Below are 71,591 nucleotides of genomic sequence, written 5' to 3'. Positions count from 1 at the left end.
CTTTGAGATAAAAGCTGGACCATTGTCAGATAGGACAGACGTGGGGAGGCCAACGCATGGGATAATGTGGTTAAGAAGGGCCTCGGTTACCCCCTGAGCCGTTTCTCTAGCTGCGGGGAAGGGCTTGACCCAACCTGTTATTGTATCAACCCTTGTGAGCAGATATTTAACTTTTTTGTGAGTAGGAGGTGAGTAAAATCAACCTGCCTATCCTGTCCGGGTAAGTGTCCACGCAGCTGGTGAGCTGCAGAAGAAGGAGGTTGGCGAATTCCCCCTTGAGGTGATCCACGAGCACCTGTTTGACGATGGGAACACAGCTGCCAGACTTTTGCATTCAAGGAGGGGTGGAAGAGCAGACTCAGGATTTGGCGTTCATTAGGTTCTAAGTCGGAGAGATGGAGGGGACAGATAGAGAGAGAATAGGACCAGGATCTGCAGCAGAGTGAGTTGTGGGAGCCCTTGTTGCTGCATCAGCCCTGTTATTCCCTGTGGTCACGTAAGAATTGTCCGTGTGGTGTCCTTCACAGTGGATAATGGCGACTTCAGTTGGAAGCTGCAAGGCCGCTAGAAGCTTAAGGGCAAGTTTAACGCTCATGATGGGGGACCCCTGGGTGGAGAGGAACCCCCTTTCCTGCCAAATCGCAGCAAGACTGTGAGCCATAAGGAAGGCATATGTTGAATCCGTATAGATCGTGACTTTCTTATGGTTGCTGAGGGTCAGGGCCCCGGTAAGTGCTCTGAATTCTGCCTTTCAGGAGGTGGTTCCCCCGGGCAGCTTTCCTGCCTCGATGACCTGATCGAGGGTAACCATGGCCTAGGCAGCCCTCCGCTGACCTCGCGCACCTTCGCAAGAGCTGCAGTCTACAGACAGAGCCCAGTAGGCAGCTGACAAAGGGGAGTCGGCCAAACCCAGTCTGGAGGTTTGCATTTCGCCCAGGATTTCAGGGCATGAATGAGCGGCAGAAGGGGGGCCAGAGACAGAAGAGGGGCTGGGTTGAGAGAAGTTGACTGAGTGAGACTCGCCAGAGGGTTTTCGATAAAGAGCACGTGGAAGTCCTGTGAGTGGGCAGGAGGGAGAGTGGAGAGCGGGCGGGGAGACAGGAGGGCCTGAAGGCTGTGCGAGGAATGTGCTTGGACAGGTCCTCCCAGAGTAAGTTTGAGGGGTTCCCGGATGAGTAGAGCTGCCGCCGCCAGGGCTCTAAGGCAAGGTTGCCAGCCCCTGACGGTGGGATCCATCTGCTTGGAGAGATAAGCGACAGGACACAGGGCTGGGCCCAGAGGCTGGGAAAGGCCACCTGCCGCCATACCCCTATGTGCGTTCGTGCACAGGAGGAAAGGCTTTTCTGGGTCAGGAAGGCCAAGGACAGGTGCCCTAAGGAGGATATGTGTGAGTAAAAGGAAGGCCCTTCAGACCTCCCCGGGAGATTGGAGACGTCCTTCGAGGGAGGCTTTTGCTGTGTCGTACAGTGGCTTGGCTAGGAAAGCAAAATTAGGGATCCAGTGACGGAAGAATCCGACCAAACCTAGGAAGGAAAGGATTTGTTCTGCCGATTCAGGGGAGGGAAGGTCCCGGATGGCCTGTTTGTGGTCCACCGTCAGCTGTTTGGAGGAAGGAGTTAGTGGAAGACCCAGATAGACGGCTGTGGGAACTGAAAGTTGGGATTTGGACGGGGAGACACGGTATCCTTTTGAGCCCAGGAAGGTGAGGAGTTGTGCAGTGAGTTGCTGAGATTGTGGCAGAGAAGGTCTGCAGAGGAGGAGGCCAGCAACATATTAAAGGAGAGCCCAGAAAGGAGTTGGACTTACCTGCTACCTTGACTGTTACCCTGGGCTCCTTGAAGTTTATCGGGGTCGATGAGTCCGGGCCTCTTCAGTCCTCAGCTGCCAAACCGAAGACCGCCGGTGGCAAGAGTTGCAGGGGCTGGAAGGACTGGTCCACCGCAGCCAGGCATGGAGGGACAGTCACTTTTCCAGTGACCCTGGACGTTGCAGATGGGGCATGGTCCTGGCAGGTGTTGAGGCATTGTCTGGTCCAGTGGCCTTCTCGACCACATTTGAAGCAGGCTCCCAGCGGTGGTCGGTTGGGGGCCATGGGGCCCGTTGTCATCCTCTGTCGGCCGGCAGGCACTGCGGTGGTTGAAGGAACATGGCCTGGCAGTCTCAAGGCCCTACCAGGGCCTGAGCTTGAAGCCCAGCCTTCTGGAGACTACGGGGTTCCCTCTCTGCCCTGTCCTGTTCCTTCCGGTTTTTAAAAACTGTCAAGGCCATATTCAGCAGATCCTGGATAGGGGTTTGAGGACAGTCCTCAGCCTTCTTTAAAAAAAAAAAAAAAGGTTTATTTATTCATTTACACTAGAACAGGGGTCCAGGCCAGATATGTGGGAGGGTGAGAGGATTCACCAGAGACAGAGTGGGGAACAGATCAGGCCGACTGACGAAATACACTGCTGAAGGGAGTAGCGGGCGAGGCAGGAGAGGTCTGCTGTGCCATGTGGGACCCTTGCTGGCCGGCCGGCATGGAACCGGCACTGCAGAGGCCTCGGAGAGACTCACAGCGCGGCGCTTTGCCATCTGCGCCATCAGGGGAGTCCTCTCAAACTTTTTAAGCTTCTATTAATGTCAGGAGCTGACTGAGATATAAAATGGGTAGCCAGAACTGTTGCGCCTCCATTTGAGTCAGGGTCAAGCCTGGTATGGCGCTGGAACGTCTGCAGGGCCTTCCTTTTACTCACACATATCCTCCTTAGGGCACCTGTCCTTGGCCTTCCTGACCCAGAAAAGCCTTTCCTCCTGTGCACAGACGCACATAGGGGTATGGCGGCAGGTGGCCTTTCCCAGCCTCTGGGCCCAGCCCTGTGTCCTGTCGCTTATCTCTCCAAGCAGATGGATCCCACCGTCAGGGGCTGGCAACCTTGCCTTAGAGCCCTGGCGCCTCCGTCAGGCGACTAAGGAAGGCAGCAGGGTTTTCTGAGGCAGACTGGGTGATCTCCCTGAGCTTAGCAAAATTTACACTTTTGTGCACAGCCTCTTGGAGACCAGCTAGGAGACAGGTAATAAAATGGTCTTGGTGAGTCCTGCCCTGGGGGCCCTGCCTGTGTCAGTCTGGAAGCCCCACCCCAGCTCTGGGCTGGGAACTGCTGCAGAGCCTGGGGCCATGGTTGTGTCAGTCACAGGGACCTGATCTGCTTGGTCTTGGGCAGACCTAAAAACCTGCTCCCTTTTGTCAGAGGTCAGGGTGGAAGAGAGGATCACATGTAATCATGACAAGTAAGGTCACAGGCTTGGGTAAGACAAGGAAACTCTTTGGTGTAGGTGGTGGGATTGTTAGTGAAAGAGCCAAGAAGCTTTTCAGTCTGGGAGAGACCAGACAGAGAGGAAGGACCATGGACCCTAATTCCTCCTTCATTCCCCGCCACTTCCCTGAGAGGACCCAGAAGAGGACCACCCAGAACGGGTGTGGTGGATAGGAGGTGAAAAAAAGAGGGGAGGCCGGATTGGGGAGCTGGAGGAGGTGAAGACTGAGAATTTAGAGGATCAGAACGTTGAAGAGGGTCCAGAGAGGGGGAGAGTGAGAGGAGTCTCAAGACTTGGAGACTGTGGCAGGTTTTCAGGAGGGAGGGGCTGGAGGGGGGCTCGGGAGCACAAGAGAAAGCCAGCCTGGCCCTAAGGGATCTCTGACCATTTTCCATTGCGGTGACAGAACTCTTTAGGTCTGTAAGGATGGAGAAGTCAAAAGCGCCATGCTCGGCCCGTGGGAGCCATTGTCCAATTGGTATTGAGGCCACGCAGCGCTGCGGTAAAAGATGAGACGCTTAGGGCACATATCTGGCCTAAGCTCCAAGGGACCGAGGTTTGAGAGAAGGCATCTGCCGCGAGGGTGATAGATAAGCTTCAGTCAGAAGTTGGCTCTCAGAGAGAATTTGATTCCTATATTGGTCACACACACACTTAAGTTCATACAGGCAAGCCAACCCCAGGTTCCCAAAGTACCTCCGACTGAAGACAGCCACTGAGACTTGTCTTACCCGGGCCTTCCACCTAGGTGGATGTTCTCTGGCTGTGGAAGTCTCTAGGCTCGAGGACCTGCAGTGCAGATGGTCACGCAGGGTGTTGAGCTGATAGGCCGCTTGTGCCGCTGTCAGGGAGCAGGCCATCAGGGAGCCTTCGAAATTCATGCTGGGGGTGCAGCCCCCATCCCCCAATGTGAGTGTGCTGCTGGGGCAGGGCAGCCGCCTTGGGAGCTTTGGAACCAGATCCACCACAGGGCAGAGGAGGTCTAACCCCTCCTCCTTATTGTGGCAACTGAGTCGCCTTCAGGAAGGCTCAGGTTGTCTGATGGCTTTGGAAAGCCTGAGGGTCCAAGCCACACCCTCGGCCCGCAGCCACCTTGCAACCAGGCAGGCCACAGAGCGCCTTGCCCTCCGTGCCTGCTGTTGCTGTTCCCGCCAGCACAGGGCCACGGCAGTCCCTGTGCCCCAGGTGAAGCACCGAAGCCTGCCTGCAGGCCCGTGGACCTGGGCCTGTTGTTCATAGTGTCACTTCTCCTTTTTCAGCCAGGGGACCTCAGTGTCGGCTGACCTGAGCAAGTCGGCTTCTCTGAGTTCTACCCCAGCTGGTCAGTAAAACTTGCCCCACAGACCTGCCTGCCCCCGCACCCCTACACTGATGCTGGCTCTTCTGCTTTTCCACACCAGGAAGGGCCCAGCCTCACCTACACGACCTGTGGTCCCCCAGCCAGCTGAGGCTCCCCTCTTAGACTTATAAGCCTGTGGCCACTAGCATCCGGCCTCCTGCCCTCCCTGCCTCCCCAGGGTCCATATGGGGAACTACTGTGCTTTCTGCCTACCCCAGGGGGCCCCCGGTGCTCCCTCCAGCCATCCTCTCAGCTCTGCCCTCCCGGGGCAAACAGTGGTATTCCCCTGTCTTTCTCCATCAGAAATGGTGGAGTCACGTGGGGCCCAAGGCCGCCTACTCCTGACACTAAGGGTGACCCTGGGCTGGCGGGTTGAAAGACAGGGGAACAGAGAGGAGGGAGCCGGAGGGGGCCGGTCACATGTCTGGCCCACGGGTGCACTGTCTCGTGTGTGTGAGAGGCCGGCGAGTGAGCAGGGAGAGGCTCCAGCTCCTGCTCCTGCATCCCCCTTCCCTGTCCCCCCTCTCCTCTCATCGAGAACCCCTGCCCACACCCTCCCCTGCTTCGTCTTCCCTCCCCACCTCCCCCCCAGCGCTGCAGCCCAGGCTGCACCTGCCTTCCCAGCTCTCCCCCTTCTCTGCCCTCCCCCGTTTTCTCTCTGCTTCTCTCCAGCTGCCAGCTGATCGGGTCAGGCAAGTCCATCCAACCTGAGAGACCCAGGGCCCCCTTCGGCCTCTAACCAGACCCCTCCTCTTCCTGGGACACCTCTCTTCCCAGGCCTGCCTGGGTGACTGTTCTGTGATTGGCCCCCAGCCCCCAAGCCTACCCCTTCATCTGTGACTTTAGTCTGTTGTGGTGGTGAGCTGACACCCCAGGCGTGACCTCGGTGACTCTTGTGCCTCCTCGGTGGTATTGCTCCTGCCCTGCTCTATGCATGTCTATAAATACACGGGCACACACACACGTGCAAGCGCGCATCTCTGGTGCTGGGAACCGCTGGCTGTGCTGTCCTTCTGAGTCTTGTGGCCCAACTACAAGCAAACACTGTCACCCCAGCCACCCCCGCCAACACGTGCCGCCTCCGACGAGCCTCCCTGCCATTCCCTGCCTGTGCACAGTCAGCCCCCCCAGCCACCTTCCTGTCCCTTCCCCAAGCATGGGGGTGCTGCTCCGGCAGCTTTGTGCTTCTGGCCGCGACCAGTCCTGCTGTCTCTTGGCTGAGAATGAAACCCATTTCTGAACAATGGGGAGCAACGTGTTGTGTGCTGGTTGTGTTCTGTGGCATTCAGGGGGAAGGGAAGGTTTAAGCATGGGGGCGCAGGGGTGCCTGGGAGGCACCAGTTTTTCCCAGTCTGCTCGGGAAAGCACCTGCACTTAGCTGGTCTTCATCTGAACCCTGCTGTGGCCACCAGGGGTAGAGTGCCAGCCTGGAGGACTCATGGGGCCTGGGTGGGAGCCCCAGAAGAACAGGGTGAGAGGAGAAATGCCTAGGCTGGAAGCCAGTACTCTGGCCCTCCCGGGGCAGCAAGCAGCCCACAGGCCCTACAGGTCAGAGAGCTGAGGGGGATTAGATGCCCTGACAGGCAGCGCCAATGCGCACCTTGCACCCCGAAGCCTGCCCTCTGCTGGCAGGACCCACACCCAGCGCAGGGCCTGAGCCCAGAACCCAGGGCCCGACCACGTGGTGAGTTCGGTTTATTCAGAAACAAAAGTGAAACACCAGGAACCACTCCCTGGCCTTGCCTCCTTCCTCTGTCCTGGGCGATCTATAAATAAGTTTCCTCGATGTCAACTGATTCATAGAAACCTCCTCTCCCAGGGGCCACCCCAGCCTCCGCTGTGATACAGGGGCCATCTCAGTCCCATGTACACACGTCCCAGCACAGTATGTACACCGCGGGGCGCCCGCGCGCCTTCCGCCTGGCCTCCACCAGCCACCCCGGCCCGGCTTCTGGTCAAGCCCAGTTTTCCACAGGGTTGGGGGAGTGTGTACCCCCAAATTGCCTCAGTAAGCCATGCATCCCCTCTATGGGTACTTTCTGTAAAAGAAGCACTGAAGGCCACCTCTCTGCAAATCCGGGGTGGTCCCAAGATAATCAGGCACAGAGGCCCACGGGACTTTTGCAAAGACAGCAAGTGGAGGCCACCCCCTTGTGGACTGCGGTGGCCTCATACCTGTGGGGCATTCGAGAGGAGCGACGGGGGAGGCCACCCCTTTGCGGATTGGGGTGGCCTCATGCCTGCAGGACTTATGTGAGGAGGGGGATGGGGGAGTTCTCCCCTTTGTGGATTGGGGTGGCCTCATACTTTTGTGAGGGGGCAAGGGGGAGACCACCCCTTTGTGCACTGGGGTGGCTTCAGGCCTGTGGATCTTTTGTGAGGGGCGGGATGGGAGAGGCCACTCCTCTGCAGATTGGGTGGCCTCATGCCCATGGGACTTTTGTGAGGCGGGAAGGAGTAGGCCACCCCTTTGCACATTGGGGTGGCCTCATGCCCGTGGGACTTTTGTGAGGAGGACAGCAGAAGCCACCCCTTTGTGGATTGGGGTAGCCTCATGCCCGCAGGACTTGAGGGGTGATGGGGGAGGCCACCCCTTTGCAGATTGGGGTGGCCTCATGCCCGCGGGCCTTTTGTGATTGGGACAGGGTAACCTCAAGCTGCAAGACATGTGTAGTGAGCAGAGCCCCCCCTTAACAGGTGGGTTCCCACAAAATAATCGGGCACACAGTCCCATGGGGACTTTTGCTAGGTAGTAGGAGAGGCCTCCCCTTTGCAGATAGGGATCACCTCCAGAATAATTGGGTGCAACAAAAAGTAAAAATAAAAAAAATAAAGAAAAATCAAAACAATTATTGGGTCCAACAAAAAATTAAAAACAAAACAAAACAAAGAAAAACAAAAACAAAATTGGGTGCAAAGGCCCATGGGGAAATTTCAAAAGGGAGCAGGGGAGGCCACCCCTTTGTGGATCTGGGTGGTCTCAAATAAACCACTGCTATCTCTGTGGCTACACTCTAGACAGGTGTTGGTGCCCACCTGCCCCAGCTGGTATCTCTGTCTGCACTTAGCCCCCGTGCTGGGCTTTCAAAGTGCTGCCCCGCTCGACATGGTTGGGGTGAGGTGGGGGGCACGTGGCCCAAAATTGCCTAATATAACCTAGGCCCTCTGCAAGAAGGCCTGGTAAGGATTCAATTGGTCATTCAAGGAGCCCCTATATTGTAGAACGGAGCCCCCTAAATAACTAGCTGGATATTTCTAGCTCCTTGCCTCTGCAAGTATGATTAGTCCAGAGTTAAATGAAGACACAGCCCTAACCTCAGAGGCTAGGGTCTGCACCTATTTCACCCTATTAGATAGGGGAGTTGTTGTACCCCTTTTTTAAGCCGAGGGATGAAAGGACGACTGGGAAGGAGAGCCAAAGGATGGGGGGGGGGAAGCCTGGGGAACAGGGATGGGTTGGTGAGGGCCAGGTGGGGGCAGAGCCTCCGGCCCCATGCCGGTGGCCTAGACCACCATTATCTTCACCTCGTTGTCGTCAGCCTGGTAGAAGAAGGGAAGGCATGGGCTGTTTCCAATGGTGACGCCTTCCTGGGAGTTCTGCATTTCTTGAAGCAGCTGAACAACCTGCTGCGCAGAGGCGTTCTCGAGGGGAGTCAGGCCCAGCTGGGCCTCACCCGGGGTCGGCTGCACATCGTGGACAAGGCTCACCTTACTTGGTTCTTTAGAGAGAGTAAGGGCAGGAGCAGGGCACAGCGCAGGTTTTCTGATCCCATGCAGACCGGGTAAAGGAGGAGTCAGAGTCCTCAGTGGTTTTGCAGGTTTGTTATTGGGGTTCACCAGGCATATGGCAGGCAGGAGTGCTGGCTGGGGGGTTGGGAGGCTGGCAGGCCTCCGGCCCCCAGCAAATCTTCACTTTATCTGGGCTCTCTGGTGATCTTGGCTTCTCTACCGGCTTCAGCTTCGGCTTCTACTGCTGCTGCTGGCGTCCCCGTCACACCGCCCTTAAAAGCACAGTCTTAGCTCAGCTGAATCCCATCTACCTATGCCCACACCCTACTCCAGGTGCCCGCCATCAGGCATGCATTCAGGACAAGGATCCATCATCTATCCTGATGGCGGAAGGGCAGAAAAGCCTGATATTTTCTTTACCCTACAGAGAGACAGAGACAGGATGCTGTGTGCCTGGCGGAGTGTGCTCTTCCTGACCAGCTGCCCGTTAGGGGCTTTCCTCACCTTGGACGTTGGCGGTGCCAAGCTTCTTGGGGACTAGGCATGCGCTAGTGGGCTCAGCAGCAGGGTTCTGGGTGGGTGCTCAGGGCTTTGCCCGCCATTCGTTGCGTGCCTCCACCAGCCGCAAAACCAACTCTTGCAGCTCTAACAGCTTCACCTGGAAGCAGAGATGCTCAGAAGCCCGCCCCGCCCCTAGCCGCACCACCATGGAGCCAGAGCTCTGACTACCTTCATCTCCTCTTTGTCCTGGGCCAGCTGCCTTATGGACTCCTCCTTCTCTTGGTGCTCCTCCCTCATCACTGCTCTCTGGTTCTGGTAGAGAGCGATGTATTCTCCTAGGGGGAGGGCGCGCAGACAGCTCAGCTGCTGGGGTCTCCCCAGCCTCTGCATAGCACCCCAGCTGCAGGGCACAAGCCTCCCTGCTCACCGATGGTGTCAGTCTCTCCAGACATCTGGATACATCGATGCTCCAGCTCCTCCATCCAGTCCTGTAAGCCCACTTTTTCCTGCATGAGCTCGGTAAATCGGCCCTCGGCCAGACAGCGGGCTCAGGGGCTCAGCAGTGCTGGCCTGCCCAGCACCCAGCCCGCCTAGCCCTCTGGAAAACCACACTGTAGGGAAAGATAAAACTATCAGGCTTTTCTGCCCTCCCGCCTTTAGGATAGATGAGGGAACCCTGTGGTCTGAATGCAAGCCTGATGCAGGCACCTGGAGTAGGGTGTGGGCATATGTAGATGGCATTCACCTGGGCTAAGACCGGGCTTTTAAGGGTGGCATTCACAGCAACAGCAGAGAAACATAAGCAGAACCGAGAGAGCAGAGCAGCAGAGACCACCAGAGAACGCCAGAGAGCCCATAAAGAGTGAAGACTTGCTGGGGGCTGGGAGGCCTGCCAGCCTCCTGACCCCCTAGCACCCCTACCTGCCATGTATCCAGTAAATCCCAATAAAAGCCTACAAAAGCCACTGAGGCTTCCAGGACACTCTTCTCCAAGACCGAGTCTGCTGGATCAGAAAATCTGCCCCGTGTCCATTCCTTCCTCTCTTACAATTGGTATAAGTCAGCAAGATGATCCATGTAGACCGGTATGGAGCCCTCCGAAGACCGGGAGGGACTGAGGAGCAGCAGACAGTGTTTGCCTGTGACAGCGCTGGACGTGTCATGGCGGGACAGGGGAAGGGAAAGGTGCGGGACCTGCGGGATGAGACCTCGCCTGGAGGAGGAGATGCCCGAGAGGACCAGCCAACAATCCCCGCCTAGGCAGCAAGAATCGTCGGGGGAGAAAGGACCACGACTCAGAGCTCCCCAGTGTGGACAAAGGGAAAAGACGATGAACTTGGACTAATGGACTAACAATCCCGCCAGAAGGGGGAGGACCTTGGCAAGTTTGATATGTTTTGGGGACCCTGAGGAAGGATGGGATTGTACACCCCCAGAGATGGGAGTCTGGGGGTGTCAGTGGGCCTTGGTGGCCAAAGGCAGCCGGTGTACTGCCCAGCGGCTAAGCAGAGGAGAAAAGCCAACTGAGAAGGCAAAAGCTTGTGCTAAGTTCGGGAAGCCCTGAGCGGCTGTTAAGCACTACGTAAGCTAAAGGCCAGTGAGTCTTTTAAAATCACCTGTGGGTGATGCCCTGCTCATAGTTGAGTGAGGGTGAGGAGCTGAGGAGCCCATCTTTGGGGGATGGTTAGGGAACGTGGCTTGTGGTGGAGCCCACAGCCAAAGAGGGGACCCAAGAGAGGCCGCATGTGGACTTGTATCCACGGATCCCCGACCCATGTGCTTGTGCAGTGGGTTGGCCTGAGTGCAGGGGCCTGCATGTTGGAGCGTTGGAGCGACCACAGATAGAAAACCCTGAGGGATGGGCGATTACCCCCAAAGAGTACAGAATCGCCAACCCAAGAGTGAGTGCATCCTGGGGGTGGATGCGGTGTGTGGCTTGTGGCCGAGACTGCAGCCGGAGGGGGCCGGGAGGCCTGATGGCTCCCGGCGTGTGACAGCTGATGCCTGAGTGGTTCCCTCCCTCGCATGAGCAGTGCCTTCGGCAGCGGAAGTGGTGGATCATCTACTGGTGCCAATAATTGTCTTTTGCACTAGGTTGATGCCCTGCCTGGACTTATTTGTGTTCTGTTATATTTCATTGTGATATATTTCATTTGCTTTTGTGGGCCATGGCTGCAGTGTTCATATTCGTCAAGAGAAACGTGTGTATCACTTGTATAGACTGTCTGGCAGAAAACCCTGAGGGGGTGGATTGTAGGGTAAGGTAAAAGTATCAGGCTTTTCTGCTCTCCCGCCCATAGGATGGATGATGGAACCCTGTGGTCCCGAATGCATGCCTGATGCGGGCACCTGGAGTAGGGTGTGGGCATAGGTAGATGGGATTCACCTGGGCTAAGATGGGCTTTTAAGGGTGGCGTCACGGGGACGCCAGCAGAAGCAGAGAAGCAGAAGCAGAACCGAGAGAGCAGAGAAGCAGAGACCACCAGAGAACGCCAGAGAGCCCAGAAAGAGTGAAGACTTGCTGTGTGCTGGGAGGCCTGTCAGCCTCCTGGCCCCCTAGCACCCCTACCTGCCATGTATCTGGTAAATCCCAATAAAGTCTGCAAAATTCACTGAGGCTTCCAGGACTCACTTCTCCTGTACCTGCTCTGCTGGATCAGAAAACCTGCCCTGTGGCCATTCCTTCCTGCCTTACACACACTCACCTGCAGTTTCTCCATGGCTCCCTGAAGGGCCTGGTGGGTCTCCCCAGGCACACTTTCCCCCCGGGGGCTGGGGCCTCCATCTTCTCAGTCTCCTGGTCCCATGGGGCTACCTGCTGAGCCAGGAGCCACCTGAGCAGCTTTTGCTCCTTTAGCTGCCTGTGCAGCCGCGCCTGTTCTTCCTCAGCACTGGCCAAGGCCAAGTTACAAAATGCCACCTGTGGGCCAGAGGTGCAGGGTGCCCCTGTGGGCCGGGCAGGAGGTTGGGAGGCACACCTCTCAGGGCCTCCGTGGGCACACCTTAGATTCGAGGATGGTGTTGGTGTCTACCCACTGGCTCCCAGCAGAGGTGGGTGAAAGCTTAATCAAAGGGAGGGGAACCAAGAAGAAGGGTGTGCTGGTGGGAGGGGGAAGGTGGGGCAGGGAGGGGGCCCCAGGGCCGAGCTCACCATGGCCTCGCAGCTGTCTAGATCGTCCGGGATGCTTAGTTTTGTCAGGGGACCCTTGTCCTCCTCTTCCTCCTCCTCTTCACCGTTCAGTCCATTTACTGTTGGGGGGGCAGCCAGAGGGGCTCAGAGAACCCCTGGGTTCTGAAGCAGCCCTGAAAGCCAGCAAGATCTGCCCCCTCCTCTCTGTGCAACCCCGCGCCAGCAAGTCCCCAAAGGAGAAGGATCCAAGTTGTCCTAAGGGTGGCTTCCATCTCTTTGGAGTGCTCCTTCAGGGGTGTCGGAAACTCTTCAGCAGACTGAGACTAGCACTGGGGACAACACTCCACCAGAGTGTTGATGCTGTGTTGCTGGGCACTGTCCCTTACAGTTCCCTCCCTCTGTATTTACTTAGTTCCAACAGGGAATCAGTTAGTTGGTGATTTTGTTCTGGTCATGAGGTGGCAGAGAGACCTGTCCTTGCTGACCTTTGCTTTTTCCCAGTGGTTCTCGGCTGGCCTTAGGCTATTTGTAGGTCACCGTGGAATCCTTGTCTTCCTCTGATGGCGCCCGGAGCCGCTCGATCACCTCTGTGGTGATTTCTTCACCGTTCTCCACAGTTCCCATTTGTGGGGTGCGGTGCCTGAAATAGTTCCTCTCTACTCAGTGTCCCACTTGATCTGTAGTTCGTTCTTGCAGTTTTTTTTTCCCTCCTTTCCGTTGGTCGGAGAGAGCCTACTCAGTGGGTGGGGGAGGGTGGTGAAACTTTTCTCAGACGTGACCCAAGAACCCCAACTGTAAACCCACCACCTCTCCAAAATATCACTCCTCACCAATGTCAACGTTATAAAAACAAGCAAAGTCAGAGAAACAGTCAGCAAGAGGCACATCGAGGAGAACTGGCTGTAACTGAGTGAGGCAATTTGGATTATGGAACATAAAATGTGCATTAGGAAAAACTGATGAAATTAAGCACGGAGTTTGGTAACTGTGTCAACATTGCTTCATTAGCTGTGAAAAAAAAAAAAAAAGACAACTGTATTCATGTAAGATGTTAACAAAGTGGAAATGGTGTGGGATGAATAAGAACTGTACTATCTTTGCAACTTTTCTGTAAATTTAACAGTATTCATTAAATGTTATGTTTTTTTTTTTTTTAAGTCCTCAATAGTAAATAGGTTGTAAAAGGAAAAAATGATCTACTTTCCTGTTTCCCAAGGTTTTGTTATCCAGAGGCTGGAGAGAGGGGTCCTGGGGAGAAAAGCTGGAAACCTCACACCCAGGGCATTCCCCCGAGTCTCCTGTCCTCTGAGCCCTGCTTCTCTGACTCCTCACAGAGCATCTCACCACCAGGATGCCGCCCTCCAGGACCCCCAACTCTGCCCATCTCAAATCCGGCCCTGTCCGGGCAGCTCCACCAGAATCCGAAACACTCCACCAGAATCGGGAAACAGTCAGACAACCCTTTTTATACCAGGGCTGCCCTGTAACAGTTTGGCGCAGTAAAGAAAAGGGGAGCCAAGCTAAACTTCCTCAAAGGAAGGGACAATTCATTGCGCCCCCAGGCAAGCGTCATACCCAAGATGGGTGTCCCTGAAATCGTGCCCGTTGTGGGGGGAGATGTCATTTCATAGGGTGAGGAGAGGTTAGGCAGGAAAACTGGGTTGGTAGCGGGGGGGAAACAGGCTTAGGGGGAACTAAGTTGTTTTTTCGTGGAGCCGAGTTGTTTTCTCCTGCTTATGGCTTCAGTTTCGGTTTGATGGAATCAGGGGTACTGGTGTCAGGGCCATCCTGTTGTTTGTATGTGGGCTTCCCCATTCCTGGCCCCTGCATCGACCTTTCATACCAGCCTTTTGTTGAAAAGGGGCAATGGTTCTCTGTTTGGCTACTTCCTGCTGGACAGGGGCAAAGACCAGGGTGGGCGCTCAGGCCTGGTTATGAGACAGTCTTTGCAGCGCGAGGATATGGGTGGAGAAGGAGTTGGTTAAAGGTGGTATGGGACAATTCTTGGATCCGGTGTTGGATGAAATGGACTAAGCATGGGGCAAAAAGAAAAAATGAGGAGATTAGGATAAGAAGCCCTGTGAGTGGTAATACCTGGTCCGAGGCTGTGCTGATCTGGAATTGCTGGGCATAGACAGAAGAACTGGAAGTGGCTTGAAGAGATGGGATTAGAAACAGAGGAAGGAGAGGGGCCTCCCCGGTGGTGCAGCGGTTGACGGTTGAGCGCTGGGTTGTGAAGCTGCCCACAGCCTCTACAGCACTGGTTCAATCCCTGGCCTCAAGGCGAGCGTCCCACATGGCGGGCAGACCTCTCCTGCCGCCCACTGCTCCCCTCAGCAGTGTGCTTCGTCAAGTCTGCCTGTTCTGCTCTTCGCTTTGTCTCTGGTGAGTTCTCTCACCCTCTTGTGTTTCTGACTGTACCCAGTCCTTGCATAAATAAATCTTTAAAGAAAAAAAAAAAAGAAACAGAGGAAGGAGAATCAGAGGGCCTCTACTCTATAGGCTGAGTGGGATGTGGACCAGGGATGCATTGATGCAAACCCGAGTTGGGCCCATGTGCTTGTATACATACTGCTTGTCCACAGGGACCACTTTGACCCTGGACAGCTGATGCCTTGACAGCCATTGGTGTAGTCAGGATGATCATGTGTGGACCCATCCACTTTGGCGGAAGTGGTTTTGGAGAGATGGCTTTCAGAAGAACCTGGTCTCCAGGGCACAGCAGGTTGACAGGTGCATCAGGGGACAGAGGCACAGGTTGTGGCAGACAAAGGTCTGCGTGTTCTTGGAGCAGCTGTCTGAGCAAAGAGAAGTATGGAAAATATCCAGCCAACAGTGTAGATTGGACGCGGAGCTCATGGTTAGTAAGAAGAGGTCTGCCATACATCCGTTCAAGGGGGCTCAGGAACAAGGGGCCATGGGGAGTGGTTCGGAGGTGCACTAAAGCCAGTGGGAGCAGCTCCACCCAGGATTTGTGGGCTCTGTGGAGAGTTTGGCTAGGTGGTCTCTGGTCAGACCATTTACCCGTTCTACCTTACCAGAGGATTGCAGTCGGGAGGGAATGTGTAGTTCCCAGGTGATGCCCAGGGAGGAGACCTGTGGAGTAATCTTTGAGATAAAGGCAGGTCCACTGTCCGAATGGTGATGGTGTCCCCCGTAGTAAGAAGAGGGTGTTACCTGCGTTAGGGAGTGGAACACCCGTGAAGCCTGGCAGGATGGAGAGTCGAGGATTGGGAGAGGGAGATGAGAGGGTCTTTGACAAAGAGAGTAGAAATCTAACAGACAAGAGGGTGATGGAGGGGAGAGAGCCTGATGAGTGAGCAGGTCCTGGAGCCAATGTGGAGAACTAACATTTACAGGTTGGCCCAGTGTGGGTTTTAAGGCCTTAGGTCTAGCGAGACGAGAAGCTGTCGCAAGTGTACGCAGGCAGGGCTGCCATCCTCTTACAGTGGGATCCATTTGTTTAGAGAAATAAGCAACTGCTCGCTGGACTGGTGTAGGTTGGCCCAGAACCCCTAGAGCAACGCCCTGTTCCTCATCTGTCAATAACAGGAATGGCTTTCCCGGGTCTGGGAGTGCGAAGGCTCATCTCAGAGAGCTTTTCCTGGATAAAGCAGAGAAAATGGGGTGTAGAAACAAATAAAAGCATGATCATGATCACCAGGCCTACTATGGGAAGGATCCATGGCAGTAAGGGAGAGTTGGTCCAAGTTTGGATGTCCTGGCCCCAGCTTCAGCTGACAAAAGGTCAGTCAGAGGGGGCTTTGCTTGTCAGATGAGCAAGCCCAGGAATGTGTTGGAGGAGGGGGAGACACCTGAGTACACACGATTTCTCACCAAAAATTCCCTCTCAGACCTTCAACACTTTCTCTTGCTTGCTTTCATTCTAATGCCATTTCATTTTACCCATCTGGCTTTACATAATCTTAAGGCCCTTCAGAATATCCCTCTTCCATACATTTCTTTTTTCAAACACACATACCTCACCTCACTTGCATTTACCAGACTTAGCAAAACCTTAGTTTTAGAAGGGAATTGAACACCATCTAACCAATGATGAAAAAACACCAATTTAAGGTAGACAGCCCCTGTAGTTTTTCATTCCTGTACCCAGTGATTTAATTGGCAGGGAATGGTGTCCAAAGCCTGCATCTGTTGGGCATATTAATGTTTCCAATTTGGCTAAGGTCACCCTGCAGGGTTTGAATCCAGGGAGGAGGAAGGGTGGGTAGCCCTCTGGAGAGGATTTTTAAAAGGAGAAATTCCAACTGGACTGACACTGTGTAAGAATCCCAAGTTGCAAAATCCCTTCTGCACGTACTCCATGACGAGCTGCAGCTTCGGCCCAGGGGACACTGGACACCTAGGTGTGCTCACTGCGGGACTGAGACTGATCATAGCCTAGGCTTCGTGGAGCAGGAAGATGTGCGGATTTTCCAGCTGAGCAGGTCATGGTGGATTAGGGCTGCTCTGTGAATAACCTCTGCCCACCTTGGAGAGTCCCGTTTGGATTCTAATATACTGGTCCCAGAGTCTTTCTTAAGGGGAGCTAGAGAGCCTATCTTTGTGCTCCTTGCAATCTGCACGATTTACCACCCAGGCCCAAGCCTTTGCAAGAGCTCCTGCATCCTCTGCACCATCTGTGTGCCCAGGGGTGAGCAGCAGGTCTCTCCCACCAAGGGGGCAGTACCTAAGATGGGGGAGAGAGGCCTAGGGTTCTTCGTCTGTGGCCCTGGGACCTCTGGAGGCTCTGCCCACACAGCCCCACACCCCTCTCCTGGTCCTGTACCTGCTCAACTCTCCCCAACCCATCCGCACGCCAACCCTCACCCGCTCTGCTCCTCTCCAGATGCTTCACCAGTTTCGTTGCCTGCCTGGTCCTTCACCTGCTCTGCCCCAGGGACATCAGTGCTGCCCAGACTTCTGTGCTGCAGTCCTGTGAGTCTCATGCTGCTCTTGGCCCCTCTGACTGGGCCCAGCCCCAGAGCCTCTCCAGAGCCTCAACCTTCCCTGGTGTACTCCTGTTCACCATGGCCACTGAGTGCTTGTTCTTTGGGGGTGGGGGGTCTTCTGCCGGGTATGGTGCTATTTTTAATCTTTGTTGCTCTCCAGTTCCAATGCTGCACAGCAGCAACAAAATTCTAGGATAATTTCTAATACTCTATCTCTGGCCCTGATGATTGCTGAAGGGGCCACTGCACTGGAAGGCCAGTCACATATTGGGGGACGTCTTAGGTTGGTGCTGGAGGGCTGGGGAGCTGGACTGATCCTGTTGGCCCTGCTTTCCTGGTCCCTCTCCAGCTGGGGGCCTGTCTCAGTGGTGCTGCCGTGCTCCCCAGTGTTCTCCAGCTGGAGGACTGACACCGCGGTGCTCCTGTGCTCCCCAGGGTCCTCCTGCTGGGGTCTAGCCACAGAGGTGCTGGTGTCCCCCCAGGCATCCTCCAGCTCTGGGCCTAGCGCAGAGGGACTGCCCTTTGGGGTGTCCTCTAGCAGGGGGCTTGGACCTGCAGCAGTGGTGTGCTGCTGCGCATCCTCCAGCTCAGGGACCTGGTGGAGTTGACCCTGTTGTCCGGGGTGGCATCCTTTCCCCTCTTTTGGATTTCCTGCTTTCGCAGGATTCCTGGCCTTGGGGCATTCCCCAAAACCTCAGGCTGAGGGAGTGGGGTGGGTATCCTTTCCAATCTTCTGCACTGGGTGTTTTCCCAGGATACCCGGCCTTGGGGTATTCCCCGAAACCTCAGGTGCCGGCGGGGTGGGTGTGGGTGGGGAGTCCTTGTAATCAGGGTAACCGGGATCCCGGAAGGTGACGCGCTTCGGCACCTGGAAGGTAACGCGCCTGGGCCGCTCCTCGCCCTCCTCCTCATAGTCCTCCTCCCCCGCCTGCTTCCTGGAGCGGAGGATCAGGTAGGTGGCCATGACCTCGCGGTACTTGTTAGTGTCAATGGCCTCCCGAATTTCCTGCCTCTGGTAGCCCAGGCGCTCCATACCTTTGGTTATGGCCAGGTCCTGGGGCAGAGCGACGGCTCGCTGAAGGGCAGGAGTCCCCTGCTCGTTTCTGCTACCCAGGCGTGCTGCTGGATGCTCTCCAGGGTGCTGCGCTTCCAGGGGTCCCGTGCCAGCATTTTGGCCAGCAGGTCCCCGCCCTGGACCATGAAGTAGGTGGTCTGGTGGACGTTCCCACCCAGGACGCACTCCCTGATTGCCCTGAGGCTGGGCCCCCTGAAGGGCAGTGTGCCGGTCACCATTTCGTAGGGCATGATGCCCAGGCTCCACACGTCCACCTTGGGGCCGTTGTACTGCTGGCCAAGGTAGACCTTGGGGGCCCTGTATTCTGGGCGACAGCAGCACGTGCTCAGTGCCTGGGGAAAGCCTTGGACACTGAGCCTGAAGAGGTAAAGGACCTATAGAAAGAAAACTATAACACACTATTAAAAGAAATAGAAGAAGACACAAATAAATGGAAAGACATCCCCTGCTCATGGATTGGTAGAATAAACATTATTAAATGGCCATCCTACCAAAAGCAATATACAGATTCAATGCTATTCCAATCAAAATCTCAATGTCATTCTTCAAAGAACTAGAACAATTATTGATGAAATTCATATGGAATTACAAAAAACTCCGAATAGCCAAGCTCTCCTGAAAAAAAAAAGAAGGGAATGGAGGCATCACACTCCCAGACTTCAAACTCTACTACAAAGCCATAATCATCAAAACTGCATGGTATTGGAAGAAGAACAGACACACAGACCAATGGAATCGAATAGAAAATCCAGAAATAAACCCACAGATTTATGTCAACTAATCTTTGACAAAGGAGCAAAGACTATGCATTGGAGCAAAGAAAGTTTGTTCAATAAATGGTGCTGGGAAAACTGGGTTGCCACATGCAAAAGAATGAAGCTTGACCACTACCTCACACCATACACAAAAATCAACTCAAAATGGATTAAAGAACTAGACATAAGACCTGAAACCATAAAATACATAGAAGGAAATATAGGCGAAACACTACATGATTTGCACATCAAAGACATCTTTACAAACACATCACCCAAAGCAGTGATAGTGAAGGCAAAGATAAACAGCTGGGACTACATCAAATTAAAGAGCTTCTGCACAGCAAAAGAGACAATAACAAAAACAAAGAGAAACCCCACCAACTGGGAGAACATTTTTTTTTATTTTTATTTTTTTTTTAATTTTGTTTTTTATTTATTTTTTTGATAATAAATTTTATTGTTATATTCCCCATACAATTGCAGTCCCCCCATTCTGACCCAATCCCTCCCCTCCCGCCCCGCCCCCCTAAAAGTGTCTCTGGTTCATAGTTTTTTGTTGATTTTGATTTTCACTTTCTTATAGTTATTCATTTTCCTGGTCCCTTATTTAAGTTTTCTAGATTCCTGCTATGAGTGAGACCTTCCGGTATTTTCTTTTTCTTTTTGGCTTATTTTGCTGAGCATGATCCCTTCCAGCGCCATCCATGTTGCGGGAGAACATTTTTTTACACAACACTAATGATAAAGAACTGATCACAAAAATCTGCAAAGAGCTGATGAGACTCAACAACAACAAAGAAAATAATCCAGTCAAAAATTGGGCAGAAGAGCTAAAAAGAAACTTCTCTGAAGAGGAAATGCAAATGGCCAACAGACATATGAAAAAATGTTCAACATCACTTGTCATCAGGGAAATGCAAATCAAAACTACCATGAGATACCATCTTACACCAGTGAGAATGGCACATATTAAAAAAACTAGCAACAACAAATATTGGCGAGGGTGTGGAGAAAAAGGAACTCTCTGCACTGCTGGTGGGAGTGCAAACTGGTCTAACCACTATGGAGAGCTGTGTGGAGATTTCTGGACCTACTAAACATAGAGCTTCCATATGATCCAGCAATTCCACTCCTAGGTATTTACCCAAAGGACACAGAAACATCAATTCCAAAGAACACCTGCACCCCTACGTTTATAGCAGCACTACTTACAATAGCTAAGCTTTGGAAACAGCCCAAATGCCCAAAAATAGATGACTGGATCAAGAAGATGTGGTACATATATACCATGGAATATTACTCAGCATTCAAAAAAGATAAACACATGCAGTTTGCAGCAACATGGATGGCGCCGGAAGGGATCATGCTCAGCGAAATAAGCCAGAAAGAAAAGCAAAACTACCGGATGGTCTCACTCATAGCAGGAATCTAGAAAACTTAAATAAGGGACCAGGAAAATGAGTAACTATATGAAAGTAAAAATCAAAATCAACAAAAAACTTTGAACCAGAGACACTTTTTTGGGGGTGGGTGGCGGGAGGGGAGGGATTGGGGTCAGAATGGGGGGGGGTTTGCAATTGTTGGGGAATATAAAAATAAAATTTATTATTAAAAAAAATGAATAACTACTTTTTAAAACTAATGCACATGACCAAAGTTTTAAAAAAAAAATCAAAAAATCTGTTTGTATCACTATCTAATGCCTTAGGAGTATTAGTTATAAATGACAACTATATAAAGTCTAATAAAAAATTCCCAATTTTGAGATCAGGATTTAAGATTTTGGTAATCAAAAACTAGATCAAAACTTAATGGTTGAATTTGTAGCATTCAAGCCTTACAGTTTTCATGTTGAGTATCAATATTTTATGTTGAAATGTCTCTATTTTCAAAAGGAAGCACACAGTATTCAGGAAAAAAAAAAGAGTAATTGACCTAGTCTACATCAAAAAAGATAAGTTTGCATTTTGTTGATTAGTCCTAAATCTCTTGATAAAATTCTTTTCCAGAAAAATCCCAGATTGACTTCTTTCTTTCCCCTTGTCCTAGCAAAATCTAGCCGCATGGGCAAGTTTCTTAGCAACACTGTGTTCCTCACAGGTATGTAGGAAATGTATATGATATTAAGTCTCTCTTATTTTTCTTGGTTTTCATCAATCTATCTAGTACTTGCCTAAGAAAGAAATTTGGTTTTTGGGATGTTAGAATTTGCAACTCTGAAATTAATTTAAAATTCCTGTCCTAAGGAAAACTAACAGCTACAATTGGTATCTCTCCCTTAAATTTTTTCTTTTATCATTATTTAAATGGTGGCCAAATTTCATATAAAACTAAGGTCTTATTAAGTTTAAGAATGAGAATGTTAAACAATATCACTTTCTCTAAATATTGTTGAGCTTGCAGGTTTATTTTTTTGCTTCTTATTATAAGAAAACTAAAATTTAATGACATCTCACCTAAACAAATTAAGACAGTTAAAATATGTGTTTCTGTATGAGATATCCAAGATAATAGGGTGGTCCCCAGGTAAAGGGGAAGTTCCAGGTTCCCTGCCCAACCCAAAGGAAGAGAGGGAAGGGAGCTGAGAAGGGAGAGAAGAAGCTGCAGTGGAGACTGAGAAGGAAAGAAGCAGGATGGAGCCAGAAGGAGACCTGGAGGAGGCACATGGAGCCGAGAGACACGTGCAGAAACTGCACTTGCCTTTTGGTCGTGGACTGGGTGACAACAGCACGGGCAAGAGACCGGTGAGGAGGTGACAATGGTGGTTTTTGTCTTGATTTTGATTTTGCTCTTTTCCTCCCACACTTGTCTGGTTGTTTCTGATCCTTTTCTGTGGGTCCCCACTGGAAGGCGCTTTAGACTTTGGAGAGGCTTTCAGGCCTTGCTCTAGGCCAATCCTGTTTGGGTGGACTTTTCCCCACAAGGGGACGGGTAACTTTGGATGCTTGTTTTAGAAACTATATTCTTTACCTTTCCTGCATTGTTTACTAATTGTATTAACGTTCCTTTTCATTTAAGTCTCATATGTTTTCTGTTGATGCGGCGGATGGCAGAACCTATTTAGAGCAGGCAGGTTTGTGGTGTCTGGGCTGCCCTTCTCCCTGACCTCTAACAGATTCTTTGTCTTTTCTGTATTGTTTACTAATTGTGTTAAAGTTCTTTTCCATTAAAGTCTTAAATGTTTTGTGTCCATGCGGCAGATGGCAGAAACTATTTAGAGCAAGCAGCTTTGGGGGTTCTGGGGTGCCCCTCTCCCTGCCCTGTAGTAGACTGACTACTGACACCTCCTGGATGACAAGTGATAGGGCCCAAGGACGTCACCAGGTCCCCAATGACATGGTCTCTGTGGTTAAGCCTAGAGTAACCCTGGATGTCACAGGTAAGATATTAATTCTCTGATTGCTATAGGAGCCACTTACTCCATACTCACCCAGCATTCGGGACCCAGCTTCCCCTCCTCACAAAATAGGAATACCTTAATAGCAGACAGAATAGAAAGATTGGAAAGGAGGTACCCTGACACCAGAACCTGACTCACAAGGAGGTAGGGATAGAGGGAAATAGCATGACCATTAACTCAGCTGTAGAGGTCGTGACCCTTAGGCACCAGGGCCTTATCACAAGGCATGAGACCCAAGCAGGATCAGATGCTCTAGGGAGTGGAGCACAGGCCTGAGGGGAAAGATTTGGAGATTGGGCCCATCCTGGAATCTCCACTCCCCATCCTGGTATCTCCAGTGCCTCTTGGATTCTGCGTGGTTATCCAAAATCAGCAACCAACTGACGGCTCACAAGGAGTGACCCCCCCAAACAGAAGAGGACTGTGTCTGTAAAGTCTCTGCACTGGCTCGGGGCAGCACTCCCTCTGCCCACCTGGGACTGTGTAGGTTCCTCTTCTTACCAACTCTCTCCCTCTGCAGGGCAGCAGCTTCCTGCCCGCCTATGACCTGTCAAGGCTGCCAGCCTTCAACCATGCAGGCCTCTCTCAGCAAAACCTGCCCCTTTCCCTTTCCCCAATAAACCTGTTTTTTAAATATAACTACCGTCTCTGTCTCATGGAGAAACTCGCCTGGGAAACTCGCTGCGTGCCACTGACAGGGGAGCTCTGCAGACACCTTTCCCAGAGTGAACCCCAGGACCCCGCTGTAACGCAACCAACCCATTCCAGGTGTGTTTATGAATGGTTCTAGCAGCCACATGCTCCTCGCTCTTGTTTGTAGTCGCCGCTCTCCTCCACACACTCCACTGTCCTCCTCCACCCTCGACACCGCACCCCCACCCTACTCCAGGTGCTGCCATCAGGCCTGCGTTCAGGCCCGCAGGGATGCGTCATCTCTCCTAATGGCGGGAGAGCAGAAAAGCCTGATACTTTTTACCTTACCCTACAATCCACCCCCTCAGGGTTTTCTGCCAGACCATCTACATATAGACAATTTTGTTTCTTAGCAAACATAATCAACGCAGCCATGGCCCACAAAAGTCAATAGTACACATCACACTATAACAACAAAATACAACAGAACACAAGTTAGTCCAGGCGAGGTACCAACCTAGTGGCAAAAGACATTCATTGGCACCAGCAGATGATCCCCAAATCTGCTGCCGAAGGCACTGCAGCATGCAAAGTGGGAACTAGCTTATTGAACTCATGATAATCTACCGTCATGCGCCAAGAGCCATCGGCTTCTTCACTGGCCACACCGGTGAATTGTCGGGGCTGTGGGCAGAAAGCACAATGACCGCTTTCTCCAGTTCTGATATTGTCCCCAATTTCCTTGTAGACTCCGGGCAACTGATATTGGTTGGTATTAGTCACTTGCCTAGGGACTGGCAGTTGTGTGGGCAGATGCTTAGCGTGTCCTCTCACCACTGCCTTTACCACACGCACTCTAAGGTGAAACTCTCCGGCTGTGGTCTCTCGCCATAAGCCACTTAGTACATCCACCCCCAGGATGTACTCCAGGACGGGCGACACATATACTTTATACTCTTTTGGGGGGTAATGGCCCAATCCCCAGAGATAGTCTCACTGATGTCACCTTGACACTCTGGCCTCCAGAGCCATCAATACAAGTAGACCTGTGAAATCTTTCTGGATTTCCATAGAGCAGAGTACATTCTGCTCCTGTGTCTGCCAGAGCTAAAACCCTTTGCATGTTAGTTGGGGACCAGTGGATGGCAAGCTCCACATGTGGCCTCCGGTCCCCGCCCGTCCCCTGTGGACGGGTTCCTTGGCCCTCACCCTATTTGAAAGCGATCAGGCCTCACCCGAGGATAGGGTTGGCAGCAAGTGTCTTCCAGGCGCAGGACATGTGCCTGAGGCCTGGAGCTTCCAGGCTCCCTCTGAGCAGCAGTCCTTCTCATGGGCGTGAACCTCTGGTCTTCTTGCAGCTGCTGCCATACTTCCAACAAATATAGATTGGGCTGTGCGTGTATTTTAGTGCTATCTACACCTGCTCTCACTAAATCTGTCCACATTTGGTTATGGGTGACTTTAATAAATTCTGTAGTGCCAAGAAGATTCCTTTCCCTCCTTGGCATTCCTTTTGACTTTTCAACAACTACCCATATTCCCTCCTGAGTTTGAGAGCGCCAGTTCTCAACTTCGCCCAAGCTGGCTATCACTGTTGTGACGTCGTGTAGCTGACGACTCACATGGGGTGCTACAACTGCCATGAGGGATCCAAATGAGGATGAGGGGACATTTTTTAATACCAAGTCTCTCATCCCTTCTGTGAAACGCTCATCATCAGGACCACGGGAATTCACATTAAACATGGCCTGCCGCATCCCCAATTCCCGAAGGACCTGTACCAGCTCGGCGTACGTCTGCCATCCACTTACTGTGTCCGGCACGTCTCCTGCATCAGCCAGACTGTCCGTATGGCAGCCATTATCCATTCCCGGAGGGTGTGGTCGCCCTGGCCATACCGCTGGCTGTTCTGTAGCCTCTGTCGCAAGCATGGGTGTAAACCATGGAGGCCAGTCTCTCCATCACTTGTGCCATGCAAATGATCCCATCCAGCCCCAGGCCCCACAAATGTAGCAGCCAGGCTGCCAAGGGTTCCCCTGGTTTCTGGTGGAAACTGTTTGTCCAAGTCCACCAGTTCCGCCTGGGTGTATGGTTGATAGGAAGTAAATTCTGTCATTTGTGGTGGTCCAGCAGACTGACCACCCACCTGGGGCCATGGGTGGCTGCCGCTTTATTTCTGAGTCACCACTCGGCGGGCCCGGAGCATGGGACCAGCCTCCACCTCCTCTCCAGAGGAGTCCGGCATCTCAGGGGTCGCAGGTTGGTTTGCCATTGCTGGTTGTGACTCGGGCAAAGGGCCAGCCTCCCTCTCCTCCTGTCCTGAGGAGGGGTCTGGCATCTCTGGAGTCATGGGTTGGTTTCCCACCACCAGCTGCAATTCGGGCAAAGGGCCAGCCTCCCTCTCCTTCCTTTCTGAGCTGGAGTCTGGCATCTCCAGAATGGTGGGTTGGTTTCTCTGAACTTCTTCCTCCAGAATCCTCAAACATTGTAGTTTTCGCATCTTTTCCCGCATCTCATCCCATACTCGCTGGACTCTAGATTGCTCTTTCTGCCTGGACTCAAGCAGAGCTGTGAGAAACAGCCATCCCACTGCTCCTGCCACCTCGCGGGCACTGCATCTGTAACAGGGTGGTCCCCAGGAAAGGGGGAGGTTCCCTGCCCCACCCAAGGGAGGGTGGAGCTGAGCAGGAAGAGGAGAAGCTGAAGAAGAGACTGAGGAAGGAAGCAGGATGGAGCTAGGAGACCTGGAGGAGGCGCATGGAGCCTAGAGACACATGAAGAAACTGCGCTTGTCTTTTGGTCGTGGACTGGGTAACACAGATGTGGGTGAGACCCGTGGGGAGGTGACAATGGCAGCTTTTATCTTGATGTTGATTTTGCTCTTTTCCTTCCGGACTTGTTCAGTTGTTTGTGACCCTTTTCTGTGGGTCCCCACTGGAAGATGCTTTAGACTTGTAGCAGGCTTTGGGGCCTTGTTCTGGGCCAATCCCATTTAGATGGACTTTTACCCACGAGGGGACGGGTAACTCTGGATGCTTCATTTAGAAACTAGACTCTTTGCCTTCCCTGTATTGTTTCCTAGTTTTATTAAAGTTCCTTCCCATTAAAGTTACCTATGTTTTGTGTTGATGCGGCGGATGGCAGAACCCATGTAGAATAGGCAGGTTTGCGGGGTTTGGGCTGCCCCTCTCCCTGTCCTATGACACATCCACTCAGGGTTTCTTCTATTTCATACAGGGCCTGTTCCAACTGCCCTGGGGATCCATCTACCTCTGGCCATTCCTGGAGAGGTGCCCACAGGGCGAGGAGGTTGGCCACCGAGTACCATCTGCTCGTGGCTGGCCACCTGGCAACCCCTCCCCAGGTTCCAAAGGGTTTCGTCTGCGTAGAGCCGTCCTGCTTTGAACCGTCCTGCCGTCTACGCTAGTTGTAGTGCAACCAACCCATCCCGGGTAGGTTTATGAACAGATCTAGCACCCACATGCTCTTCATCGCTGTTTGTAGTCACCGTCCTCCTCGTATGGGGTGGAACTGGGTGATCTCCCGTGCTTGTCAAAATTAACTGCCTTGGAGACAGGCTGCTGCTTGGAGCCTGGCTAAGAGGCAGCGAGCCCTGCCCCTGCGACCCGCATCAGTGTCAGTCTGGGATTCCCAGCCAGGCTCCTGGCGGGGACCTGCTTCAGGGCCTGGGGCATGGTTGTGTCAGTGAAGTGGCCTGATCTGCGTGGCCTCGAGCAGACTGAAAAACACGTTCTCTTTGATTAGAGGTCAGGGTGGAAGAGAGGATAACGTGTAGTCATGAAACCGAAGGCTATAGGGGTAACCTTAGGTGTAACCTTGGGTAAGATAACGAAATTCTTTGGTGTAGGTAGTGGGGTTCTTAGTGAAACAGCCGAGATGCCTTTCAATCTGGGAGAGATCAGACAGAGTGAAAGGATCGTGGACTCCACCTGCTCCTTCAGTCCCCGCAACCTCCCTAAGGGGACAAAGAGGACGACTGTGAGAGCAGGTGTGGTAGCTGGGAGGTGGAAGCGGGGGCAGGCCTGGGGAGCTGAAGGAGGTGAAGACTGAACATCTAGAGGAACAGAGAACGCAGAAGAGGAGAGGGCGAAGAGGGAGAGGAGACTGGAGACTTGGAAAGTACAACTGGTTTGCAGGAGGGAGAGATGGGAGGGCATGAGAAAGGGACACCTGGACTGGATGGGCATCCCCAAATCAGAACCAGGAGCAATGGGGGTCGGCTGGCGTAGGCCCGCGGTTTATGGAACAGTCGACCAGGATGGAGGTGAGGAGAGGAGCCAGGTAACCAGGGGTGAGGGCCTCCTAGGATGGAGGGTCAGGCAGGTGACTCACCCCAAGGATCAAGGCCGGTGGTGGATGTGAGGCGTCTGCCATGGAGAGGAGAGGTCCCAGGGACGGGAAGGCGGCCCCAGCGCCAGGGGACACAGCCTTCCAGGTTTCGGGCACCAAGATGAAAGGTTTGGCGCGGTAAAGAAAAGGGGAGCCAGGCTAAACTTTCTCAAAGGAAGGGAACATTCATTGTGCCCCCAGGCGAGCTTTGCTGATTCAAGGTGGGGTGTCCCTGAAGTCACGACCATTGTGGGGGGAGATGTCATTTCATAGGGTGAGGAGAGGTTAGGCAGGAAAACTGGGTTGGCAGGGGGGAACAGGTTTAGGTGGAACAAAGTTGTTTTTTCGTGGAGCCGAGTTGTTTTCCCCTGCTTATGGCTTCAGTTTTGGTTTGATGGAATCAGGGGTACTGGTGTCTGGGCCATCTTGTTGTTTGTATGTGGGCTTCCCCATTCCTGGCCCCTGCATCGACCTTTCATACCAGCCTTTTGTTGATAGGAAAAGGGGCGACGGTTCTTTCTTTGGCTACTTCCTGCTGGACGGGGGCGAAGACCGGGGTGGGGGCTCAGGCCTGGTTATGAGACGGTCTTTGCAGGGACACGAGGATATGGGTGGAGGAGTTGGTTAAAGGTGCTACGGGGTGGGTCTTGGATCCGGTGTTGGATGAAATGCAGTAAGCATGGGGCAAAAAGAAAAGAATAAGGTTAGGATCAGAGGCCCTGTGAGTGCTAATACCTTGCCTGAGGCTGCGCTGATCTGGAATTTCCAGGTATAGACAGAAGAACGGGAAGTGGCTTGAAGTGATGGGATTAGAAACAGTGGGTCTCTGCTCTGTAGGCTGAGTGGAACCTGGACCAGGGGAGCAGTGATGCGTGCCCGAGTTGGGCCCAGCACTTGCATACATACTGCTTGAGTAGGTCCTGGAGCCGATGTGGAGAATTAACATCTATAGATTGGCCCAGTGTGGGTTTTAAGGCCTGTCTAGCGAGATGAGCAGCTGCCGCAAGTGCGTGCAGGCAGGGCTGCCATCCTCTTACAGTGGGATCCATTTGTTTAGGGAAATAAGCAACTGGTCGCTGGACAGCCCAGGTTGGACCAGAACCCCTAGAGCAATGCCCTGTTGCTCATCTGTCAATAACAGGAATGACTTTCCCGGGTCTGGGAGAGCGAAGGCTCATCTCAGAGAGCTTTGCGTGGATAAAGCAGAGAAAACAGGGTGTAGAAACAAAGAAAAGCATCATCATAATCACTGGGCCTACTAGGGGCAGGATCCATGGCAGTAAGGGAGAGCTGGTCCACATTTGGATGTCCTGGCCCCAGCTTCGGCTGACGAAGTATCGATCAGAGGGGACTTTGCTGGTCAGATGAGCAAGTCCATGAATGTGTTGGAGGAGGGGGAGACACCTGAGTACACATGATTTCTCACCAAAATCTCTCTCAGACCTTCAACACTTTCTTTTGCTTTCTTTCTTTCTTATGCCATTTCATTTTACCCATCTTGAACACCATCTAAACAATGATGAAAAACACAAATTTAAGGTAGACAGCCCCTGTAGCTTTTCGTTCCTGGACCCAGTGATTTACTTGGCAGAGACTGGTGTCCAAAGCCTGCATCTGTTGGGCGATATTAACGTTTCCAATTTGGCTAAGGTCACCCTGCAGGGTTTAAATCCAGGGAGGAGGAGGGGTGGGTGGCCGTCTGGAGAGGATTTTTAAAAGGGGAAATACCAGCTGGGCTGACACTGTGTAAGAATCCCAAGCTGCAAAAATTTGAGGTGACAATGCTCACTGTGGGACTGAGTTTGATCACAGCCTAGGGCTTCCTGGTGTAGGAAGATGTGCAGATTTTCCAGTTGAGCAGGTCGTGTGGAGTAAGGTTGGTCTGTGCATAAACTCTGTCCACCTTGAAGAGTCCTGTTTGGATTCTAATATACTGGTCCCCGAGTCTTTCTTAAGGGGAGCTAGAGACCTTCTCTATCTGCTCCTTGCAATCTGCACGTTTTACCACCTGGACCCAAGCCTTTGCAAGAGCTCCTGCATCCTCTATGCCATCCCTGTGCCCAGGATAGAGCAGCAGGTCTCTCCCAGCAAGGGGGCAGTATGGTCCTCAGGGAACTGAGCCTATGATGGGGGAGAGAGGCCCAGGGTTTCCTGCCTCTGGCCCTGGGGCCACCCACACAGCCTCATACCCCTCCTGGGCCCTGTACCTGCTCAGCTCTCCCCAGCCCCTCCACACCCCACCACTCACCCACTATGCTCCCCTCCAGGTGTTTCACCAGTTCCGTGGCCCTCCTGGCCCTTCACCTGCTCTGCTCAGGGACATCAGTTTTGCCCAGATTTCTGTGCTGCAGTCCCATGGGTCTCATGCTGCTCCTGGCTCCTGTGACTGGGCCCAGCCCCTGAGCCTCTCCAGAGCCTCAACCTTCCCTGGTGTACTCCTGTTCCCCATGGCCACTTTGTGCTTTGGGGTGGGGAGGCTTTTGTCTGGTGTGGTGCTATTTTTAGTCTTTGTTGCTCTGCAACTCGAATGCTGCACAGCAGCAACAAAATTCTAGGATAATATCTAATACCCTGTCTCTGGCCCTGATGATTGCTGAAGGGGCCACTGCACTGGAAGGCCAGCCACGTCTTGGGGGAGGTCTTAGGGGGGTGCTGGAGGCTTGTGGAGCTGGACAGATCGTGCTGGCCCTGCTTTCCTGGTCCCTCTCCAGCTGGGGGCCTGTCTCAGTGGTGCTGCCGTGCTCCCCAGTGTCCTCCAGCTGGAGGACTAACACCAAGGTGCTACTGTGCTCCCTGGTGTCCTCTTTCTGGGGTCTGGCCACAGAGGTGCTGGTGTCCCCCCAGGCGTCCTCCAGTACCGGGCCTAGCGCAGAGGGTCTGCCCTTCGGGGCATCATCTAACAGGCGGCCTGGCCCTGCGGCGGTGGTGTGCTTCTGGGCGTCCTCCAGCTCAGGGACTCCTGCGGAGATGACCCTGGTGCCCGGGGTGGCATCCTTTGCCCTCTTTTGGACTTCCTGCTTTCGCAGGATACCCGGCCTTGGGGTATTCCCCAAAACCTCAGGCTGCGGGAGGCTGTCCTTGGAATCAGGGTCACCGGGCTCCCGGAAGGTGACGAGCTTTGGCACCTGGAAAGTGACGCGCCTGGGCCGCTCCTGGCCCTCCTCCTCATAGTCCTCCTCCCCCGCCTGCTTCCTGGAGCGGAGGATCAGGTAGGTGGCCATGACCTTGTCGTACTTGTTAGCGTCAATGGCCTCCCGAATTTCCTGCCTCTGGTAGCCCAGGCGCTCCATACCTTTGATTATGGCCGGGTCCTGGGGGCTGAGGGACGGCTCGCTGAAGGGCAGGAGTCCCTCAGTCTTTTCTGCTAGCCAGGCGTGCTGCCGGATGCTCTCCAGGGTGCTGCGCCTCCAGGGGTCTGGTGCCAGCATTTTGGCCAGTAGGTCCTGGCATTGCTCCGTGAGATAGTCGGGCAGCTGGACCCGCCTGCCCACGACGCGCACCCTGATCTCCCAGAGGTTTGGGCCCCTGAAGGGCAGTGTGCCGGTCACCATTTTATAGAACACGACGCCCAGGCTCCACACGTCCACCTTGGGGCCATTGTAGCGCTGGCCAAGGTAGACCTCGGGGGCCCTGTATTCTGGGCGACAGCAGCACCTGCTCAGCGCCCGGTTGAAGGCCTGGACGCTGAGCCCAAAGTCCACCAGCTTGACTTTCCCCTCTCGGGTCAGCAGAATGTTCTCAGGCCTCACATCCCTGTGCGCGATGCCTTTGGCATGGCAGTAGCTGAGGGCCGCGAGGATCTGCCGAAAGAGCGGCCGGGCCTCGCGCTCGCCCAGGCGCCCACGCCTGTCCAGGAAGTCCTGCAGGTCCTCCCCCTGCACGTACTCCATGACGAGCTGCAGCTCCGGCCCGGTGTCCACCACCTGGAAGAGCTCCACGATGTTTGGGTGGTGAAGGGCCTTCATGCACCCCATCTCGCGGGCCAGGAGGCGGAGGTCGGGCACCTCGGACTTGTGGACGCCCCTGATGAGCACCTTCGTGCCCGTGAGCGCATGCAGCGCCAGCGTCACCTTGGCGTGGGAGCCCCGCCCCAGCTCCCGCAGCACCAGGTAGCTTTGCCCTTGCCGTCCCTGGGACATAGCGCCTGTGCGCTTGACTACGCTGACCACCCTCACCAGCCCTGAGTATAAGCAAATACAAAAAAAAAAAAAACCAAAAACAAGGAAAATAAGGTAAAAAACAAAGAAAGAAAAATAAAATAACTAAAATAAATAGCCTAAACAAATAATTAAATAAATAAACCAATAAATAAACCCAAAGAGAACCAAAACAGGCTCTCACGGTCTCTCTCGTCGTCCGGAGTGCACAGGTCACTGTCCAGAGCTTCCCGGCTCCTGAGGACACAGGCGCAGTCCGGGCGGGCCTGATGCAGGCGGTGCCGGTGCCGTCACAAGGGCTCTTTGTGGCGTCAGAGCCACAGGCCACAGCCATTGTCAGAGGGAACCGCCAGCGGTTTCTCAGCCTTAACGAAAAAGCTGCCGCTTAACGACAACCCTTGGAATGCCCGAGAGGCCCTTTCATCGGTCCTGAGCAATCCCGTCCTGGGTTTTGGCTTTTCCAGGCGTCCCCATCCTGGCCCTGCCTTGTGCAGATGCTTTACTGTCGCGCTCACACTGTGGGGAGAACAGCAAACAGGGGGCGCAGGCGGTTGGGCGCGCGCTGGGGAGCTGTCCACAGCCTCTGCCACGCCCGCGAGGGTCCACGTGGTGCGCAGACCCCTCCTGCCCCGCCCGCTGCTCCCCTCAGCAGTGGATTTCAGTCAGTCTGTCTGTTCTGTTCCAGGCTGTCTTTGGGGAATCCTCTCACCCTCCCGCGCATCTGGCCTGCACCCTGGTGCTTGCATAAATAAAATACATCTTTAAGAAAATTAAAAAAAAAAAATAAAGGCACAGTTACTGCTGTTGCAATGAACTAGTAAGGTTTAAATTCTAGAATTTTCAAGAGGTAATTTCAGGATTCTTTTTCAGCCTGTCTTTCTTTTTGGGGGGCTGTAATTGTGTCATGCAGTCAGTTTAGTAGAAAAATAACATTAAATAATAATACTATATGCACAAAAGTTCCTTTGAGAAGGAATATACTAACAAATCCAATAGGTCATAACAGTACCAGTGTGCTTAAAACTAAACAAAAATGTTAGGAAATTCAGAATACTTTGTTTTTTAGGTTGCTTTTAACACTTCAACCAAAATAAAGTGATTTAATAGTGATAAATATCAGGAAGTATAAGTATCATTGGTTTAATTCTATGTATATTACATATATCAATATGTGCACTTACATATATATTAATATCTGAGGAAGGAGATTTAGAGAGGCTAATTCCTTTTTCCAAGGTTACCTATATATGATATTCACTCAAAAGAAACAATGACTAATTATTGAGAAACTACACTGTACTTTTGTAGAATTGATAGTGTTCTAGTGATCAAGATATAGAGCGATTGTTGTGATAAAACTGACTTTTCAGTGGCAGGGAATAAAAGCAATATAAATAAGTTTTAAAATATCCAACAGAGAAATAACAAATGGTGATAGGAACTGTACAAAGGATCGAAACAAACCAATTGAATTTTCAATGCCATTTAGGATAACATGAAAATATGAAACCCATCAGGATATTTTTAATAAAATGTATGTATCTGTAAAGCTATGAAAACATTATTCTTTCATGGAAATGATAAGACTTCAATAAATGACAATATGAACTCTATTGACAGACCAGGATGCATACAGCAAAGTTTGGGAGAAAGCACAATTGCAGAGGGGAGCACAGAGAGGCAGAAAGGACTGAATCACCCTGAAGTAAGAAAAAGGAGGTCAGTGTTTCATGTGGACAAAGGAGAAGGAATTGTGAGACAAGGTCAAAGATATTCACAGAAACTAGTCACTCAGAACTTCCTAATTCAGGGGGATGGCCTGAACTTCAACTAATTGTGAAAATGGAGAGAGGTGTTGGCGAGTGGAGTGAATTGAATAATTTGTGTTTGAGGAAAATCTCTTTGCATTGGGGAAACTAGATTGTAGGAGAACAAGATGCAACAGGGAAAAAAACGGAGAAACTTGCAGTAGACAAAGAGAGAGGAGTGGGTCAGAGTGGTACTTTGCTTAGGATGTTAGCTAATAGGGCTGATTTGGATGGATATAGAAAGTGAGGGAAAGACAGAAATTAAAGATGCTGCCAAACTTTCTATCTTGAGCAACTTGGTAGATGTAATTGCTATTTGCTTTTTTTTTTTTTTAAGATTTATGTATTTATTTATACAAGCCCTGGGTACAGTCAGAAGTGCGGGAGGGTAAGAGAATTCACCAGAGCCAGAGCAGAGAACAGAATAGGCAGAGTGACGAAATACACTGCTGAGGGGAGCAGCGGGCACAACAGGAGAGTTCTGTGGTGCCATGTGAGACCCTCGCTGGTGGCCAGGTATTGAACCGGCACTGCAGATTCTGTGGGCAGCTTCGCAACCTAGTACTCAACCCCTGCGCCACTAGGGGAGGCCCATGCTTTTTTTTTTTTTTTTTTAAGTTTTATTTTTATTTGCTGAATTCAGAGAACAAAGAGTAGAGGTTTGGGTAGATGGAAGATTGGTGTAGTTGAAGAGGTTAGGTTCCATCTTCTTTTATAAGAAATCACACCACTCTATCTAACAAAGATTATTGATATAGAATGTTGTGGGGAAGAATCAAGGTGGAGGCCCTTCTGCAGGGGTGAAAGAGTTCACCAGAGACAGATGGGAAATACCAGGCGAATTTATTGAAATACACTGCTAAAAGAAGCAGAGGGCGAAACAGGAAGGGTGGACTGCTCAGAGTTTGGGTCCCAAGTCTCTACGCTTTAGAACCATTGACTGGTTAGGTTGACTAGTCTTGGGTGTGTCCTGACTGATGATCTGAATCAGCATAGAGGATCATCAGTTCTGGGCCTCACCAGCTTAAGGTCCATGTTTCCATGGCAGTTCCATCCACTCCCTTTATCATCCCAGCCTCCCAAACTTGCCTCTGGCCAAGGAGTGGGGGCTTGGTTTTCAAATTCTTAATGATACCTTGACAGACCAGATGTGCAGGGGTGAAAAATTTCACCAGAGGCAGACTGGAGAACAGAAAAGGCACATTTGTTCAAATACACTGCTAAGAGAAGCAGCTAGGGAGACAGGAAAGATCTGCAAGTGAAGAAATATTTTGGGCTCCCTTTTATAAATAGTTTTGTCAGTTTTGCTTTGGGGAGTTAGTTTTGGGCTGGTTAGTACAGGGGTGTCTGATCCTGGGGGCTTGATCTTTGACCCAGAATGTGTCCTGGCCTTGCCTCCACATTCCTGGTCAAAGGGATCCATCTTACGGATTGGGACCCAGAGCAGCCTCATCAGTTCTCTCTGTGTTCAAGCCTCCCAAACCTTCCTGCTGGGCAAGGGGTAGGGGCTTAATTTTAACCTTATTTAACACTACCCCACCATTTGGTTTCTGTTTTTCTGCCACAGTGGATAATTCCCTATATGCGATTTACATTCCCTCTTCTTGGTCTTCACCTGTCTGCATCCATTAAATTTGGAAGTCTCTACTGACAGAAACAATTCAAAGCATGCACTTTATGACTTAACACTCTTATATCAATAAGTGTCAAGTAAATTACCAAAAAGGGAACCCCAAATCCCCAAAGGCTAAACACGGAAGCAATTCTACATTTTCTTAAGAGAGCATTTCTGACAATTAAGTTGTAAGTTATGGTACAATCAAAAGAGCAAAAGGGGGTTGAATTGGGTTGCTTTATTTTTTTATTACTCATTCCCTGTCAAAACCATGTTTAATTACCAAATATTAAAACATGAGCCCATCAAATCAGCAAAAATAGCATAAATTCTGGAAAAAGGAAAGAAAATACTGTGATTTCCAGAGAAAGGATTATGTTGTCACTCCTGCCGTATACATCTGGCCCAACAGGGGTGTCAGGGTGTCATTTCATAAGGTTAAAAACTAAGCTCGCACTCTTACCCCACAGTCATGTTTGAGAGACTTGAGCAGAGAAGGGCATCAATAAGGCTGCCATGGGAACTGGGCCGCTAGACTGACCACCATGGCAGATAAACCAGCCCAACTCCAGGAATGCAGAGGCAGGGCCTGCACATGTGTCTGTGTCAAGGGTCTGCACCCAAGAGCAGACACCCCAGCCGATAACCTGTGCAAACTGGCTCCCCAAGTAAGAAACCCTATGGAACCCTAGTGTAAAAGTCTCAAATCCTTCACACACAGCTGTATAGCTCCCTCTTGCCCCCTGTTCCCTTGCAGGGTATTTCAATAAACCCTCCTTTTCTGTTCTCTACTCCATCTCTGCCGCACTCTTACACCCCCATACCTCACGCCTCCCCCAGCTATGGTTCCACCACAAAGACTGCTTAATAATGTTTGTTCCACTTAATGAACTATCCAATCATCGCTTATATCACTGACCCTGAATTATTATTATTTCTGATATAAATGTTATTAACAGCATTAGCAAGCTAATATTGATGCGGCAATTAAAGATAAATTCACTGATTTTCAAACTCTAAAAAGTTCCCTTATTTTCTGTAGATTCAGTGACCTGATAAGGGAAGAAGAACACAGGCTCAGATCTCTTTCTTCACCCTCCCTATGCCAGAGAAGCTGCGCTTGAATGTTTACAAATCATGACTGTAGAACAAGGATTGACAAATTTCTCTCTCCTCAAAGAATAAATATTTCAAACTTTATTTACCCTATATTGTAGTTCCTTTTGCAACTACTAAAATCTGCACTACAGCAAGGAGATAGCCAAGGACAATTTACAAATGAATGTGGCTGGTTTTTCATTGTATTTACAAGGTTGAATTTAGCCTGAGGTGTCATTTTCTTGTTCTAAGGAAATCATTTCCCTTTTCTCCACAATTTTACATCTTTGGGTTTGCTCCATGAATTTTGAAGTGGCTGGAATTTAGGATGACTTAGGAAATTTGCATCAAAATGTGGGTCTTTGAGCAACCCTCATCCATCTTGGAGATTCTGACTCCCATGTATTATAGCAAAAACTGTAAAGAACACACAGCAATCAGAATAAATGTCCTCTGAAATTAAGAACTTTAAATGTCCCTTCATAGGCCATCAGTTGATTCCATTGTTTTTAAAAATTAACTGCTGAGGGAGAAAAAATTTAAAAAAGGAAAAGTATGAGGATTGCATATAAGAGAGCAAGTCAAAATATCTCAGAATAGCTTTTACTTTTTTACATATATATACAAACGGAGCTTCGGAATTATCACAAATTTCATAAGCTCTAATAAACATCTTTGTGTTTCACTTCATTTTCTTTTAATTTTTACTGAAGTTCCACTGGTTTGTACCATTATATAGCGATAGGTTTTGGTGTACATTAAAAATTAACATTTGAATAAACAGTTTCTATTCTTCACCATACAAGAACTCCTTCACCCAAATTCCTCAGCCCCTTTTCCTGTTTCCCTCTGGCAGCAAATATTTTGTTCTTACAGACTAAGATGTTGTTTTTGGTTTGTTTTGTTTGTTCATTTGTTTTGTTTCTCTATCATCCATATAGGAGTGAAATTGTAACAGGGTGGTCCCCAGGAAAGGGGGAGGTTCCAGGTTCCCACCCCACCCAAGGGAGGGTGGAGCTGAGCAGGGAGAGAAGAAGCTGCAGAGGAAACTGAGGAAGGAAGGAAGCAGGATGGAGCCAGAAGGAGACACAGAGGAGGCACGTAGAGCAGAGAGACGCATGAAGAAACCACGCTTGCCTTTTGGTCGTGGACTGGGTGACACAGATGTGGGCGAGAGACCCGTGGGGAGGTGGCAATGGCGGTTTTTGTCTTGCTTTTGATAATTTATTCTTTTCCTTTCAGACTTGTCTGGTGGTTTCTGATCCTTTTCTATGGCTCCCCACTGGAAGATGCCTTAGACCTGTGGCAGGCTTTGGGACCTTATTCTGGGCCAATCCCTTTTGGATGGACTTTTACCAACAAGGGGACTGGTAACATTGGATACTTTATTTAGAAACTATAGAGACACACTGCAGGGGGAGGGGGTGCGGGGTGGGGGGAGGGAGGGAGGGCAGGGAGAGGAAGGACTAGAGTCAAAATAAGGGGGAGGTGCAATTGTATTGGGAATATAACCAAAATGAAAATGCATACATTGTGCCAAGATGAAAAATGATGTAAGAATTATATAAAATAAAGTATTTTAAAAAAAAGAAACTGTAGTCTCTGCCTTTCCTATATTGTTTCCTAATTGTATTGAAGTTCCTTCCCAGTAAAGTCTCATATGTTTGTGGTGATACGGAGGACGGCAGAACCCATTTAGAGCAGGTAGGTTTGTGGTGTCTGGGCTACCCCTCTCCTTGCCCTGTAACAAAATCATATGGTGCTTTTATTATCCCTCTGACTTATTTTAGATAGCAAAATATAGATACTCTAGGTCAATCCATGTTGTTGCAAACAGCAGGATTTCATCTTCTTTATAGCTGAGTAGTCTCCCACTGTATATATATATATGATATATATATCATATATATCACTTTTTTTTTATTTTATCATCTATCAGTGGGCTCTGAGTTTGTTTCTCTGTCTTGAGTGTTGTGAATAATGTTATGATGAACATGGTGTTCCATATATCTCTTTGAATTTAAGTTTGTATATTTTTGTGGTAAAGCTTGACAACTAAAGAGAAGTCAGCTAGCTGGGTCATGTGATATTTCTTTTCTTAATTTTGTTGAGGGATTGCCACACTATTTCCATGATTAGAACAGTTTAAATTTGTAACAACATCTACAAAGAATTTTTTCTCTCCACAACTTTACCATCACTTGTTTCTTGTCTATTTTGATAATAACCCTCTTAACAGATAGGAGATGATCGCTTATTTTGCTTCTGATTTGCTTTCTGAATAGGAGAGGAAGAACACACGTTCATGGGCCTGCTGCCATCTCTGTCTCCTGTGGACAAGGCGCTCTTCAACATCTCTGTCCACTTTTCAATGGGGGCATTTGTTCTTTTGGTGATGAGTTTAATGAGTTCTTTATAAAATTTCTATATTAAGCCCTTGTCTGACATATGTATTTTCTCCAAATCATTAGCTTTTTTAATGGTGGTTTCTTTCACTCTATAGAAACCTTTTAGTTTAATATTGTCCCATTTGTTTATATTTGCTTTTGTTTCCTTTGCCAATGTAATCCGATTGACAAAAGTCATCTCTAAGGCTGATTAAGGAACTGTGTCATTTTTGTTTTTCTGTGTATTTTGTGATTTCAGAACTTATAGCCATGTCTTTACTCCACTGTTGGTGGAAATGAAGACTGTTTCCTTTCCTAGAAAAGTAGGATAGGTATTTCTGAAAACACTAAAAATAGTTCTACCTGATGATCCAGCAATCCCATTCTTAGATATCTCTCTGAAGTATACAAAACCACTAATATGAAGGGATATGTGCACTCCTATGTTCATTGTAATAGTATTTTCAATACCAAAGTGATAGAAGCAACCTAAGGGTCCAACAATAGATGAGTTGGTTACAAAAATATGGCGCACAACACACAAATACTACTCAGCTACTAAAAAAACCCCACCGGATTAAATCTTCCTCTTTGCAATAATATCGATGGTACCAGAAGAGACTATCACTCACAGAATTAGCTAGAAGAAAGATAATACCAGGGAGAGTAAATGGTTTGTCCACAGATCCAAAACTATAGCCTAATTTGAAAATAAAACAAAAATCTCTTACTTAGAGAGACCAATTTTCCATCAACTACTTAAAAATTTATGGGCACAGAATGAACTACATCTATTTCAAACATAATGTTTTTTATTAGACTGTTATTTCATTGCAATCTGGTTCAGTATGCAAACTTGTAACATAAAAAGGTAATGAAGGGCTATTTATTAAAAGAGATGGATAAAAGGGATCTGAAAAGCATTATCCTTCAGGGCTACCATGTGAAACCCTGTCATTTGTTATTTTCCATTTTGTTATAATAAGAACGAAAGGTTAAATATTTTCATATTAGTTTTTACTTTGACATTTACCAAAAAGAGTCTTTTCAATTTCAGAAAAAACTATTCATAGTAACCATGTAGTATATAGTCCTTACACATGCATACCAATTAATTTAAATCTAAAACTTGCCTGTGACATGATTCATTGATCAGTAAAGACACATTCATTTTATATTAAATTCTATATGGCCAATGGTGCAGTGAGAAATTATTGGGAAAGGGGCCTCGCTGTTGGCTTTGAGAGTAAGTCTCAGCTCCATCATTGCTGTGGCCTGAGTTCAATTCCCCACGAGGGAGCTAAGCCACATAGGGTGCAGCAGCCTTCTCCTGTCATGCCTGCTGCTCCCTTGAGTAGTGTATTTCAGTACATCTGTCTGTTCTGCTCCCCACTCTCTCTGGTGAATCCTTTCAACCACTGCACCTCTGGTCTGCACCCCAGTTCTGTGATGCTTGAAAAACATACATTGGAAAAAGGTGGCAGTCTTTGTTTGGAAAGTCTGCAAAGCAGATCAAGGAGAAAAGACTTTAATGAGAAACTATTTGCGAATAGTACAGAGCAATATGATGAAGGGATTAACATGGTAATTCCAACTAAAGCATAAACTAACTGAAGTATAAACATTTTGAGAATAAAGCAGTCAGCTAATTCTGTTACATTACATTCATTTATCAACTCTTAATCAACTTGCTTCAGTGTACTTCTGCTACATTGTCTGGTCCACAAATCACTATACAACTGAATACAGCTTAAATACATGAAGGGATACTCCATTATGGAAGTTTGTAGATGGCTCACAGCTATTCCATGCAAACACAGTTCGGGGAACCTCCCCTCAGGAAACCACAGGAAACAAAGTCTCTACAAGGGTGTTGCCACAATATGCCCCCCGTGGGGCAGAGGAGTGTGCACGCATGAGCCACAAATTCATGGTCCTCCTTGGAACCCGGGTCCAGGTTAGTTATTTAGGCTTATGAAACAGGACTTGGGCACTATTCCAAAATGTGCTATGGATCAAACCATGGCAATACAACCCTGCATTTCCATTACATTGTGAGTGCTCCTGCATCAGGAAATAATCTCCTCTTTTCACCACCATAGAGAACACTTGATTTTCCTAGGGCTACAAGAATTAAGGAGTGATGTATTACTATCTCGTCTATTTCTTTCTCTACCACTGCTCCCTATTGGAATGGCATTAAAATTAGCCAAATCAGACTGGAAAGGAAAGGAAAACAATGAAATAACTGCAGGGGACATAATTTGAGGAACGTTTTCCAGGACATAATTTGAGGAAATTCAAGGATTTTCTATATTACTGATGCAGATGTTGGCTACATAGATCAACTGAGGAGCAAACATTTTCTTACCCATGACCTAGATGTGGTATAAATGGAATTAGAAATTTCCTCCATATCTGAGGATTGGAAAGCTGATAGTATACCAGAGACTATGATTCAACTAAGAGGCCCACATAGTAATACCTTCGTAATGGATCATGGCTTTTAGCAGTAATGTAAGCAAAACACCCAAAAGCAATAATTAATATATATATGCGTGTGTTACACTAGTTTATAACACTGTATAAATTTTTGGAGTACAGCTTCACACCTATTAAAATGTGTAATTCCACACCACACACACCAACAGAGTTCTAATGAGTCTCCACTAACAGGCTTCCCCAACATCCCCCCCCCTCCAGGATCAGGTCCTCCTGCCAATTTGTGTCTGTGCAAGCATGGACTTCTTTCTTTTCATATGTGTGCGTGTGTGTGTGTGCCCTCACCCCACTGAAAGGAGGACTCTGGTGAAGTTTTTCTTAGAGGTGACCCAAGAACCCCCATCTGTGACCCCAACACCTCTCCCAAGGAAACAAGGAAAGTCTGAGAAACTGTCATCCAGGCAAACTGGATGGGATTATTGGGCATAAAATGGACATTAGCAAAAACGAATTAAAGTATGGCGTTTATTTATTATGTCAACATTGCTGCATTAGTGGTAAAAAAAAAAAATCTGTACTCATGTAGGATGTTAGCAAAAGGGAAATGGTGTGGGATAAACAAGACGTGTACTGCCTCTGCAACTTTTCTGTAAATCGAACAGTATTCTTTAAATGTTATTTTTTAAAATACTCTCAATATTTAATAGGTTATATAAAGAAAAATTTTTTTCTTTTCCAGTTTTCCCAGGTATCACCGTCCAGGGACTGGAGAGAGGGGTTCTGGGAGAAAAGATGGAAACCTCACACACAGGGCAGGCTCCGGAGTCTCCTCTCCTCTGAGCCCTGCTGCTCTGACTCCTCACAGAGCATCTCACCCCCAGGTCGCCACCCTCCAGCATCCCCAGCTGTGCCCACCTCAGCCCCCGCCCCGTCCTGGCAGCGCCACCAAATCCGGAGCAGCGCGGCAGCGCCCCCGTGTGGCCACAGGGCTGAGCACAGGAGACCAGAGCCGCCCTTTCTCCTGCTCAGCCAGGCCCTCCCCAGGGTCCCTGGGTCCCCAGCGGCAGGACAGGGATCTGCTCACAAGGGGGCGCCCAAGTCCAGTGTCAGGTCAGAAGTCCCCAAATTTTCTTAGTCCTATGGACAAAGGACAAAGGCAGGTTTCCAGGTCATAACAGCTGATTCCCAGACTATGGGCTGATCCCCAAATATAGAGGTTCCTTCAGTCTCGGATGGATCCTTGGACTCCAGAGTCTCTGTACTTTGTTTCTGCTTCTGCTTCCAGGGAATTAACATTCAATTCTACCCAGGAGCCCAGGGCCTCGCCCAAGAAAAGGACAAGGTTCCAGGAAAACACCAAGACCCGGGGCCAACCACCATCCACGTCTTGCAGCAGGGGGGAGCAGGAGTGATCAGAGCCGGGGAGAGACCCGGGGAGCTGGTGGTGGTGTGTGGTGGATCATTGGTGGAAGGGCCGCACCTAAGAGGAACAATAACTATAGAAAGATGACCCACGCTGTAAGGAAATAAATAAACAAATATACATCTTTTAAAAATTTTCCATCCCTGAATGAGGGGAGGTTGAGGAGAGCCCCTATGGCATGACTAGGAAGACAGGGAGGCTCCTGGAAATGGAGCAGAGGATGAAAATGGGGACTAGGGGATGGGGCCCAAAAGGAGTGTTGGGGGCACGAAGAAGGGTGGGGCCAGGAAGGGGCAGCATCGGGGACACTGTGAGGGGAAGGTCTGTGTGGGAGATGCGACTCTGGCTGGGCCTGGGAGAGTCTCTGTCTCCCCTGGTGGGACTGCAGAGGGGCTGGAGCTGTAACTGATTAGGGAATCACTTAGGTTCTGGGCCTTTCCTGTCAGTGCAGGGCTGGTGTGACTCAAACACGCACACTCAGGCTGATGAAGGAGAGAGAGGAGGAGAGGACAGATGGTTAGGAGGAGGCCCCCATTTCCTGAGCCTCAACATCCTCCCCAACTCCCCAATGCTGGGGTGGCAGGGAGATTCCTGCAATGAAGAGGAGGTGATTCAGGGAATCAAGAGGAGAAAGGCCTGTGCTGCCCTGGAGGGCCATCTGTGGGGAATGATTCTGGGGCTCCAGGGCCCCACTCCCTGCTAGCAGGTTAGAGTCAGCCCTGCTCACAGCTCCAGGCTGCTGACAGCCCCTCTGTGCCGTGACCCTGCAGACACCGCTCTGGGGATAGTATAAAGAAAACAAAACAGCAAAATTAAATGGGAATCTGAAAACGGTAGAACTGATTTTTAAAAATCACATATTTTGAAGGACACTTCAGAGGACTTGGATTCCTTATCTGACAGCTCATTGCAATCAGGACCTTGACCGTCACGTGAGCTACTCTGGCCTCCACTGTTTCTTGTGAGAAAACTGCCACTGATCACTTTATCGCCTGAATATTTTACTGGTTTGTACCAAATCTCTTCCTCCTTTGCACCTAAAACAAAGATCTGGCATCTCCACAGTCTCTGAGGGGGAGGCGGCAGGTGGGGCCTCACTCAGAGGCTCCAGCTCTGGGTTCCACGAGGCTGTGATGGGGACGAGATGTTGGCGACTCTGAATGGCCGTGATCAGCGTGGAAGGACCTGCCTCAGAGCTCCTGCATGTGGCTCCTGGAGAAAACCCTCAGGTCCTTGTCCTGTGGGCGTCCCCTTAGCTGAGGGTCCACCGTGTGCAGGGAGTCACCCCAGAGAGGGGGAGCCCGGGTGGGAAGTCTCAGCCCCTGTGAGCCTGACTCTGTGACGTGGCGCGTCCCTTCTGCTTCATTCTCCTCACGAGGAAGAGCCAGGGAGTCAGACACACTCACGGGGGGAGCTGTCTCCCCTCCTGTGTATCCCAGAACTGGTGGAGAATTGAAAACCAACACAGTAGACCTTCTGGACACTCATTATTTCTATTCTGCCCACATGAAAAATAAGCTGCCTCCCACCCAAGGCCCCTAAAGTCTCTCCCATCACAGAAGCAGCGTGATGTCAGCATCTCATCGCGTGACTCAGGACCACGCAGAGGAGGCGCCATGACGGCTTCTGTCCAGTGAAACCGTCTGTGCTCAGCTCCTCGTGGGCTCAGGCAGTTTCCTGCCCCACAAGCCCTTGATGAGGATACTGTGGAGGACAGACACAGGGCAACTTGTAGACCCTATTTGTTATGTTTTTAAAGCAAATTTATTGAGATACAACTTTTTTTTTTAAAGATTTGTTTATTTATTTATTTATACAAGCACTGGGTACAGTGAGAAGTGCAGGAGGGTGAGAGAATTCACCAGAGCCAGATCAGGTTGCATAACAGGCAGACTGATGAAGTACACTGCTGATGGGAGCAGCGGGCAGCAGGAGAGGTCTGCGCGCCATGTGGGACCCTCCTCCGGTGGCCAGGGAGCAGCCAGAGATCGAACCGATGCTGCAGAGGCTGCGGGCAGCCTTGCAACCCAGCGCTCAACCGCTGCGCCACCGGGGAGGCCCTACCACACATTTCTTGCCTGGATTTGACTAAAGACAAAAGCGCAGTAGTAAGTCATCATGTCATCACCCTTCATGGAAATGAATTGAATTCACCAAACAGAAAGACACAGAGTGACTGGTTGTACCAAAAACAAAACCCAATTTTATGCTGCCTCCAGGAGACAGGATCAAAACAGCCCCACTGCGGGAGACAGGTATAGGCCAGGATGTTTGAGGAACTGCCCAGTGTGGACAGTTCACACCCCCACTGCTGGGGAAGCCAAGACAGGATGAGGATCCTGCAGGCGTGATTGTATTTTTTTTTTATATTCTTCTTTTTTTTATTTTTTAACTTCACTTTTCACTTGTAAAGACTATTTGTTTTCCACCTAGCCCCTCAGGTGTAGTCCCCATAGAGTTTCCTTCTCCAAGGCACCCGTGCACCATCACCTCAGTCCCCTGTGCTCCTCCCTCCCTCCCTCTGGTCCTCTGCACACTGGGGATCAGAGAGAGACTGAGACAGGGACACAGAGGAATGGGGCAGGGACAGAGAGGCCAAGAGGGACAGGGACACACACAGAGAGTGAGATGAGGACAGACCAGGAGGGGGAGAGAGAACATCAGAGGGACATACAGAAAGAGAAAGGGAGAGTCAGCCAGTGAGGACAGGGAAGGAGACAGAAGAGGCCTCGCTGGCATCAGTCACTGTTGGAGTGGACACCCCCTGCCTTGGGTGGCCTCGTCCCAGTCAGAACCCAGCCCCAAGTCAATACAACCTCCAGGCAGGTGGGCAGGTGTGTGAGCAGGCAGGGGGCCCTGAGAAGTCTGTGGCCGGCAGGTGTGCACTGTCTGTGGCCCTGGCACCTTGTCTGGGCCCACAGGGCCCTGTAGGGCACGGCCAGAGAGGAGCAGGGCTGACAGGCACACTGGGTGGGAGGACAGGCACCCCGGGTGGGAGATGTCTCTGCCCCCAGCAGGGCTGGCCAGGCCTGGGTGAGGCGTGTGCAGGTGCCCTTCCCCGGGTGGGACCCTCCAAGTGCTGTGAGCCTGACACCAGCCTCCCCTCCAAGGGCAGCAGAGAGGAGTGGCCCACTCCCCAGGACCGCCCCAGGGAGAGGCTCCACACTCTGGAGCTCCTCTGGGCCCATGGGAGACAGGAGCCTGGAGTTGCCGATGCTGCAGGGCCTGCTCCCTGGCAGGGAGGATGAGCCAGGTCAGCAGCCAGAGACCTGGGTCCCCAGGTTGTCCCTGGCTGCATGGCTCCATCCAAGGTCTCTGGGAGGCTGTGCTGCTGTCAGTGTTGTGAGATGAGCCTGGTATGGAGAGCCAACAGGAAGTGGCCCAGGTAGCCATGTGGCAGGCCGGGGGGGCGGAGCGGGTTGGGCATCTGTCTGAGCAGGAAGTCCAGGGAAGGGGACCCAGGAAGTGACATCACCTCCGCGAGATGACAGGGCACACATGACCTCGGAACCCTGGTCCCCAGGCAGTTGGTTCTGAACCAAACCTGACCCAGCTCACTTGCCTGGTGGGCCTGGACCCGCCCCACGTTTTCTTGCTGTTTGCCCAGGTCTCCCCACAGTGGACCCAAAAAAGGTCCCCGAAACTCGTGTCACACTCTGCCGAAAGGCATGTGGAGCCTGTGCGTACGCCTCAGGCCAGCGCCAGCACTGCCCCTGAGGTAACTAGGGGGGCCCTGGGGACAGGTCAGACCACTCCAGGGCTCTGATGCCCCCACTCCTCCCTTCACCCTGTGAGTGCGGGTGTGCGTGCGGTGACAGTGAGTGTGTGCGTGCTCCAGGAAGGAGGGTCTGGCCCACCCAGGAGTCTGCTCATGTCTACACCAGAACCAGCCTGGCTGGTGGTGGGACCCAAAGCGTCATGGCTGCTCCCTCTTGCCCCAGCTGGTTGCTACCCAGCAGGTGCGTCTGTTTACTCCCAGGAGGTCTTTTGTGTCCAGGAAGGTGAAGAGATCCAGAGAGTGCAATTCCCCGACTGTCCTCCCACAGCCCAGTGTGGGATCTGTCCCAGCACAGAGCCCAGGTTGAAGTGCACCTGCAACTTTGAGATTGGGGCACATGTCCAAAGGAACTGGCTGCAGTACCCGAAATCCCGGGAGGAGCCGTCCGAGGGTGAGTGGCCCAGGCTGGTGCATGGGCCCGGCTGGGCGGGGTAGGGTCAGGTGGCCCTTGGAGGAGACCACACGGGCTAGATTTGGACCACGAGCAGTCTGACCTGGCATCTGCAACTGCCTCATTTGAGGAACAGAATACCAAGGGCCCCCTATTTTAGGGTGGTCCCTGCTCAGGGCTCTAGCATGTGGTCTGTTTGAAAAGGCAAGTGGCAATCTGGCATGTGGCTGATGGCCTGTCCAATCGCATCTCTAGCCGCTTCTCAAGGAGCACAGTCAGGCTCCCCTGCAGCCCATGGGACAGGCCAGAGCCCAGCCAAGTTGCTGACTGGAGAGAAGCAGACACCGGGGTTGTCTCTGCTTGTGCTGCAGGATCCCTGCAGGGGCTGGTTCCCCAGGGCTGCTGCTGCCTTCGCACCCTCACTTGAACCTGCAGGATTTTGGCCAGAAGTGGCTTCCTCCCACAGGTGTGGTTCGAGCTCAGGACGCTCTTGCATAGGCTGCATTCTCCTGGCCAGGGCCTGGCTGTTCCAGCAGGGGTGGAGTGAGCTCAGCACTGTCCCCATGGGGTGCAGCATCCTGGTCATTGTCTGGTTCCTCCTGCAGCACTCTTATCTCAAAATCCTCAAAGAAGTCTTTGGGATCCTGCGCCAGTCTTGGCTTCCCCAGAAGGGGTGGGTGTGAACTGCCCACACTGGGCAGCTCCTGAAGCATCCTGGCCTCTACCTGTCTCCCGCGGTGGGGCTGGTGTAAACACACCACTGCCAGCATGCCCTGCTGGGGCCTGGCTAGGGCCTGGCTCCCCACAAACAGGTGGTGTGTGCTTATGTCCAGCAGGTTGTCCCACAGGTTGCAGGTCCTGGACTAGTTTCCCCAGCAGGGCTGGTATTAGCTCAGCAGCCTGGGGACATCCTGCTGGAATCTGGGGAGTTTCAGGCTATGTAGGGGTTTAGTGAGCTCAGAGTGCCCAGGAACAGCTACAGTACCCTGGGCATTGTCTGTCTGACCCAGCAGGCCTGCTGGGCTCTCCTGTTCGTCTGGAACAACATATGCAGAGGGTGCTCACCTGATGCCGTTCCTCCAGGGTCCCATCCCCTGACCCCTGTCCTGCCTGCCCACCTCTGGTGCTGACTAAGCACCGCTGACCCCAAACCTCTCCTCACCCACCTCTCTAGCCACATATCCTTGTTTAACTTCTACTATCCCTCCAACCACTGACACCTGGCCCTCCTCTTGGAATTCAAAAATCTTTGTTTCCTAATTGATTTCAAATTGTTTTCATTTTATTTCCTCCAGGGTTTCTTGTTCATTATAGAAATACTAATAAAGTTTGTTTCGTATCACCCAAATTTTTTCACTCCTTTTGCGTCCAGTTCTGTCATAGTGCTGGCCTCCTTCTTGCTATGGCCTATGCAGAAGATCTACAACTAGTGTAAACCCTTTAGCCAAACCACTCACTGCCCAGGCCCCTCAGGCAGTGATTCCTTCATATGTCTGCTGCCTCTGTTCTGAATTCTACCTGGGCGTTTTACAGAGAAGGAACCAAATAAGTGGTGACCTGGGATCTTCCCAAGTACACAATAGAGGTAGTACACATGGTAGGTGTAATGCAAATTTGGTTTGCTGGGCCTCCCTGGTGTCCTAGGGGTGAAGTCTCAGCGCTGTCACCACTGAGGCCTGAATCTAGGCCAGCTCAGGGAGCTGACCCTGCTAGGGCTCAGCAGACTTCTCCTATCTCACCAGATGCTCCCTTAACAGTGTATTTCAGTAAATCTACCTGTCTGTCTCTGCTGAATCCTCTTATCCCTATGCCTAAAGAAAAAAAAAAATTGGGGATATTGAATTTTAGTTAAACAGTAGGGTTTTGTAAATGAGCAATATCTATCAAATCAGCCATAGGTCATTACATAAGTATAATCAAGAAATCATTATTAATGTCTATATCAGTCCATGTTAGGACATCCATTTATAAGAACATATGTTTTAGGAGGAAGATATTCAGATTAGAGATGTAATGGGATATCCAGGGCTACAATTTCATTAAATAGCCTCACCCAGGAGCACCCAATGAGACAGTGAGGATTGGCAAGAGCTGCAGGCAGTGCCCTGATGACTTAATTTGAATGGTGGCAATGTTGACCTCCCTCCGTTACGGCTATAAAATAGACTCCTGGCAGTGGCTTGTGACTTTCTGAATGATTCAGTGCTGAGAAGGAGCAAGATGAGAAGATGAACGTCAAAGGAAATTAGGAAATGAGGCATTTTTGTCCATGGGAGTGGACACAGGTTGTAAGACCTTTGTGTCTCATGTGAGTTCTCACCTCAGAGAGCACCTACCACAGATAATATCCCCTTTGTGTGGATAACACTCAGCCTCTCTCGTTGGTCACCCCAGGGCTTATTCAACAGTCCCTGAAAGTCATAGAAATCAAGATCAAGGGCAATTTGATCATACCTGAGTCCAGTAGCATGAGTTTTTTCTCATCATGGGAGATTCATCAGTCACTGTCACTCACGAATGCCCAGATTTCCAGTCAAAGAAATCACAGTCAAGCTCTTGCTGTGATAACATCACTTAAGTAGACCAGACAGCTACATGGTAACAGGTGGATTTCTTCACTCAGTTTACCCTGTTATGGAGAGTGATGTGTTCTCAAGAATTGACATCCATTCTGGATGTAAGATTCCCTTCCCTGACTGCCAGCATCTCCATTCAAGAGCCAACAGATTGCCTGATTCACCAGCATAGAGCCTATATAACATTGCCTCTGATAAGGGGCACGTTTTATGGTGAAATAAGTATGACATTGGCAGCATGTCTGCAGGAATCACTGATTCTACCACACAGCATGTCACTTGGAAGTTGACAGCATAATTGAAGGAGGAGAGACATTAAAAACTTTTAACATTTTATCTTGGGCAAAACACTCTGAGATGGTGGTAGGCAGCTTTCAACATGTGTTATACACATTGAGTAATGGCCAATATATAATCTGTGTTCCAATATCGAGAAAGCATGGATCCTGCAACTAAGAGGTGAAGAAGGATCAGCCACTCTCACCATTACTCCTAATGATCCACTGGAGGAATTTATCCTTCTCACCCCACGCCTTCACCCTATTAGTTTAGAGGCTCTCCAGGGACGTGAGGTGGGACGTTGGGAGGCATATTTGTACCAGCAAGGTTCTGCTAGATTTGATGTTATATCTACTGCCTAAGCATTTATATTCCTTGAGCCAGTGAGCCATAATGAACTCTATTGTTATTGTTTTCAGAATAATTGACCCTGATTACTATGAGGAGCTAGGGTTGCTGCTGCACAATGTAATAAGAAATGAGCACGTGCAGAAACTCTGGAGAACTGGGGCTTCTTGCCAAGTAGAAATACAAAGAGGCCATGTCCTGATGGGGGTGAGGGACTCAGCCTCCCACTCTGCAGGGATGAAGAATGTAGGTTTGCTCCAGGGGGAGGGGAATCTGGAATGGCTGTGTGGGAAAGAGACAAAGCACATTAATAATGGTGTTGTGACCACATGCATCTGTGGAGGCTTGGCCCATTAAGTGATCTTTTGTAGAGCTTGTCACTGGCCACCACATCAAAGACCCTGTGACTGACTGGACTCCGCAGAGCCCATGAAAAGATCTGAGTGGTGTAAGGAGTAGACTGTATTGGACATTTCTCAGACCTCATGTCTTCTATCCCTTCAGTTCACCTTTTTACTGCTATAGTTTATTGTATCATAGTAAGCAGTTTCATGCAGGTATCAACTTCCACCACCTTAGTCCAGTTGTACCTTATTTGTCAGGGAGATTGAACCCCAGTTGCCCATGGCAGTACCCAGGTCAGTAAAGCTCCCTGGTATCAACTTTTCTTCCACTCCCTGCTTTATGTTTCCTGTTCCCATGGTAATGAACCCAAATAAACTATTCGCATGCAAAATCTCAAGTTTTTGTTCTAGCTAAGTTTTTGTTACTTGGGGAAAATGGAGATGGGGATTAAGCTGCTGAGATGGGTGTGGAAAGGTATCCACAGGAAAATTATCATTTATGCTAAATGCTGTTTATTAAAAACACATAGATATGTAAAGAGATGCATGCAAAAATGTCACCAAAATATTAATGTTTATTATTATGGTAAGATGACAAGATATTTTTAATTACATTTTTATATTTCAGAAGTTTCATATTTTATAAATGGTTTGAGTTGTTCACAATGAATGTGTGATATTTACATAATATAATTAGAGAAACACAGTAAAAATGGGAGTACAAATAATGAGACAAGGTGGGATTTCTCACTTTAGACATCTACACATGAAAGCAGACCCAGAAAGCAAACCCTTCCCTATGGAAGTAAATAGAAGTTTTACCTTGTCAAAAGAAGTGTCAAGGCATGAGCAAAGCCCACTAGTTGCATAGCAAGGGCTGGACTTCAATCTGAGCTCCATTGGAACCTCTTGCTCTCCTCACATACCATCCTCCAACCTTGCTGAAATCAGATAACTCCAACTCCCACTTGGAGAAAAAGAAAAAAAAAATGTCCTAAACTCTTAGGCATTTGGTATTGCCACAAAATTCTCACTTGTGAGAGATAACAAGAGGAATTAAATTGGCTGATGTGTTCCAAAGGCTGATTTGGGCCCTATGAGGAATGATGCCGTTTATTCAGAATTTTCTTTCCGTCACTATCCCTCCCTCTGATCCACTGTTTCAAGTCTTTCATTTATAATTGTCCTTAATATAGTTTGGTTCAGTTCCTAACCAGACCGTGCAGTGGGAAGGAATTGAGACAGTGTTTTTGAGAGGTGGGGGAAGTGATTGAAGCCCTTTTATGAATTATGATTTGAATTTTGGAAAATATAGGCTACTTTCTATTTCTTTTTAAATATTTATTTATTTATATAAGAACTGGAGTATAGTCAGAGGCTTGGGAGGGTGAAAGAAATCACCAGAGACAGAGTGGGGAGCAGAACAGGCAGACAGACAGAAGACACTCCTGAGGGGAGCAGCGGGAGTGGCAGGAGAGGTCTGCCGTGCCATGTGGGTTTCTCCCTGGGCGGCCGAGAATTGAACCCACACTGCAGAGGCTGCGGACAGCTTCACAGCGCAGTGCTCCACCTGCTGCACCACCAGGGAGGCCCGCAACTTTCTATTTCAAAGAGTCGGTTATCACAGCCCTCACAGAGGAAATCTTCCTCACAGAGGAAATCTTCAGGGTGAAGATTCTAAGTATGAAGGATTTTGAAATGTGTACTGGAATGAAGAAGGTTGGGGAAATCCGTTCCAAAATCATCAGGTGACAGCAGCTTCAAATATTAGTAGATCCTGACTTGAGAACTGAAGAAAATTTCCCACTGGGAAAAAAAAGGAATGAAAGTTGATACCTGGCACTTGATTCTACAATCCAGAAGAAAGAAAAGGCAAACTTCCTGCAAACATCAGTTTAGGGACTGAAACACACCAGAGGCGTTGTTTTCCAACATCACGATGGATGTTTTTACCACCCAGTGGCGATTTCACAAACTTATGAACACCCTTTTAAGTTCAATATTCTTTCCTGAAAACCATAACTTATAAGTCAAACTGTCAGGTCATCCCCAAACGCCGGGTTTTCCTTAAACCTCAGGTTCTCACCATCCCCCATTCCACATGGCTCCTTAGAGGGAGCAAAGAATAAAGTTTGGCCTTACCCTAGGCCTTAGCCTTCCTTTACCTTGTCAATAAGATGTTCTCAAGGCATGGTCCTGTTTTGAGAAGGCAGTGGGTGGGGCGTTCTGAGCTCGGGTGCCTGAATGTCTTAGGATGCCTGTCTTTAGGATAAATGCCAGGTTTGGGATGAGCTAGCCACACGGATGGTGGAGCTTCGATTTTCATAATATTTTAATGTTATTTAGATATCCAAGCACTCCAGGAAGCTTCTAGGGAGCAGGCAATGTCCTCTTGGGGAGACAATTAAGACACAGAACCTCACTCTGGATGCGGCTCCCCCTTGTGTGCACAGCCCTGTCCCTCTTAGAGCTCCAGGAAAAGCTGGGGAGACCTAATTATATTTCAAGTTCCTTCCCACAAAGGCCCTAGGAGCCCTCAGGATGAAGCACTCCCTGTGCTGGGTCCCGAGCTGTCTGCACACGTGCTCAGGGGCTCACTCCCCACATGATACCCAGGAGGGAAGACGTGGCAGGGCAGGTCTCCTTGCCCCGTGATGTGAGTCCTCTGCTCACTAGAGGAGGCAGCAGAGGCCCCTGAGGAGACACTCGGGGACTCTCCTTGGGCCGGGCTGTGAGGGAAGCGCCTGCATGGACACCACCACCTTTCCCTGACACTTTCCCTCCAGGGAGGAATTTTTTAAATTTGACTTATCAATAGTAGGACGGCCTGGGCTGGTAGTGAGGCAGCTGTCACTAGGATGACCCAACCTCACTCTGGATGTTTCCAGTGGATGTGACCACATTGAGTTCCCAGAATCCTCAGCTCGGAGACCCTTCCCCACTGCAGCTGCCACAGCAGGGGGGCCCTGGGCTGGTCAGAGCCCTGCATCCCCCACTGTGTTTCCTGGGCTGGGCTGTTGAGTCTCACTCCCCACAGACATTAATTGCTCTGGGATCATGATATCTGGCAACTTCCAGGGTGTCATGGGTTAAACTGAATAATCCATGTTTGTCTTATTTTTATTTTTGGCTTTTTTTCCCCTTTTTTTTTTGTTTGTTTGCATCATGAAAACTCAAGTCCACACTTTCTCCCTCTCCCAGGTTTTTTTTCTGATTGCACAGCACTGTTACAGCAACAACAAAAATAAGGGCATTTATAGTAAAAAATCTTACTTCTAATCACTTGCAAATACAATAATAATACTTACCTTTCTGTGCTCTCCTCCAGTGTGGCCATGAATACAAGGGGATTCATCCTGAACACGATAGTGGGGAGGGAGGTGCGGGATCCAGCCTGGGTTTATCTGAGATCCTCTCCCTGCTGCCCATGGAGGGGTACCTGGGGAGATGGGGGAGCCCAGAATGAGAAAGAAATCTAAGTTCACCCACCTAACGTTACACCTTCCTCCAGGAGCTGAGGGAACCCTGCTCCATCTCCCCTCCCTTCCTGGACTGTGGACAAAGGCTCAGCTCAGGAACTGGGGTGACCTGGGTTAATCCTGCCCCTGGACCAGGCCAGCAGGACACACAGTCCTCCCTCCCCCTGTGTGGCTCCCTCCTGCTCTGGTCTAGAGAGAAAGTAGCTGCAGCCCATGGTGCTCCCTGACTCTGAGGTCGGTGGGTTTTCTATGGTGACTCCAAAGGATAGAAAAATTGGGGTTTAAAAAAAAAAAAAAAAGAAAGAAAAATTGGGGTTTGGGGGAGGGAGCTGTCAGGGTGAAGGTGCCACCATTGTAGGTGGGGCCTGGAGGGGGTTCCTGCCCAGCTCCTTCCACCTCAAGCCAACCATGAGGTATTTCTAAACCTCCTCCTCCTCTTCAGGCCCAATGCTTTTTCAGTCCTGCTCAAAAGCTGCTTCTCCGTGGAACTGTATTTACTGAGGTGTTGTTTGACACTCTCTACTCTGTGTGTGATTTGAATTCATTTATTCTGGAGCTTGATGTTAATTGACTTCCTATCATCTTATGTTGTGTATCCTGTCTCTGCTGTTACACACACACACACACACACACACACACACACACACACACACACACACACTCCCCTTTCCTTGGGAACCAGATCCTCGCTCAGCACTGGGGTTACTCTGACCCTCTGTCTCTGGTTCCCCTCAGAGCCGTCCTCTCTGCAGTGTCTCTACCCAGTGGTGTCTGAGCAGCCCCAGGAGTCCCTGCACCTCCTGCCTCTGACCTTGTGGGAAACCAGCCCCTCAGCCTGCATGACAGTGAGGAGGCGAAGGCAAAGTCCTGAGGCCGGTGATTGATGGAGAGGACAAGTTACTTTTTTTCTTTTGCTTAAGAACTTTTCTTTTCTCCCCTCATTGTATTATTGAGTTGAGGTAACATTGGTTTACACACTGCATGTGTGCAGAGGCCCAGGGTCACCCTCTTCAGATGTTCATTATCACTTCCCACCCACCTAAGGGCCCCCCATAGTCCCCCACCACAGTCCATGGGACCCTCTTCCTACCTTGTTTCCTGCTCTCACCCCACCCCATAGCTTCAGTTTTGCAGTTACAGTTCTAGAGTTTGTTTTGGTTTAGTTTTACCAGTCCCTGCTTTGTTTCTTTATATTTCACATATGAATGAAATCATCCAGCATTTGACTTTCGCCTTCAAACTTTTTCACTTAGCTGCCGCGGACCAGCACAGCAGTGAACGATGAGGCCGCCTCAGGGTTGAGAGACTGTGCAAAAGGTCACTGCAGGGGGAGGTGCAGCACTTAGCGTCATCCCATCCACATCTGTCCATGTTGTTGCAAATTCAATATTCCATCTTTTTCACAGCTGGGTAGTATTCCACTGGGTATAAAGCTTGTGTTCTTTATCCCCTCCTCTGCCGTTGGGCACTTAGGTTGTGTCCATAGCTTGGTTATGTTGGACAGCGCTGCAGTGACCACAGGAGGCGCATATTCCTCGGAATTAGTGTTTTACCTTCTTTGGGTAAACACCAAGGAATGGAGTCCCTGACCAGGTGACAGGTCTATTTTGAATATTTTGAGGAACCTTCGTTTGTTCTCCACAGGGGCAGGACTGTACCATGTGCTCTCCATAGAAAAGGGAGGTTCTAGGTGTCCTGCCCCTCCCGAGGAAAGGTGGGGCTGAGCAGGGAGGAGAAGCTAAGGAAGAGGAGGAAGACGTGGAGCAAGATGGGGAGAGGAGACTGGAGGAGGCGCATGGAGCAGAGACACATTCCAAGAAGAAGCCACTCTCGCTCCTCAGGCTTGGGCTTGTGCCAGGGAGTTGGGGACATGGAAAGAGACACGTGAAAGAGCAAAGACGTGCATGAGAGACTCAAGGGGAGGCTGACATGGCCGCTGTTATCTTGTTGTGGATTTTGACTTTGCTCTTTTCCTTCCAGACTTGCCTGGCCCCTCCTGCGCCTTTCCCATGGGTCTCTACCGGTGGGTGCCTTAGCCTTGTGGCAGGCCTCCGGGCCTCAGCGGGCCTGCTTTGGGCAAGACTGTTTGGCTGGGCTTCACCCATGAGGGGACGGGTAACTTTGGGTGCTTCACTTGGGAACTATTCTAACTATATTCTCTCTTCTCTTTTGCTATTGCACACTAATTCTCTATTGCACGCTAATTTGTATTAACTTTCTTTTCTTTTTTTTTTATTTATAATTGCAAATTTTATTTTATTTATTTATTTATTTTTTAAATAATAAATTTTATGTTTATATTCCCCCATGCAATTGCAAACCCCCCATTCTGACCCCAATCCCTCCCCTCCCGCCCCCCACCCCCCAAAAAGTGTCTCTGGTTCATAGTTTTTGTTGATTTTGATTTTCACTTTCTTATAGTTATTCATTTTCCTGGTCCCTTATTTAAGTTTCCTAGATTCCTGCTATGAGTGAGACCATCCGGTATTTTTCTTTTTCTTTTTGGCTTATGTCGCTGAGCATGATCCCTTCCAGCGCCATCCATGTTGCTGCAAATTGCATGTTTATCTTTTTTGAATGCTGAGTAATATTCCATGGTGTATACGTACCACATCTTCTTGATCCAGTCATCTATTTTTGGGCATTTGGGCTGTTTCCAAAGCTTAGCTATTGTAAATAGTGCTGCTATAAACCTAGGGGTGCAGGTTTTCTTTGGAATTGATGTTTCTGTGTCCTTTGGGTAAATACCTAGGAGTGGAATTGCTGGATCATATGGAAGCTCTAAAAGCATAGACTCTTAGCAGTCAGGGAACAGGATGGCATTGGACTTGTGATTGGACTTTTGCTGTGGGTGTGTGTGAAATATACAGTTGCCTGCTGAGAAGCTCTACACCTCACATCTATGCAGTGTGTAAATTAATGTTACCTCAATTGAAAAAAGAAGAGAGCTTCACCCAGCCTGCTCCCCAGTCAGAGCCCTCTACCTGATGAGGCCTGGGAAGATGGGACAGAACTCTACTGTCCTCGGGAGCCCCCTGTACCTTCAAAGAGCCACTTCTCACCTGTGCTGCCCAGCTTGGCCTGAGCCCCTCCTGTCTCACCTGGAGACACACAGACTAGTCTCTTCTGCCACCTGGGAGCTGAACCAGGCCCTGTTCTGCTCACAGCCTGGCAGGGGCTCCCCATCCCCACAGTTACCCCCAGCCTCACAGTGGGGCCATTTCCCAGGCCTCTGACACCCACTCCTGAGTCCCTCCATCTCCCTCTGCTCTAGCTGATCCTCACCCCCTCTGCCCTTGCACCCCTGGCACCAGCCAGCCCACCACAGGCTGTTCCCTCCATGGGAACCTCACTCCCTAACATCCCCTTCCCAGGGCTTTGCTTCCATCTCACCATCTGCACTGACCCCCTTGATGGACACAGCTGCCCCCACACCCCCCTTTCTTGCTGCCCCACCTGCTCCCTGCCTGTCCCTCCTCTCAGCCCCTCTACAGGATGGGGTGGGTTTCTTGTCTTTATTATTCACTGTCTCCTGCAGGAAAGCAGCTCTCTGAAGTTAGGAATGTCTCTGTTTTGTACACAGCACCAAGCACATAACATACAAATATTGGTGGAGTTAAATGAATTAGTAACTGACAAGTGTTTCTTTTTTTTAATTTTTAAAATTTTTTTATTTTTTACATCATTGTTCATTTTTTTTTTTTTATAGAGGCATGCTTTTATTTATTTGTTTGCTGGTTTGTTTGTTTGTTTTGTTTATACATGCACTGGGTACAGTCAGAAGCGCGGGAGGGTGAGAGAATTCACCAGAGCCAGAGCGGGGAGCAGAGCAGGCTGAAGGACCGAAGTACACTGCTGAGGGGAGCAGCGGGCGGCAGGAGAGGTCTGCACGCCATGTGGGACCCTCCTCTGGTGGCCGGGGAGCAGCCGGGGATCGAACCGGCGCCGCAGAGGCCGCGCGCAGTTTCGCAACCCAGCGCTCAACCGCTGCGCCACCGGGGAGGCCCACATCATTGTTCATTTTTAAACAATATTTGCTCCCCCACCCTCAGGTGTAGTCCCCATAGAATTTCCGTCACCGATGTATCCGTGCACCAGCACCACAGACCCCTGTGCTCCTCCCTCCCTCCCTCCCTCTGATCCCCTGCAGTATGTCTCTCATTTATAATTGTCTGGTTTTGCTTTATTGTGTTTTGTACTGTTGTTATTGTTATTGTTTCTTCAGAGAAGTCTGAAGTTAACCTGATTGGTTTTCCCTTATAAGGTATCTGTTTCTTCCCCCTAAGTTAACTGACAAGTGTTTGATACAAATAAATCAAAAGTAAAAAATGAGGGGATATTTTCACATTTTTGATAGTTCACTTTTTGAAACATCATAACCCCTGACTGAGCAATTGTCATCCCTCCCCCTCTTGTTGCAGCTCAGAGACTGCTCTTAACTGTGTCATCACAATAGTTTTTGGGGAGCACCCCCACCATTTATATTTATCTATCTGTCTATCTATCTGTCTATCTATCTGTCTATCTATCTATCTATCTATCTATCTATCTATCTATCTATCTATCTATCTATCTATCTATCTATCACATCATTCTTCATTTTTGTGGAATGTATGCTTTCTCCCCTTGTAACAGGGTAGTGCCCAGGAAAAGGGGACGTTCCAGGTTCCCTGCCCCACCCAAGGTAGGGTATTGCTGATCAGGGAGGAGCAAAAGCTGGAGGAGGAAACTGGAGAAGGACGGAAGCAGGACAGAGAGTCAGAAGGAGACCTGGAAGAGGCACATGGAGCAGAGAGAACTGTGAAAAAACTGTGCTTGCCTTTTGGTCATTGACTGGTTGAAACAGATGTGGGTGACTCATGGGGAGGTGACAATGGTGTTTTTGTCTTGATTTGATTTTGCTCTTTTCCTCCCAGACTTGTTTGGTTGTTTCTGATCCTTTTCTGTGGGTCCCCACCAGAAGGTGCTTTAGACTTGGGGCAGGCTTTCAGGCCTTGCTCGAGGCCAATCCTGTTTGGGTGAACTTTTACCCTTGAGGGGACGGGTATCTTTAGGTGCTTGATTTAGAAACTATAGTCTTTGTCTTTTCTGTATTGTTTACTAATTGTATTAAAGTTCCTTTCCATTAAAATCTTATATGTTTTGTGTTGATGAGGCAGATGGCAGAACCTATTTAGAGCAGGCAGGTTTGGGGGTTCTGGAGTGCCCCCTCCCTGCCCTGTAACACTCTCTGTTGTAGTCCCCTTAAAATTCCCACCACCAGTTCACCCATGCACCATCAGCATTGTCCTTTGTGTTCTTCCCTCTTCTGTTTCGATGCCTCTCCCTCCCCTGGGAAGTACCCCAATTTTTCTAGAGCCATGGTCCCCCCCACAGCCATCCTTCCTGAAGGAAGAGCTCCAGACCCCAGGGCTCTACCTACTCAAAAACTATTTTGCCAGGCTAGAAAGGACCAAAGGGCACTCCAAGGACAAGTGGGTACAGGTTTCATTATTATCACACTAGTGGGCACCAAACAGGAGAGTCTCCCCTCTAAGATCTGGGCCACGAACATACACAAAGATTTCCATTTATACTCAGAAATTTCAGCATTTGTTAAGCTGATAAATTTGACAGATTTCCTTTTTTTTGTAGTGCGCAGGCCATTTGGTAGAGAACAGGGCTGTTTAGACAAAGGCGGGGAGGGGTGGTTAGACAAGGATCTGTGCTATGGGAGGGGGAAGGAGCCAGCCACTTGACTCCTTTCTTTTGGAATGAGGCCCTGTTAAGATAGAGACCAGGGCCTCCCTGGTGGCGCAGGTGGTTGAGCTCAGCACCGTGAAGCTGTCCACAGCCTCTGCAGTGCCAGTTCGATCCCCGCCGGCCTCTGAGCAACCCACCTGGCGAGCAGACCCCTCCTGTCTCACCCCTGCTCCCCTCAGCAGTGTATTTCGTCAGTCTGCCTGTTCTGTTCCACGCTCTGTCTCTGGTGAATCCTCTCACCCTCCCGCTCATCTGGCCTGTACCCCAGTTCTTGTATAAATAAAATAAAAATCTTTAAAAAAAAAAAAGAGTCAAGTCATAAATTGCTCAGAGGGGAACTTGCAAATGCTAAGATGGCAAACGTGCTAATTGTGCCAGGCGGGTGTGATGGGCCCTTTTACTGCATCAGTTGTTTCATTGCTTTTCCCGTCACCATCAGTTTCAACATTACTTTGGACAATTTCCACTTCCACAGAACAGGGAGGGACACTGTAGGTAAATGATTGTCAGGCTTTTCTGCTCTTCCGCCATTAGGATTGATGATGGATCCCTGAGGTCCTGAATGCATGTCTGATGGCGGGCATCTGAGAAGGGTGTGGAAGTCTCTAGGCTCGAGGACCTGCAGTGCAGATGGTCACGCAGGGTGTTGAGCTGATAGGCCGCTTGTGCCGCTGTCAGGGAGCAGGCCGTCAGGGAGCCTTCGAAATTCATGCTGGGGGTGCAGCCCCCATCCCCCTATGTGAGTGTGCTGCTGGGGCAGGGCAGCCACCTTGGGAGCTTTGGAACGGGATCCACCACAGGGCATTGGAGGTCTGACCCCTCCTCCTTATTGTGGCACTGAGTCACCTTCAGGAAGGCTCAGGTTGTCTGATGGCTTTGGAAAGCCTGAGGGTCCAAGCCACACCCTCGGCCCGCAGCCACCTTGCAACCAGGCAGGCCACAGAGCGCCTTGCCCTCGGTGCCTGCTGTTGCTGTTCCCGCCAGCACAGGGCCACGGCAGCCCCTGTGCCCCAGGTGAAGCACCGAAGCCCGCCTGCAGGCCCGTGGACCTGGGCCTGTTGTTCCATAGTGTCACTTCTCCTTTTTCAGCCAGGGGACCTCAGTGCCGGCTGACCTGGGCAAGTCGGCTTCTCTGAGTTCTACCCAAGCTGGTCAGTAAAACTTGCCCCACAGACCTGCCTGCCCCCGCACCCCTACACTGATGCTTGCTCTTCTGCTTTTCCACACCAGGAAGGGCCCAGCCTCACCTACACGACCTGTGGTCCCCCAGCCAGCTGAGGCTCCCCTTAGACTTATAAGCCTGTGGCCACTAGCATCTGGCCTCCTGCCCTCCCTGCCTCCCCAGGGTCCATATGGAGAACTACTGTGCTTTCTGCCCACCCCAGGGGGCCCCCGGTGCTCCCTCCAGCCATCCTCTTAGCTCTGCCCTCCCGGGGCAAACAGTGTTATTCAGCCTGTCTTTCTCCATCAGAAATGGTGGAGTCACGTGGGGCCCAAGGCCGCCTCCTCCTGACACTAAGGGTGACCCTGGGCTGGTGGGTTGAAAGACAGGGGAGCAGAGAGGAGGGAGCCGGAGGGGGCAGATCACATGTCTGGCACAGGGGTGCACTGTCTCGTGTGTGTGAGAGGCCGGCGAGTGAGCAGGGAGAGGCTCCAGCTCCTGCTCCTGCATCCCCCCTCCCTGTCCCCCCTCCCCTCTCATCCAGAACCCCTGCCCACACCCTCCCCTGCTTCCTCTTCCCTCCCCACCTCCCCCCAGCGCTGCAGCCCAGGCTGCACCTGCCTTCCCAGCTCTTCCCCTTCTCTCCCTCCCCCGTTTTCTCTCTGCTTCTCTCCAGCTGCCAGCTGATCAGGTCAGGCAAGTCCATCCCATCCTGAGAGCCCCAGGGCCCCCTTCGGCCTCTAACCAGACCCCTCCTCTTCCTGGGACACCTCTCTTCCCGGGCCTGTCTGGGTGGCTGTTCTGTGACTTGGCCCCCAGCCCCCAAGCCTCCCCCTTCATCTGTGACTTTAGTCTGTTGTGGTGTTGAGCTGACACCCCAGGCGTGACCTCGGTGACTCTTGTGCCTCCTCGGTGGTATTGCTCCTGCCCTGCTCTATGCATGTCTATAAATACACGGGCACACACACACGTGCAAGCGCGCATCTCTGGTGCTGGGAACCGCCGGCTGTGCTGTCCTTCTGAGTCTTGTGGCCCAACTACAAGCAAACACTGTCACCCCAGCCGCCCCCGCCAACACGTGCCACCTCCGACGAGCCTCCCTGCCATTCCCGGCCTGTGCACAGTCAGCCCCCCCAGCCACCTTCCTGCCCCTTCCCCGAGCATGGGGGTGCTGTCCCGGCAGCTTTGTGCTTCTGGCCGCGACCAGTCCTGCTGTCTCTTGGCTGAGAATGAAACCCATTTCTGAACAATGGGGAGCAACGTGTTGTGTGCTGGCTGTGTTCTGTGGCGTTCAGGGGGAAGGGAAGGTTTAAGCATGGGGGCGCAGGGGTGCCTGGGAGGCCCCAGTTTTTCCCAGGCTGCTCGGGAAAGCACCTGGACTTAGCTGGTCTTCATCTGAACCCTGCTGTGGCCACCAGGGGTAGAGTGCCAGCCTGGAGGACTCATGGGGCCTGGGTGGGAGCCCCAGAAGAACAGGGTGAGAGGAGAAATGCCTAGGCTGGAAGCCAGTACTCTGGCCCTCCCGGGGCGGCACGCAGCCCACAGGCCCTACAGGTCAGAGAGCTGAGGGGGATTGGATGCCCTGACAGGCAGCACCAATGCACACCTTGCACCCCGAAGCCTGCCCTCTGCTGGCAGGACCCACACCCAGCGCAGCGCCTGAGCCCAGATCCCAGGGCCCCACCACGTGGTGAGTTCAGTTTATTCAGAAACAAAAGTGAAACACCAGGAACCACTCCCTGGCCTTGCCTCCTTCCTCTGTCCTGGGCGATCTATAAATAAGTTTCCTCGATGTCAACTGATTCATAGAAACCTCCTCTCCCAGGGGCCACCCCAGCCTCCGCTGCGATACAGGGGCCATCTCAGCCCCATGTACACACGTCCCAGCACAGTATGTACACCGCGGGGCGCCCGCGCCTTCCGCCTGGCCTCCACCAGCCACCCCAGCCCGGCTTCTGGTCAAGCCCAGTTTTCCACAGGGTTGGGGGAGTGTGTACCCCCAAATTGCCTGAGTAAGCCATGCATCCCCTCTATGGGGACTTTCTGTAAAAGAAGCAGTGAAGGCCACCTCTCTGCAAATCCGGGGTGGCCCCAAGATAATCAGGCACAGAGGCCCACGGGACTTTTGCAAAGACAGCAAGTGGAGGCCACCCCCTTGTGGACTGCGGTGGCCTCATACCTGTGGGACATTCGAGAGGAGCGACGGGGGAGGCCATCCCTTTGCGGATTGGGGTGGCCTCATGCCTGCAGGACTTATGTGAGGAGGGGGATGGGGGAGTTCTCCCCTTTGTGGATTGGGGTGGCCTCATACTTTTGTGAGGGGGCAAGGGGGAGATCACCCCTTTGTGCACTGGGGTGGCTTCATGCCTGTGGATCTTTTGTGAGGGGCGGGACGGGAGAGGCCACTCCTCTGCAGATTGGGTGGCCTCATGCCCATGGGCCTTTTGTGAGGCGGGAATGAGGAGGCCACCCCTTTGCAAATTGGGGTGGCCTCATGCCCGTGGGACTTTTGTGAGGAGGACAGCAGAAGCCACCCCTTTGTGGATTGGGGTAGCCTCATGCCCGCAGGACTTGAGGGGTGATGGGGGAGGCCACCCCTTTGCAGATTGGGGTGGCCTCATGCCCGCGGGCCTTTTGTGAGTGGGACAGGGTAACCTCAAGCTGCAAGACATGTGTAGTGAGCAGAGCCCCCCCTTAACAGGTGGGTCCCCACAAAATAATCGGGCACACATGCCCATGGGGACTTTTGGTAGGTAGTAGGAGAGGTCTCCCCTTTGCAGATAGGGATCACCTCCAGAATAATTGGGTGCAACAAAAAGTAAAAATAAAAAAATAAAGAAAAATCAAAACAATTATTGGGTCCAACAAAAAATTAAAAACAAAACAAAACAAAGAAAAACAAAAAACAAAATTGGGTGCAAAAGCCCATGGGGAAATTTCAAAAGGGAGCAGGGGAGGCCACCCCTTTGTGGATCTGGGTGGTCTCAAGTAAACCACTGCTATCTCTGTGGCTACACTCTAGACAGGTGTTGGTGCCCACCTGCCCCAGCTGGTATCTCTGTCTGCACTTAGCCCCCGTGCTGGGCTTTCAAAGTGCTGCCCCGCTCGACATGGTTGGGGTGAGGTGGGGGGCACGTGGCCCAGAATTGCCTAATATAACCTAGGCCCTCTGCAAGAAGGCCTGGTAAGGATTCAATTGGTCATTCATGGAGCCCCTATATTGTAGAACGAAGCCCCCTAAATAACTAGCTGGATATTTCTAGCTCCTTGCCTCTGGAAGTATGATTAGTCCAGAGTTAGATGAAGACACAGCCCTAACCTCAGAGGCTAGGGTCTGCACCTATTTCACCCTATTAGATAGGGGAGTTGTTGTACCCCATTTTTAAGACAAGGGATGAAAGGACGACTGGGAAGGAGAGCCAAAGGATGGGGGGGAAAGCCTGGGGAACAGGGATGGGTTGGTGAGGGCCAGGTGGGGGCAGAGCCTCTGGCCCCATGCCGGTGGCCTAGACCACCATTATCTTCACCTCCTTGTCCTCAGCCTGGTAGAAGAAGGGAAGGCATGGGCTGTTTCCAATGGTGACGCCTTCCTGGGAGTTCTGCATTTCTTGAAGCAGCTGAACAACCTGCTGCGCAGAGGCGTTCTCCAGGGGAGTCAGGCCCAGCTGGGCCTCACCCTGGGTCAGCTGCACATAGTGGACAAGGCTCACCTTACTTGGTTCTTTAGAGAGAGTAAGGGCAGGAGCAGGGCACAGCACAGGTTTTCTGATCCCATGCAGACCGGGTAAAGGAGGAGTCAGAGTCCTCAGTGGTTTTGCAGGCTTTTTATTGGGGTTCACCAGGCATATGGCAGGCAGGGGTGCTGGCTGGGGGGTTGGGAGGCTGGCAGGCCTCCGGCCCCCAGCAAATCTTCACTTTATCTGGGCTCTCTGGTGATCTCGGCTTCTCTACCGGCTTCAGCTTCGGTTCTACTACTGCTGCTGGCGTCCCCGTGACACTGCCCTTAAAAGCACAGTCTTAGCTCAGCTGAATCCCATCTACCTATGCCCACACCCTACTCCAGGTGCCCGCCATCAGGCATGCATTCAGGACAAGGATCCATCATCTATCCTGATGGCGGAAGGGCAGAAAAGCCTGATATTTTCTTTACCCTACAGAGAGACAGAGACAGGATGCTGTGTGCCTGGCGGAGTGTGCTCTTCCTGACCAGCCGCCCGTTAGGGGCTTTCCTCACCTTGGACGTTGGCGGTGCCAAGCTTCTTGGGGACTAGGCATGCGCTAGTGGGCTCAGCAGCAGGGTTCTGGGCAGGTGCTCAGGGCTTGGCCCGCCATTCGTTGCGTGCCTCCACCAGCCGCAAAACCAACTCTTGCAGCTCTAACAGCTTCACCTGGAAGCAGAGATGCTCAGAAGCCCGCCCCGCCCCCAGCCGCACCACCATGGAGCCAGAGCTCTGACTACCTTCATCTCCTCTTTGTCCTGGGCCAGCTGCCTTATGGACTCCTCCTTCTCTTGGTGCTCCTCCCTCATCACTGCTCTCTGGTTCTGGTAGAGAGCGATGTATTCTCCTAGGGGGAGGGCGCGCAGACAGCTCATCTGCTGGGGTCTCCCCAGCCTCTGCATAGCACCCCAGCTGCAGGGCACAAGCCTCCCCGCTCACCGATGGTGTCAGTCTCTCCAGACATCTGGATACATCGATGCTCCAGCAAATCCATCCAGTCCTGTAAGCCCACTTTCAACTGCATGAGCTCGATAAATTGGCCCTCGGCCAGACAGCGGGCTCAGGGGCTCAGCAGTGCCGGCCTGCCCAGCACCCAGCCCGCCTAGCCCTCCGGACAACCACACTGTAGGGAAAGATAAAACTATCAGGCTTTTCTGCCCTCCCGCCTTTAGGATAGATGAGGGAACCCTGTGGTCTGAATGCAAGCCTGATGCAGGCACCTGGAGTAGGGTGTGGGCATATGTAGATGGGATTCACCTGGGCTAAGACTGGGCTTTTAAGGGTGGCATTCACAGCAAAAGCAGAGAAACGTAAGCAGAACCGAGAGAGCAGAGCGGCAGAGACCACCAGAGAACGCCAGAGAGCCCAGAAAGAGTGAAGACTTGCTGGGGGCTGGGAGGCCTGTCAGCCTCCTGACCCCCTAGCACCCCTACCTGCCATGTATCCAGTAAATCCCAATAAAAGCCACTGAGGCTTCCAGGACACTCTTCTCCTGGACCCAGTCTGCTGGATCAGAAAACCTGCCCCGTGTCCATTCCTTCCTCTCTTACAATTGGTGTAAGTCAGCAAGATGATCCAAGTAGACCGGTATGGAGCCTTCCGAAGACCGGGAGGGACTGAGGAGCAGCAGACAGTGTTTGACTGTGACAGCGCTGGACGTGTCATGGCGGGACAGGGGAAGGGCAAGGTGTGGGACCTGCGGGATGAGACCTCGCCTGGAGGAGGAGATGCCCGAGAGGACCAGCCAACAGTCCCCGCCTAGGCAGCAAGAATCGTCAGGGGAGAAAGGACCACGACTCAGAGCTCCCCAGTGTGGACAAAGGGAAAAGACGATGAACTTGGACTAATGGCCTAACAATCCCGCCAGAAGGGGGAGGACCTTGCCAAGTTTGATATGTTTTGGGGACCCTGAGGAAGGATGGGATTGTCCACCCCCAGAGATGGGAGTCTGGGGGTGTCAGTGGGCCTTGGTGGCCAAAGGCAGCCGGTGTACTGCCCAGCAGCTAAGCAGAGGAGAAAAGCCAACTGAGAAGGCAAAAGCTGGTGCTATTCGGGAAGCCCTGAGCGGCTGTTTCGCACTACGTAAGCTAAAGGCCAGTGAGTCTTTTAAAATCACCTGTGGGTGATGCCCTGCTCATAGTTGAGTGAGGGTGAGGAGCTGAGGAGCCCATCTTTGGGGGATGTGTAGGGAACATGGCTTGTGGTGGAGCCCACAGCCAAAGAGGGGACCCAAGAGAGGCCGCATGTGGACTTGTATCCACGGATCCCCGACCCATGTGCTTGTGCAGTGGGTTGGCCTGAGTGCAGGGGCCTGCATGTTGGAGCGTTGGAGCGACCACAGATAGAAAACCCTGAGGGATGGGCGATTACCCCCAAAGAGTACAGAATCGCCAATCCAAGAGTGAGTGCATCCTGGGGGTGGATGCGGTGTGCGGCTTGTGGCCGAGACTGCAGCCGGAGGGGGCCGGGAGGCCTGATGGCTCCCGGCGTGTGACAGCTGATGCCTGAGTGGTTCCCTCCCTCGCATGAGCAGTGCCTTCGGCAGCGGAAGTGGTGGATCATCTACTGGTGCCAATAATTGTCTTTTGCCACTAGGTTGATGCCCTGCCTGGACTTATTTGTGTTCTGTTATATTTCATTGTGATATATTTCATTTGCTTTTGTGGGCCATGGCTGCAGTGTTCATATTCGTCAAGAGAAACGTGTGTATCACTTGTATAGACTGTCTGGTAGAAAACCCTGAGGGGGTGGATTGTAGGGTAAGGTAAAAGTATCAGGCTTTTCTGCTCTCCCGCCCATAGGATGGATGATGGAACCCTGTGGTCCCGAATGCATGCCTGATGCGGGCACCTGGAGTAGGGTGTGGGCATAGGTAGATGGGATTCCCCTGGGCTAAGATGGGCTTTTAAGGGTGGCGTCACGGGGACGCCAGCAGAAGCAGAGAAGCAGAAGCAGAACCGAGAGAGCAGAGCAGCAGAGACCACCAGAGAACGCCAGAGAGCCCAGAAAGAGTGAAGACTTGCTGCGGGCTGGGAGGCCTGTCAGCCTCCTGGCCCCCTAGCACCCCTGCCTGCCATGTACCTGGTAAATCCCAATGAAAGCCTGCAAAAGCCACTGAGGCTTCCAGGACTCTCTTCTCCTGTACCTGGTCTGCTGGATCAGAAAACCTGCCCTGTGGCCATTCCTTCCTGCCTTACACACACTCACCTGCAGTTTCTCCATGGCTCCCTGAAAGGCCTGGTGGGTCTCCCCAGGCACACTCTCCCCACCATGGCCTCGCGGCTGTCTAGGTCGTCAGGGATGCTTAGCTTTGGCAGGGGATCCTTGTTCTCCTCTTCCTCCTCCTCCTCACTGCTCAGTCCATTTACTGTCGGGGGGCAGCCAGAGGGGCTCAAAGAACACCTGGGTTCTGAAGCAGCCCTGAAAGCCAGCAAGCTCTGCTCCCTCCTCTCTGTGCAACCCTGCACCAGCAAGTCCCCAAAGGAGAAGGAACCAAGTTGTCCTAAGGGTGGCTTCCACTCTTGCAAACCCCTCCTCTGCTGAAGTCCCACTCACTTTCTCCAGTCCGAGCCAGGAGGTTCAGTGGGGCTGGCAGGTAAGAGTGAGAAGGGATGCTGCTCGCAGGTCTTCCTGCTCGGGCGGCCACCGGGTGTCTGGCACTCCAACTGCCCCACCTGTGTTTCCAGCAGCTCTTGGCGGGCCAACTCGACCTCCATCTTGCCCTGCTCTTCATGCTGCATCCAGTCGCCAAGCTGGGTGTTAAGCAGCACCGGCTTCTGCAGGACGCCCTTCTCGTTGGCCAGCTGCTGGTAGGCGGCCATGAGCTGCTCGTAGGCGGCCATGTACTGCTGAAGGTGACTAAGGTAGTGGTTCCGCTGCTGCTGCAGCTCCTGACCCTCATGATATTTCTCCTCCACCTGCAGGGAGGACGCGGGGGGGTGAGGGCAGGTGGCAGTTGGCCTCCAAATTGTCACTGGAACCCAGCTGCCTCTGCTAGACGCTACCTCAGGGAGACCAGTAGTGACCATCACTACTGACCAGTGCTGCTCAGCACTCCTGGTGACAGGGGATTGGAACCCTACTTGTACTTCTGGTGGACAGTACCTGGCTGAGGTAGACACCACTTGTGGCTACAGTAAGCTCCGTTTCCCATTTGTAAAATAAACCCCAATGTGGTTGTTTCCAGAGCCTGAAGTCTCTTGCAATTGTGCACATGGTTGAGAACCACAGTGATGAGTCCCCTACCGGGCACTATCCTTCCATTGGCTCTAACCTGTAGGCCCCTAGCGTATGGGGTCTGTATTGCTCCAGCCTTTGGTTTTGGCTTTGGGGCTTTTTGGCAGCTCTCTTGTCTTAGAGCCTGGGCAGGTGGGTGCCACTGCGGCCTATCCTGGCATCCCATTCATGCCCTGTGACTACCCTTTTCAGTTGGGATCCCAGCTGATGTCAGAGACACAAAGTGTTAAAACGTTCTTTGTGAGTTGCTGGACAACAACAACAACAACAAACAGCTCTTTCAGACACGAGGCTCGGAGCCTTTGGTGCTGCTTTCCGGTGATGTCAGACACAGGACTGGAGGCCCAGTCTCTGACAGAGGTCTTCATCCTCTCTTCCTCCTGCAGAGGTTGGCTACTGGATGCTGCTTTTCTTCTTTCAGCTTCTGGTTCTCCTTTCTTCAGAGGCCAGGAACAGAGTCTTCCCCTTCTTTCTTTGGAGGTTGGAACAGAGCCCCTCAGCTCCCTCTAACCCTGGCTTGTATCACTCTTCAGGGTGTCCCAACATCAAGTCTGGTTGGACCATTTTTCTTTTTTTGTGCAGAATAACTGGGGTATTGGCCAGAGGTGTAGAGTGAGCAGAAAAGACAGACTGACTGAAACACACTGCTGAGGGGAGCAGCCGGCAAGGCAGGAGAGGTCTGCTGTGCCCTGTGGGTCAGCTCCCAGCCAGGGATCAAACTCAGGCAGTAGTGGTGATGGTGCCGAGACTTAACCCCTAGGCCACCAGGGAGGCCCTGGACCATTTTCATCCTTGGCTGACTGGACCACTTAGCACCAATCAGCTCATAGCTTCCACCTGATTGGTCCTGCCCATAACCCAGGAAGCATGCAGAAAAGGGCAGTTCTGAGCAGCAACTGTCTCAACGGACTTGTGTGGTGGAGCAACAGAGTGGGGACCACCGAGGCAACTCCCAGATCTGCACCCACAAAGGGGGGGGGGACAGGCACTGTGGGACTTTGCCACCTGCCCAGGCCCCTTCCTTCAACTGCAGCAGAACTGCTTTCCAGTGCTCTCTGAAGTGAAGGATGCTGAGGCTCAACCCTGTTCAGTGAAGCACAACCCCAGAGCCAAGTCTGGAACCAGGATGTCTCCACGTCTCCTCGTCTCTCCCCTAGTGGCTCAACCTCCAGCAGGGCAGGTGACGTGCAGTCCCGGGGAACCCACCAGTCCATGTCAGACCCTGGGCACAGGTGGTCACGGACCTGGCAGGACTGCAGGGTCACCAGTGCCCCCCAGCCCTGAGTTGGAGCTACCTATGTCCTGGCCTAAGGACCTTCCTCCCGGAGGCCTCCGAGCCATTCCCAGCTGGCACAGGACTTACCATCTCCTTCAGCTCTGCCAGCTTCTCCTGCAGCTGGCCGAGTTTCATGGCCAGCTCGCTCCTGGTGTGCTGCTCCATTTGGAGCGAGCCGGTCACCTCCATGTTCTGATGGGACTGGACAGACAGAAGACACAATGAGATGCCGCCCAATGCAGTTGGAGACCCAGAGCTCGGTGTCCCCTCCCACATCAGGACGAGGTCATCTTCCAGCCCAGGGCACCCCAGGCACCTTACCTTCTTGCCAAGCGCTTTCTGGGCTCCAGATCCTGATCATCTCCTGCACCCACCCTCTGTCTGGGACTCCCATGTCACCCACTATCCACGGGGATGAACACTGCCCACCTCTACAAATCAGTCTCAAAGGCCACCCTTCCAGCCTCCAGACCTTTCAGAGCCAACTGCTCCCTCAGTTGCCACATCCCACCTTGCCGCCTAGCAAAGTGTCTGCTGCCAAGGGCCCATGGGAGATGGGTAAGTGTCCAGTTGATCTGCTTCCCCCCATCCCTTCAGTTTGAGTCTCCACAGAATTTCCTTCCCCAAGGCACCTGTGCACCATCACCACAGTCCCCTGTGCTCCTCCCTCCTTCCCTCTGATGCCTCTTCCTCCTCCTCTCCTGCAGTATGTCTCTGATTTATAATTGTCTGTTTTTGTTTTGTTGTCTTTTGTATTGCTATTATTTTTTTACACTGATGTCTTATTAGACTCCCCTATATTCCTGTTATAAGTAAAACCATCCTATATTTTTCTTTTTCCTTCTGTCTTATTTCACTGAGCATAATTCCTTCTAGCTCCATCCACATTGCTGCAAATGGCATGAGTTTATCTTTTTTTGATTGCTGAATAATATTCCATTTTATATATATACCACATCTTCTTGATCCAGTCATCTGTTTTTGGGCATTTGGGTTGTTTCTGGTTTTACCCATTGTAAATAGTGCTGCAATAAACATAGGTGTACAGGTGTTCTTTTGAATCAATGTTTTTGTTTCCTTTGGGTAGATTCCCTGGTAGTGGAATTTCCGGGTTGTATGGTAGCTCCATTTTTAGTAGACTGAGGAAACTCCAGACAGCTTTCCATAGTGGTTGGATCACTTTGCACTCCCACCAGAAGTGTAGGAGAGTTCCTTTTTCACCACATCCTCGCCAACATATGTTGTTGCTTGTTTTTTGATATGTGCCATTCTTACTGGTGTAAGGTGGTATCTCAGTGTGGTTTTGATTTGCATTTCCCTGATTATAAGGGATGTTGAACATTTTTTCATGTGCCTGTTGGACATTTGCATTTCCTCTTTGCAGAAATGTCTTTTAAGTTCTTCTGCCTGTTTCTTGACCGGATTGTTTATTTTGTTTTTGTTGAGCCGTGTGAGTTCTTTGTATAAATTTGTGATCAGTCCCTTATCAGTTGAATGGAGTGCAAAGATGTTTTCCCAATCACTGGGGTGTCTCCCTATTTTGGTTAATGTCTCTTTGGCTGTACAGAAGCTTTTCAGTTTGATGTAATCCCAGGTGTTTATCTTTGTCTTCACTATCACTGCTTTGAGTGATGTCTTTAAAGATATTTCTGAGATGTATGTCTTGCAGTGTTTTACCTATATTTTCTTCTATATATTTTATGATTTCAGATCTTATGTCCAGTTCTTTTATCCACTTTGAGTTGATTTTTGTGCAGAGTGAGAGGTAGTGGTCTAGTTTCATTTTTTTAACATGTGGAGGTCCAGTTTTCCCAGCACAGTTTATTGAACAAACTGTCCGTGTTCCATTGCATATTCTTTACTCCTTTGTCAAAGATTAGTTGTTCATAAAAGTATGGCTTTATTTCTGGGCTCTCTATTTGGTTCCATTGGTCTGTGTGTCTATTTTTGTTCCAATACCAAACTGTTTTAATTATTATGGCTTTGTAGTATAGCTTGAAGTTTGGAAGGGCGATACCTCCTTTCTCCTTTGTTTTCATCAGTAGGGCTTTGGCAATTTGAGGTTTTTTGTGGTTCCATATAAATTTCATCAGTATTTGTTCTATTTCTTTGAAGAATGTCATTGAGATTTTTGTTGGAATAGCATGGAATCTTTATATTGCTTTTGGGA

This window comes from Talpa europaea (genome assembly GCF_964194135.1).
Source record: "Talpa europaea genome assembly, chromosome: 2".
Lineage (NCBI taxonomy): Eukaryota > Metazoa > Chordata > Mammalia > Eulipotyphla > Talpidae > Talpa > Talpa europaea.
The sequence above is the reverse complement of the archived record's forward strand: the minus strand, read 5'-3'. Positions refer to the sequence as shown.